At 40.4% G+C, this 72089-nt stretch overlaps 1 protein-coding gene across 2 annotated transcripts; it reads left to right on the top strand.

Annotated features, from left to right (window-relative positions):
• The first annotated feature begins 49977 nt into the window (after positions 1-49977).
• dgat1b (diacylglycerol O-acyltransferase 1b) lies at positions 49978-71886 on the top strand. Of its 2 annotated transcripts, XM_075465420.1 has the most exons (18): positions 49978-50405; positions 54322-54409; positions 57031-57071; positions 57454-57539; positions 58906-59034; positions 60733-60785; positions 61207-61312; positions 65387-65515; positions 65828-65896; positions 65996-66099; positions 66944-66982; positions 67107-67148; positions 67232-67276; positions 69038-69150; positions 69548-69613; positions 70137-70224; positions 70395-70457; positions 70849-71886. In XM_075465420.1, the coding sequence occupies exons 1-18, from the start codon at positions 50170-50172 to the stop codon at positions 70996-70998; spliced, it is 1647 nt and encodes a 548-aa protein (XP_075321535.1). In that variant the 5' UTR covers positions 49978-50169; the 3' UTR covers positions 70999-71886. The 2 variants fall into 2 exon arrangements, with proteins under 2 accessions (XP_075321535.1, XP_075321536.1); XM_075465421.1 differs by lacking the exon at positions 58906-59034.
• The last annotated feature ends 203 nt before the right edge of the window (positions 71887-72089 follow it).

Genomic DNA, 72089 nt, shown 5'->3' with positions numbered 1-72089 from the left:
GAATCAAACACATCTGACACGAAAAGTCTTACGAAAATATATGGTGAAAAAAATTACATCTTTTCTGTCTAAGCTTATTTATTCTAAGCTAATATAAACTTTAACTTCTATACTTATCCATGATAATAACTAGAACGGTTGATCCTACAAATGAAAGACCTGCGCTCTTAGACAATCTAAAACATGTCGTTTTAACATTGGCCCTGCAGCTAAGGTAACGCATCAAGTATCTACATTTTAGTTGTCAAACTCTTTAACAAATGATGTCTCAGAGATGATGAGGTTTTGTACTATGCACAGTATAACAGCTGCTGTTGGATTAAATTGAAAACAGCTTCATTAGCAGTCATTGTTGTTGTTGCAGTTAGCATCAACTCCAAATCTGAAAAAAGCTGGGACACTATGGAAAATGCAAATTGAAAAGAAACAGAGAGAGTATGAACCCAATATATTGTATATAGTGTATATCATTTATTGCACAAGGCCTGCTGTACATTTGAAATAAAAATTGGGACGGCCGACATTTAGGGCCAGTTACGAGGTTATAAAAAGAAAAAAAAAATTATATACACTTGACTGTGCAAAGAAGAAGCCATATGTGAATCTTGTCTGCTTCTCTAGTTTTAGGGCCAGCTGGGATGAACAATCATACAGTGAAAACTTGTATTTTGGTCAGGCCAATCAGTGGTCAAGATTTTCTTTTTTTGGGGGGTAATACTTGGCGTCCTCAAGCCGAGCTCTGTGATGGTTTGGGGTCGCGTCAGTGCACTTGAAAAAGCTCATTTACACTTCTGTGATGGCAGCATTAATACAGGAAAGTTAACTGAGCTTTTAGAGCAGCATATGCTGCCTTTAAGATCACATCTTTTCCAGGGACAACCAAGAATCTTTCAACAAGGCAACTCAAAACCCATTCCCACACATATTACAAAGGCCTGGCTGACAAAGAAGAGGGTATGGGTACTACACTGCCTGCCTACACTCCCAACCAAGCCCTTCCCCTCACCCTACCTGTGAGGAGGGATGGTAACATTAACTTTTTCCAGAATCCCTTGCAGGCCTGAAATACACAAATTGTACACATAAATCCACACTGTCTGCAATGAATGGAAAGTAACACAATGGTTGGTACCAGATTGGATAAGCTCAGCTGTCTGATTAATCCCCCATCCTTCCCTAACCACCAGCAAAAAGTAACCTGGGTTATCCAATCTAACACTGGCTTGGATTATTACATCTTGTCAAATCCATCCGTACACGTTTGAGCTCAAATCCAATTCGAAATGGAAGCGCAGACAACACACAAGTCCACAGCAACAAAGTTCACATGTGGACATGACTGTCTGGTAGATGTTATGCTCATTACCTGGTTCAATCTTTTAATTACAGCCAATGTAAAAAATAATTTTCGATATATCTCCTTGAGACGAGACTTACGAGATTCTTGTCACACTATGTGATATGTGATTCATATAATGAAATGTATGATGAACTGATTTCAACTCGGCATTATGGAAAAGACATTAGAAACTGAAGTTTAGGGCTGTCTGAACAGTGAGCTTTGGATTTTCACAAATATTTTCCTCATCATTTGAAACTACGGGAATGCTTCATAGGAACAGATGATCTTTCTGCACACATTTGAACATCCAACAGAGTCTTTTACCACTGTCACAACTTAGCACAGCAGTTTGCCTGCATATGATAAATTATGTGTTTGTTCGACATGTTGTTATAACCCCAAACGTCCTGTTCCACCATGTGGTAGAACAATTTTTTCAGTGACCACACTGTTCCTTATTCAAAATTTGTAGAAGAAAGCCTGGCTCTATCAAGCAGGTTAAGTATGCAGCTCTGAAAGTACGTGTTGTGTCATTCTTCATCCAACTTTGATACTCTCACCATGAAGTAACATCTCAAGCATTTGTTGAAAGCATTGGGTCTTATTCTCATTGCTCCGAGGAAATAAAAAAAAAAAGCAAAGAAATGTTTTTCCATAGCTTTTTTCTTTCTCTCAGTGAGGACATTAAAGGGTTAATGTCTGTGACAACATTAATGACGCTTGGTCATGATGTGTCTCAAGTGTAAAAGAGCGCCTTGGGAACACAATGCAAGTGCTACTACTTAGAAGTTTGAATTCTAACACTTTGTTAAAATGCTGGTTTTGTGCAGCATGTTAATATTTTACATCGCTGAAAAAAAACTTGCCTGAAATTCGTTTTAACGTCATACTCTGGCTTTAGCCAAAAGGTGTTAATAGTGAGGAATACAGAATGAAAAAAAACAAAAGTAGGCTTTGAAAAAAACTAAAACAAGATGTGTCTATTCTAATTAAATGCATCCTTCAGATGCCCATTTGGAAGTCTGCATCTCCTCTGTCAGCCACAGACTTGATTATGGCAAGTTTGATTAGACCGCAGACAAACAAAATGACTGCATAAACACACACACACACACACACACATGCACACACACGCCTACACATCCACTTCTCCAAAGTTCTAATTAAAGTGGTTGTGATGACAGAGTGTGATGTACAGTATTACACAGTAGTCAGTATCACATTCACAATGAAATGTGTGTGTGAGGGAGAGAGAGATAACAGGTCTATAATAATCAGTCCGTAGGGAATGGGAGAGCAGAGAGCTGTGACAGTTTGTCCGCCAGCTAACTGTCAATTACGCAAACACAGAGAAGCACACAAACAGACACACCAGTAATCAAATCTTACAGGTCTTATATCTGATCCAATGTCTAAAACTATTTGAATATGAATTTTCCTCTAGTTTTTGTGTGCACTGTAAAGATATGGGAATTTGTTGGGTATTATAAAGCATGGGGAAGATAAGAAGGTTTTAAATGACAATACTACAGCTGATCTCTAATATGCAGCATGAAAGTAAGACTTGAGGTTGCTGCAGCAGCACTGATGCAGGATAGATGCCACTTTGTAAAGCAGGATGACTGAACATTAGACAGACAGACAGACAAAGCCTGAGATGGTGTTTCACATTTTCCCTTCATCATCTCCAGGTTCTGATTCTGTTTGTTCTCCTTTTCATGGGCTTTGTTAGGTCTTGTCAGATTGTACTCACTTTTTTATGAGTTGTCAAGACAAGGCACCTTTAATCTTCCTTTTCCATCCTATATACAGAGGAAAGACAACTACAGCTCTTCTTTTACTCCTTTTTCTCAAATAAGACGAACATACTATCTGTGTCCACACCCCAATAATTCATGATATACTCTGATGTCGTGGTTGTTCCGAGCAGATTTCAGAGGATCACACGCTTGAGATCTTAAGTTGTATTAGCAAATCTGAATTATGTGAACAAGTAGATTCAGTAATTGCTCACAGTTCTACAGATGCAACTCCAATTACGTTCAGTTTGATGGTAATTCAAAAGTGAGTGTATATCACATGTCCATCACAACACAGTTGATGTTCCCATTTAGCTCATAACACATATGTTTAAGGAAAAATGACAGTATTTAGACATTTTCCCAAGGCAACAATTGTATGTCAGCCAAAGGTGTTGATAGCTTTAATGTTTGACAAAGATTCTAGGTAAGAATGTATAATCAACACCACATGCAAGTACAAGAGCTCATTGGCTCAAGCATCCTTAGATTTCTGTATAATGACCTTTGTTCTTCTGTAAAATTAACTTACAAGGAACACAGCCTGCTGTCCTCAATCAGCCAATCGGCATACAGGATGACATTAACGGATGCCTGTGGTCAACATTTAACGTGTGTGTCCTGATGTGAAAGGTTGCAATAAAAATTTTTGATCCATCTGTGTGAATGAATTTGAGATCATTCAAACAATGGGCCTCATGCAACAACCATTCGTACGCACAGATTTGTTCTTGCCTCAGTATGCTTCTCCGTAGTCACGAAGAGGCTCTCCGTCCTTTCGAAGTTCTCCGTCGTGCTGTCTGATACTCACCTCCCGATCAGTAGGTGTCGCTACGTTAAACGACCTAATCTCGCGACGTTTATCGTGAAAGTCGTTGATTGATTGTTTACCTTCCAGCTCCGTTTCACTCCTCACAGTGAACGATGGCGACCGAGAGAGAAAGACTGTTGTTGGAGTTGGAGCTTAGATTTTGAAATGCAAATAATTTTGACCAAATGTTGACTGGCACAGAGTAAACTCTTTCAAAAATGGCGGTGTTGTTGTTCTGAGAGGAAGGCGCTAAACCGGAAAAGTGATTCCGTTAATGATGTTGTTAGCCGACCAATCACAACCCTTGCGGTCTCCGTCGCCTCGACGGATAGATGGGAATTTTGGCCGACGCACGCAAGCAACGGAGAGCCTCTCCGGGAGGGTCTCCGTTGACTGAGAGAGCTCTCCGTAGGCGACCATAAATCAGCCTTAAGTCGTGCGTACGAGTGATTTAAGAGAATTTCCGCATTCACCAATCTTTTTGTATTTTACATTTTCTTTCAGGTACGAACAGAATTTACGAGTGATCCAGACCTGTAGGAGTTTCGTAAAATAGTCCGCTGTTATTCGAATCAAGTTTGCTTGACTAATGGTTTGTACATTTAATTACTTTGAAGCAAACATAAATAAATATATACATTATACCCCATAATGATGCTGACATTATTCTGTTAGACTTAAATTATTCACTAATTGAAGGTTAATTTGACTCTGTATATAACAAGGTTAATGGGAAGCGTAACCAGCGGCTGACTTGCTACTTTTGGATGCCTTAGCGCGTCAGGCTCTTGGAAGAGACCGTGTAGATATCCTTGGGGAGGCAGACAAATGGCTGACATCGCAATTTAGATTGCCAAGGACTGTGCTGCTGCAAATATGCAGCTTGCTAGAGCCACAACTCCAGAGAGAAACACGTCGATCAAACCCAATTCCACCACGCGTCCAGGTCCTCACCACCCTTGGATTTTTGGCCACGGAAAGCTTTCAGAGCGAGATTGGAGACAGATCGGGTGTGTCCCAGTCCTCTGTGAGTCATGCGCTCACCTTGGTCATCAAAGCTCTCATCAGTTTATCACCCATGGTACATCAAATTCCCATACACCGCTGTCCAACAAGGAGAGGGGGGACTGCTCTATAGTCCAGAGAAGGCATGCCAGATTTGCACAAATTCCATGAACGAGGGTCTCCACCTGAACCAGCCCAGGCAGAACAGAAGACCCCACTCATGGACAGTCCCATCAAAGTGCCATCATGATGAGGCAACAATTGATTGCACGGCTTTAGTTGCAGTCATCGAGCGCCTGCCCATGGAAAGACCTTTTTTTTTTTAAGCCATTTTCATATCAAACCATTACTTTTTTATTTCTGTGACGTTATGAACTACAGGTGACACGGAATTAACAGCACTTGTAATTTCTTTGCTTTAGCAGGTCCCGTAATTTCACTGCTGACACTGCTAAAAATGACAGATTTTCCTTTTTGGATCTCTGAAAGCAGAACTTCAATCTCAGAGTCCGTAAAGTTGTTCTTTTTGCGCCTTTTCATGACTCAACACTTCCTGGCACAGGAGAGAGGAAGCGTAGCCTTATATGGTATTATTTTGGGCGTGGAGTATGCAAATCTACTATCCTTGTGCACTTAAATACGCACGGGTGGCATTCATCATTTACGCAGGTCGTTTACACACTTTTTACGAAGTTAAGAGCATTTGTTGAATCTGACGTGGCGTGTTCGTACGAGACCTTCGTTCGAAAAAAAATTTAGAATAAAAATGAGGCCCATTGTGGGATGAAGGGCTGAGATACTTTCAGTAAGTATTCGTGGCTTAGGGAAAGTATTCCTGCTCTTCAGCCAGTTGAGGACAAATACTCAATCTCCTTGGCTTAATTACCTGGGCCCACTCCTCAGCTTTGAAGTGCTAAGGTTTTCCTGTTCTTTTGGAGATCAAGTAAAAGTTTCCATCTAGCCATCCAAATGGCCACCAACACCTGAACTGAAGGGCAAAATGGCCTCTACCACTTGATCCCCAAAAGAAAAGAAAAGAGGTCCTTTACCACTGGAAAACAGAGAGGTAGATCGAAGTGAAGGGATTGCGATTGGGCCTACATCCTTCTATTGGAATCTAGTTATAAAACAGTATAAAACAAGTGTTTTTGGTTATATGTCACGGTCAGTCAGAGGAGAGGATATGATTTAACATAGCATTAAAAAGAATAAAACACATACAAGCTAAGGACTCAGGTGTACTGCACCAATACAGCAAAAAAGTGTAGAGCAGAGAAAAGCATCACTGAACGCCCTAATCTGCTGTGACTTTGTTGGAAAGATATTAAGATCTGAAATCTTTGACCGTTCAAGTTAATCTCATCATAATGTGGCTCTATTTTCCAACTCACAGTTTGCTGACAGAGGAAATCATCCTGCTGAGGAGAAACCAAGCGTTCACACTTCAAATTACCGGTGACCCTGATGCATACATACACACATATCCAGCACTAGCACACAGCACACAGACAAGAGCATAATGACGCAGCAACACACCAACAGAGAGAGATACAGTAAATGAACAGATGTACAAAGAGCACACGCTGATGCACACATGCACATGAACAGATGGACACATCGACACATGTGCCCCTACCTACAAACACAGCCCTCCTCTCTCTGGCTGTTACTGTTAGTAGCGCACACAAATAATTGATACATTTCTCTGGATGATTTTGAGTTGACTGCATGGAGTGTGACCAGGAAATCTTGCTCCTCTGCAAAGTTTCCTTCTCGTTGAAATTACCCGGAAATGAAGAAACAAACTACTGCTGAGAGTTGTTTTCAGCTTCTTTACAGCCTTGTAAAAACTGAAAAACGGCACAATTTAGAATCACAACTTGTTGCCCCCAAAGAAGCACCACCGGTTTATTCGATAAACAGTTCATTGGTAAACCAATTTAATTTAGTTCCTTTCTTCTTTTTTAAAAATATTCTTATTTTCTTTTATCCCTACTCCCGCCTTGTTGGTACATACTGGTATTGTGGTACTTGTTGGAATATACTTTTTATAAAAGCACCTGAGTTTTTATTTACTTCTTTCATATAACAAATAAAGAAAATTATAGAGAACACTGTTGTAATTTCCAGTTAGACATCATAGTATCACTGTTTTCTCATTATCATAATGAATAAAACCAAACACAGTGATAAACACAGCGCATGTGTTTATTGCAGCACACATGCAAATACAAAATAGTGTATAACTAACTAAATGAAGTCAATATTTTATGTTAGCTTTATTTTATTTTATTTTATATTATTTTATTTTTATTTATTTATTTTTGATTTGATTTGATTTGATTTTACTTTAGTACTTTCCCTGTTGTACCTTAACTTTTGCACAGCAATTTCCCTCGGGATAAATATAGCTTTTTGAATCTTGAATCTTGAATTGACTATGACAGCTGATCCCTTGTAGAGATATTTGTTAAAGTATGTAGAATTTGTTTGATCAACCGATGATGCAATATACTTATGGAGAAAATGGGTTCACTTGAACAGTGTAAAACTTGGCACAATCGTCAAATATTTCTACTCAGGGATTCCATCAGAAATAAAGACTTAAGGAACACAACATCAACATCTAGGTGGGAAACCAAACGATCTCATCTGTGTGCGCATTCCTGGAAGAAGTTGGCATTCAGCTGCTGTGGCCATGGCAGAAGAGAAGGACAGAGGAGCCATGACGTCCGATTGCTGGAGAATGTCTCATCTGCTCGACCGCACAGCAGTGTAGCAGTATGTGAAAATGACTGTTTAAAGGTTAGAATGATTGTTAGCCAATGATGCCGTTGCAGATACAATGCATACATTATTGCTTTGTGATCATCAAATCGGTGCTTCCAAGGATTTCATAATTCCTGCTCACCGTGTCGAAGCACTAGTGCAAAATGCCTTCCCATGTCTGAGCATAATTTTGTTGATAAAACTGAAGGGACAGTCACGGCAGGTACATATTCGAGTCTCAAGAGTTCCAATTATCTTGCACTTTCGGCGGCTCCTTTGCAGTATAAACATTTGGGCGCCTACTGCTCTTTGTCTTGTTAATGTCCGTGCAAACTGAAAGTGGTTGAGGCAAATGCAGTGAAGAGGAGAGCTCTAAAAGTCACTTAGAATTTGGAGAGGTACTTTAGCCAAGGTCATTAGTGTACTGAATCTATGCATGCGTGAATGTAACCCTGTGTGCACACACTGTATATTTGTGTGTCTATATAGTGAATATAATAATGTAGCCATTTGCTACTGTTTCAGAGTGCAGTTAAACCATTAAGTGTCTGACAGAGGTGCTGACTGTAGATTACAGAGTGTAGAATTATGAAGCCCCAGAAAACTGTTATCTTCAATATCCAATAATGTAGAGTGTACACCCTCAACAGGCAGCATCTTGTGGTAGTTCAAGAAACATTCGTAATATATGTGCTTCATTGTTGTTTATATAGGTTTGGTCATCTGTTGTCAATCGGGATATTTCGGAAACAGCCAAAGTGTCGAGAGTATATGACCCTGTTCAGTAAATTATTCCTTTACAATAAAGTAATATTTCAGAATAGGGTAAATCTGTCAATAAGGTGCTTTTCAAGCAGCTGATCACTTAAAGCGCTTCTTACACTACAAGCTACATTCACACATCGATGCATAGTTGTTGGCTATGCAGAGCTTTTTCCTCGATCACCAACATTCACACGCCAATGGACACATCGCAAGGACAAGGACACGTCGACATGTGACAATGAGCCTCAGCCTTTTTCTATTTTTGTAACGGTGCTCTTGACTCTACACAGTTGTGTTACAGTTGCCACACCAGTGGTCTCCTCTTTTGCTGCCCCTATGCTGGATGAATAAACTTGAAAAAATAGTTAATTTGCCTATTTATTCAACTCTGTATTGTTGCCCATCCCAAACGTATTCTTTGTTTCATAAGATTTGATCATCTTCTTAAAAATAATCTAAATTAAGAAGCCAGGATTCAGACAAAGAGAGACCACTGTGAATAAGCTGCTAACAGTCCTTGTCTTTCCTTTTTTGCAGCCATCTTTTACCTTCAGCCCAACAGCCCAGAGTGGACCCTTCTGGAGCTGAAACCATGCCAAGATATGTTGCTTCCAGCAAAACTTGGTTCAATACTTAGTCACTCTCTGACTAAATCAATAGACACCCCAGTTGTGCACCATACCCTGTGAGTGTGAGCCAATTTCTAGAGGACCTTTGGCTACAGAGACTTCTCTCTTCTAAGTTTTGTTACTTCCAACCGTCTTACCATCTCATCTAAACATTACTCAGCTTAACCTGGCTGGCACAGAGGAGGCATTAGGGGTGCAAAGGCACGTTAAAAGACAACTCATTTCCTCTAACCAACTGTAAAAGAAAATACTCTCCGAATGTGATTACCTGGAAAACCTGAAGCTAATCTTGGTTACAGCCTGGGATTTGAGCAAACTCGCTTCCATATCCATATATGTGGACCTTGGCAACACATTTGCGGACAACTATCGGTGTTGGCGAGTGTCAAAGCTTTTCAAAAAGGCCGACATATTGCAAGCATTGCTCCCACTGAACGTGTTGAATATGTAATGTTCTATAATTAACTGTAGTTTTGTATGATGAATTCATTCATGCAAACATCTGCAACACAACAGATCCCCAATGTGTGTCTGCACTGCACTACAGTGTGATTAAATAATAAGTCGACTGTTACAAATCCTCTTGAGAGGAGGATTCCTCACAGGCTGAATGAGGTCAGGAGTGGCTCTGTGCTAATGGTGCAGATATGCGTATACAGGCCATACATCCTGCTTCGCGATGTAGTGTTGCTGATCAAGTGTTTGCGAGATCGCTGATCTTTAGTTCACTCTAACAATATGTCGGGAAGAAGACAAAGATTAAGACAAAGGACTGGGAGGAAAGAGAATGCGTGAGTCCAGTTGAGGAGTGGAACGACAGAGATAAGCAGAATGTGTGAGCCTCTAAATACCAGCTGACACTCTTCATCTGTTGTGTTGTGTCTGCACGCCTTTTTCACCATCAGAGTGCGGTGGTTTTGTCTGAATACATAAAAACAGCCAGAAAAATAGGGAGCGATAGAAAGAAGGAGGAGGGAAGAAAGAGCATTTTCTTCGAGAGACTACAGCATCAGCTTTCTGTCTCACTTTTTTTTCCTCCTTCATCTCTCTCCGTGTAATATCATTTCCCCTCTCTGTCCTCCTTTTATCGCTCTGTACTCCCCCCACATCCCACCCTCTCCTCTCAGAAGCTGAGTTGGGAGTTGGGAGCAAAAGGCAGGAGACAGACAAGATAAAAGCTGTTTCCTGATTCTTCAGCTTTCAGCTTCTCTGCTGTCAGGCAAGACGACAGCTAGTCAAGCCGGAGAATTTCCTGCTAGATGTATCCCTACACAGCTGTTGTCGCTAACAGGCAGACAGGCAGAGAGAGGGAAGAGGAGAAAGGCAGATGGAAGGATTTAGAGGCAGAAAGACTGCAGACAGGTAGGAGAAGAGGCTGACAACAGATGATCTTAGAGACCTTGGCTCCTCAGTTTGTGCTTCATATATGAGGAAAAAAAAAGATTTAGAAAACACGAGGAAACACATTTCATGCCATCGTCAAGATCACTAACAACGTTTCGTGGAGAGATGCAGCTTTAAGAGAGAATAGAGAAACACACACAGTAACATCCTGTAAGTGATGGAAAGTACCAGTTTGTCTCTGAATCTGTGACAGCTGGAGGTATACTGTAAACAAACACACACATTCAGTAGTGATACACTCAAACATACACTTCTGCACTCACAGAATCTTTCGAAGCCCTTGGCCTCTCAAGCTTGTTGTCTTGCAACGTTTGTTTGCCTGTGTGAGAAAAATGTCTTCAATTCTCCAAGCAGATATAAAGTTTATTGGCAGAGCAGACTCAGTGTCTCCATCCAAAATCTCTTGATTTGTATTTATGACATAGCTATTTCATTAATTACAATACATCTTTGTCTCCAGTACGTTTAGGTGAGCCAAACTGCCGCAGTCTGTGAGGGTCCTACACATATCTAAGCCCTCAATCAAGCTGTGCTGACATTTTAGTGACTTGTATTTTAGTGACATCCAGGAAAAATCTTTTTAGGATTTTTTTTTTTATGCAAACAAATTGTATGTCAAGTTTTAAACTAAAAAGTAAGAGTTCTGAACTTGCATCATCATTAACGTCCATCCAGAGGACCACTGAAAGGCTTATTTGTGAGGCAGCTGCAGAAGTGTTAAAGGCGCCTTGTCCTCAATTTAGATAGTACTGTCAAATGGTAATTGACATATATTAGTTTTTTGTGTTGATTATGATTGTTGTTGCTATAGAGGAGGGTCACGTATTGGTTGTAAAGGTATTTTATTAAAGGCGGGGTAGGGGATCTTTTTCTGGAACATTTTTTTACATATTGCTTGAAATACTCTTCACACCCCCATTGCAACCAATTAATTAAAAGTTTTGACACAAATATGAAAAGTTTTAGTGGCCTCTAGAACGTACAATCTAGGAAAAACAGTATCCAATCATTGTGAACGGACCGTTCACAATGATTGGATACTGATGCCGTCTATCAAACTGCAATCTGCTCCTCCCTCCCCCTCCTTCTCCCTGTGCGAGTACCCTGCTCCGTGAACGTCCAGAAGCTTGGCAGGAAGCTAAACTAGAGCCAGCTTGGCTAGCACCTAGCATTATTAAACGTATAGTTAGCATAAACTAAATACTAAATACTAAATACGGCAACGATCGATGCTTGCTGTCAGAACAGCGCTCGTGCACCTTCGTGCGCGTGCGCGTTCATGTACTCTAGAGGCGTGTCTTCGGGGGGAAAGTGGAGAAAAGGGTTGGGACTTTTTACCGGTGTATTTTCAAAATGCAGCTTCGCTGGACTCAAAATCCAGGATCTCCTACCCTACCTTTAAGTAAAATCAATTAAAAGAAAACGAAAGTGGCCTTGTGGATAATCTGGACAGGATGTAGTAACTGAGTTATAAAAGTGAGTGATTAATGTTAAATGCTAGACTGGATCATCTGAGAGCATAATCTAGCTGCAGCCAGGAGGTGCTTCCTTACAGAGGTCATTAAATTCATTGCAACAAGTCATAATGTGTGTCTTGGTTGCAGAATAATAGTTAACTGCATGTTGCACACGGTGTTCACTCCTTCAGAAGTGGAAACAGAAACCTTGCTGATGCAAAGTTATGAAAGTTAAGATCTCTGCACGCTAACTATCAAAAATTGTTGCACACTAAAGAATAACTACATGTCACATTATGCTAATCATATAATTTAATCGTTTATCAGTAATTAGTTTTTGGAACAGGTTGGATTTTTCTGCATATTTTTGCATGATTCGTTTCTGAGGGTTGCTTGAAAGTGCGCGTAATCTAAATAACATCTGAGAAACTCATTCATTTCCCAGTACCTAGGACTCTATGGCAAGTAATGTAAGTAATAAAGTGTTCCTTTAATGTGTTGTTCCAGTATTGCCAGCAGGGCAGCACATTGGACCCCTGACATCCTGGAATTACACTTACATAAACAATCGGGATAATTCCACATCTCTTTCATCAGCTGCTGAATAGATCCTGCTCTTTATGCCAGATCGGACCGACCCAGTAGTTACTTCTTCTTTTTAAACTCTGAAGAAGAGAGGGGACCACAAAGTCATCCCCACTGCTTGATGGCTCCTTTATGCCTCCTATTATTATGCCCCCACAGCACTCAATAACACCATGTGCCATATAGGGAGGATAATTCAGAGGAGTTCATAAGAAAAGTGAGAAATGAACGTTAACTACTTCATTCTGGGACTGTGAATTTAGTTTAGAATTTCAAACCTGAACAATGAACATGAACTAGTTCCGTTTTAATCGAAGTGAACTGAAATTTGAACTAGTTCTTGTGAAGCATGAACTCACGCAACATTTGCCGGCTGACAAGCTCACTCACTAGTTTCAGATGCCACGCAAATGCACATGAATCACACTGTTAAGTGCTTTGCCTTAATTATTCAACAGCAGTTTTTCAGCTTAGTCATGAGAAGTGACAGTGATGGTGTTCTGAAAGTACAAAAAGGGATAAGCTTACTGAGTGCTATATTATGCATTTTCCCTCATTAAGCTTGTGTTAAGACAGTTAAACTAACATTACATGACTTTACATACCAGTACCAAGAAGCCAGCTGTTGACTACTAAACAATATATATTTATACACACGGTCCTCATGGTTAAAAAATATGTTGGTGACACCAAGAGTGATGCAATAGCCAAAGCAATTACAGTCACACAGTTGCTGTGGAAAGTATCATTTCCCACAGTGAGATTACCAGTTTGAGACAGTTAACCGTTTTACTCGTGTGTTAACTCTTCACATTTCTTTTATATTCGTCAACAATTCAAAACGAAGGCTGTAATAACCAACAATACAGGCATGAACACAACTGTGGCTCAACTCTGGATGTCAGAAAGTTGTAGAACTGCAAAATGTCTTTTCTCAACTTCCTTACTAAATTCCCATCAAACATGACAGTCACACATCCTGAGAGTAGTCAACACACAAGAAGAACATGGTTCTGTCAGACATATCACTCTCTCTTTTTTTTCCCATGTCAACATAATTTTTGTTGTCTTCTCTCGTGTGTATGTCTTTTATTTTGGGATCCTGGAACTGTGGACAGTCCCTCATTGCCTTTGGGATGTGTGAAATATGAGTGTGTGTGAATCTCCTCCAACCCCACAGGGGCTTGTATATGAGTCTGGCCCTCTCTGCCTGCCATTGTTATGCCGGCTTTTTGCCTTTGAGCAGCTGTGAATGTGTGTTTATGTCCATGGAAGTGTGCACGTGGATAATACTTGCATGTGGAAGTGTGTATGAGCATGCATACTTTATGTGCATAAGCATATATTGTGCGTGTGTGTGCGCTGACCGTGTGTCGCTTCTTTTTGCCAAAACCCAGCTCCTCTCTGTGTTTGTCCATTGTGTCCGGTGCTGTGTTCAGTGGCCCTGGGAATTTGACTGCAACAGAGAACAATGCAGAATAGACAATAGTCTGACAAAAGCAGGGATATTCTGTGAAGCAATGGGCTGAGGAACTTACCACGTACTTGCAGCACCAGGAATTTGAGTGCACATCACAATGTGTACTCACATATCATCTCCCCAAACCTTACTGAAATTGTCTATTGTGTTCAACATGTAATATCCAGTTCATGGCATGTAATAATAGCTAAGTGATTATACTGTATGTCGTGCTTAAAAAGCATCAGGTCAAAACTGACTGGCAGTCAAGGCTTTAGGAGGTGAGTGTATGCGTGCCATACTATATACCCCCACTCCCTCTCTAGTGACCCCCTTTGCCCAACACAGGCCAACTGCCAGTTTGACATCCTGTATCTAAAATCCATTAGTCATTCTTTCTCAGTCCCTTCATCCATCTCGCTGTCTCAATATGCCATCAGTGGTTTTGGTTCTGATCCAAATCAATCCTGTTCTGACACTGACCCGAATCCTTCATCTTTGCCTGCTGTCTCTCTCTAGCTTTATGTCTCTCTAACAGTAGGAGTGTGTAGCCAGCTGCCAGCTAGCATCAGTCATGTTGTCAGGATCTGGCTCTGAGGTGGCTGTTGGCTTTGAGGGCAAGAGTTTCTCTTCAACTCTGTCCCTAAGCAGCCTTGATGCACTGCTGACATTTAGCAGTCCTGGCCTTGCCATATTTTAAAGCAGAATTTTTAGGGACATCTAGCTTAGCCATAGGACTAATCTAAGGACTGTTGGAAGAAAGTAGTTTGCTGTCTTTCTATTAAAGATATATATGTGATTAGCTGCTAACTAGTAACTGGTAACACAATAACATTCAAATGTAATTTTCAGCAGGATGGATATTACGAACCAGCAACAGGAAAAACCAGGCCAGTCATATCTCGTCTAGGCAACTCCGATTACTTATTATCAGGCTTTCTCAAAAATGATTTAAAAAGCCTCCAGCTGATGCAAGATGCAGCAAGAATTGTGATGAGAATTAGTAGCAGAGAGCATATTTCCTCATTTATAGGTTCTCTTCATTGGCCACCGGTAAAATCCAGAGAAGAATTAAAAAATTTTCTCCTCACATAAAGCTCTCAATTACCAAGATCCACCACACATTTAAAAGACCTCATAGTTCCATATTTCCTCAACAGAGCACTTTGCTCTCAGATTGGAAGCCAACTGGTGGTTCCTAGAGTTTCAAAAAGGAAAATGGGAGACAAAACCTTCAGTCATCAGAACCCACCATTGTGGAACCAGCTCCCAATTTGGCTTCAGACAGTGTACACCCTCTGTACTTTTAAGATTAGGCTTAAGACTGTCCTTTTTTAATAAAATTTATAGTTAAGGCTGGCTTAGATGGCCCTGAGTCATCTATGATGTACTGAGCTGCTCCTCTCACCCTGCTCTCTATACTCTCCATGTACGTATATAACATTGTTTTTTGTCATTAACTCTATGTATCCCCGACCTATCATTATGGGGTTTTTTCATGTTTCTGTCCTGTCCACTAACCCCTAAATCAGTGGCGGCATGTGGCCACCATTCCCCAGTCTGGTTCTGCTGGGAATCTCTTCCTGTCAAGAGGACCCCCCCGCCCCCCCCCCCCCCCTTTTTTTTAATGAATCTGCTTTATATAAATACAATATGATTAATTGGATTATAATTACACTGAATTACACCTTATCTAACTGTCTCTTTTAAGTTCACCACTGACTGGAAAATTCATAAACTTTTCTTTTTCAATACTTTGTTTAATGATGTCAGTTTTATCAAACTTTCAGCAACTTCACAAACTGTGTATGTATGATTTAGAATATGTATAGCACCTCTCACCCTTTGTTATTTCATGTTATTTCATGTTTCATGTTCAGGATAACCTTTTTGATATAAAGTCACAGGCAATAAAGAGCTGTAACTACCAACAATAATCAGTGTTGGAATCGAGTCAATTGAACATTGCTGAAAATGTGATGGTGCTTTGATTTTCAATGGTACAGATGCTTTTATTGCCACCTTTGACATAAGAGATATACTGCAGTTAGGGTGTTGGAGACATATTTGCTTTAAGTTCATATTCGTGCACTTATTTTTATACAAGAAAGCAGAATGGAGCGATTTCTTTCAGTCTGCAGACAGAAGGATGTGTAAGTGCTGATTAATTAGAGATGTATAGAGTCTGAGGCCAAGATGATAAGAAGTCAGAAACATTGTAGACATAAGTGAAACATTTTTCATCTCTATCACAATTAGATACAATCATTTTAAGAGTAGCTTTGTGCTGGAAAGGTCCACCATATTTATTTTTTCCCCCATCATTGCTGATTAGAATTGAAGCTACCTGTGAATACTGCAACGTGATCTGACAGCAATAAATCTTGACTGATCCCTTTCCCACTGAGGAGAGAAGCATTGTAATAGTTTGTGTTAGTCAGTTTTTATTCCCTTTGGCAGGGGTTTAAGTAACCACATCACAAAAAAATGTGCAGGAGATGTACAACTTAGACTAGACAGCAGATCAAGTTTGTTATTATACATGTCCAGATTCATTTCAGAAAATATGAAGAAAAACTCACGATGCCATTTTGAAATGTTCAGACTGTTACAGATGTCAGTGCAGATAACCGTGCTTCTCAAATTAAACTTCACACTCAAAACGGTTACATGCATAGTTCAGTCAAGCTATGGTTTGATTGGACCATTGTTCTGCAGTATATTCCAGTCTCAGTATATTTGCACAGGACCAGAATCAGTTATTAAACCAAGATCGCCTAATGGGGAGTTATTATCAACTGTGTGAAAAAAATATTCAAGACATATGCGTTACTGGGTTTTTTTCTAAGTAGATGCAAAAAGAAGGAACTTGCGAGCATATGCAGAGGGCCTTGGCTAATTTGAGTTTTGCTTAACAATTAACATGCCCAAGTGGTTTGTCCCCAAACGCATTATCGGAGTGCGTTATTCCTGTTTAACAAGCTTGATTTTGTAGGATTTTTGTGAAAAGCAACATTTTTACAAGTATTTAAAAAGTCTGGATTTGGTCAGACTAACACTATCATTTTTAATTTTTTTTTTTTTACACCAGTGTGATGTTAACGTGCTTAGTGTCTTTCGGGTCACTTGCATCTTGTGTGACGAGCAGATTAAATGCTGCCAGTAGCTGAAGGGTATGCAGGACAACACGGACAAGCAGACAGACGCACTAATAAATCCACTCCCGTAACTTTATCGACAGTTTCCCATACAGGGAAAAGATGGCAGAGCCTACGGTAGGAAAGCTGCATCACAAGAATAACTAAACAGCTTCTGATTCCTACGCCATCAACACAGCAAATTAGGAAGATAGCTTGGTGATGTCTGGAAACCCAAATTCAGTCTGATCACTGTGATCCCTAAAGATCAGATTTGAAAGACAGTAGAAACAAGTAAAAATATTTCACTCATGCAAGAGTTCTTTTTGAATTTCTCCCACATTTTAGTCAGTTACTTTGTTTATTCAACTTCTCACTGAAAAACAGTTTTTTTGCTGAGGTTACCAGTATGGAAATACCCAGCTTAAAAAAAGCTGTTTCAGGCTCATAAAGGCACAGTCAATTATATTTCACTGAAAGAAAAGGGCATTGATGTGTTTGCGGTCTTACTGCTGAATTGAACAAATTCATTGTTTTGATCTGTGCATGAGTACTGTGTGCCTGGCAGCTGTCACGCTCCTTATATCCTGTGCCAGATGAAAAAGTGTCCTCACCTCCTAACCAGAATGATCAGCTCCACCAATGTCTTCCCCTCCAAAGATCTGACTTACATGAAGTTAAAATGAGATTTGGACTTTGGAAAAGCAGCTTCTTAGCGGAGTTAGTATCTTCTTAATAAATTTCTTCTCTTTTGCACGGGATGATTTCATCCTACCTCTCCTCTCCTGCAGCAGATGTCAGTTACCTTGCAGCTTCCCTCCAGGGACAGCAGAGTTTTACAAAATTAAGAGAAGATTAATTTCCCCTCTAGCTCGGGTTGTCTTTTTCTTTTGCAGTTGCCCTCTCCTCTATCTTTTTAAATTGAAATTTTTTTTCTTTCTTCTTTATTTTTCTGAGATCAAAATACAATCCATCTCCCCAACATGACAAACGGTTTACAGCTCTTGCAGGCCATCAGGATAAGGAAATGACAAAGTATTCTCCTTTTTTTCTTTTAGATGTTTTCCTTTGAAGCCCACTGAGTCTCCTCTGGATTTAATTGGCCCTATAAATAAACCATTTTGCTGCAAAAGTCGTTTAGAGGGAAATAAATTAAAGGGAGCGCACACAAAAAAGACACTCAGAAAAGCGACGGTGACATGCAAAGATAGAGAGATAAGGATTAGGATGTGAATTACCAAGCAGATGAATGTAATTCCCAAAGTATCGGCTGAGGGGTGTACAGACAGCTGACTTATAGGATGCAGACGACAGTGAGGGCTTCATCAGAGCAGCTGAGAGAAGGAGGGGTGTGTGTGCACGGGAGGTGTGAGACAGTGTGTGCCTCATAAGGAGATGGAGGCGACATATCAAAACAGACGCAGAGTGAGAAAAACATCAATTTGCTGTAATACAGAAGACGCTAAATGGAAAGAAAAACTGTTTGTTTGTTGTTTTTAAGGAAATGAACACCTCACGTCACATATGCACACGCTACTTTTCAGTATTTTAGTTTTGAAAAATGTTAACAACTTTTCTTGAATTTCACTTAATCAAATTAGACAATATTGCAATCATTAATCACACAAAATCCCAAAACCTTAATTACTACAAACGCTTCATCTTTCATCCTAGGGGGCTGCCGCCTATCGGAGATGTCATAAGGTGAGTGGCCGGGTGCAGCCTGGGCATGTCACCAGTCTATTACAGTGCTAACACAGAGACAATGAGAAGTACCATCTAATCTACAGTAACGTGCATATTTGGACTGTAGGAGGGAGCCTGCATATCCAAGAAGGCACAGGAAATCCATTCAAGCTCCACACAGAAAAGCTCCAGAAGAGATTCAAACCAGGAGCGTTCTTTCTGTAAGGCGACAGCGCTAACCGTCGCATCAGAATGCCACCCGCCCCAAAATGTTGCCATTTAAACTAAAGTTTGGCCACAAAAGCTGTAAAGTCAAAATCTGATGCCATAGCAGTCCTGCTTGGCACAGAGACTTTCTGGTAATTGGTATTTTACTGATGCTCAGTGTGAAGGACAGTGCATGTCAACCTCTATGGACTGTATCCAAGAAAAATAACAAAAAAAACTGTCCAATTAGAATGCCAAAGAACTTGAAGGAAAATCTCCTAGGCTTATTTTCCAGTCAGATGAATAAATCTCAGTGTGTTTGGGTAACAAGGACCACTCCATGACACATTGAGAAAAAAAAGGTTTTACAGTGACAATGTTTGTATTGGATGTAAATTGATATACAAAAATACTGAGGAAAAAAAAAGATGAATCAGAATCTCAAGAGGACTGGCAGGAGAGAAATTTACCCAAATGTCAGTGATTCCAAACCCAAATAATCAACTTTGTCCAACTGGTGTCATCCATGTGCAGGAGGATTAAAAAAAGCTGTGATATTGATCTGCGGTCTACTTGGTTTCGTTGTATGTGAATATTCTCGCTTTCATATTCAGGGTAAAGTGCCAGTTAACCATTCATTTTAGATATTTCCTGTTAGAGGCTGTATTTCTAGCTGGAGCCGAACAATAAATAATGAATGTACATTTGGTTTGTGGATCACGTCATTGCAGGATTCACAGGAGGATGAGCAGATTCATTTTAATGGCGGAAGTTCATGTAAAACAATACATAGAGCGATAAGTGAGAAGTTATGGCCTTGAACTATGACCTCAATCTATTTCGGACCTAACTTCTCAGTAAAAGCTTATTTTAGTCCCCTCGTGAGCGATTAAAAACACTAAAAAAAGTTCTTGAAAAAATAAGATCAAATAAAAAAAGAAAACACCTACTCTTATACCGCAGAATTCAATTATAGTCTGACACACCCTGAACCTGAAGAGATAAAGCACATCTTTTGTTTCCAAGATCTCCCTGATGGTTGATTTAGCAAAACACCTTCCTGTTACAACTCTTTGGTGACAAAAATGTAAGTAACCAACTCTGTAAAGCTTCATCTGGTTATAGACAAATGTTTTATTTTTGTATCATCTCCATTGATAAGGGTGATATTTCATAAAATAACCAATCAGAAGATTTTTTTCAAAAGTTTAAAGATTAGGATTAAAAAAATCATTCAGACATTTGAAGCCGTCTATAAAAAAAAAGACTTAATAGACTACTTCTTAAGAAAGCTTAGGTCCTTTAATGTCGGCACCACAATGTTGCATATGTTCTATAAGTCTGTGATGGAGAGTGCAATCTGCTTTGCAGCCATCTGTCGGCACAGCAGCATCAGAGCCAAAGACTTACAGAAACTTAACAAACTGATAAAGAATGCTGGCTCTGTGCTTGGGATTGCTCTGGAGACCCTGGGCCTGATTGTGAAAAGAAGAATGCCGTACAAGTCAATGAACATAAAGAGAAACACTGCCCACTCTCAGCACAACGTAGTGTTGAAACAACAGTGTGATCAGTATGAGGCTTCTTAAACTATGCTGTAACAAAGAGAGATACAGGAGGTTATTCCTCTCAGCAGAGATAACCATACATAATGAAAACCTATAATGATTTTTCACCTCCCCATCACCTCAACATGCATCTTCTCCATCTTTCTATCCAAGCCAATCCTCTGTGAGGCAAGCGAGGATCAGGTGAACTTTGCTCGTATCCATCTTAAATGCAGAGGAGGAGGAGAACTGCTGGAGGTACGGCATTAAGCAGGTGTTGGGCGATGAAGAAGACCCCTTCTTTGTGAAGTAGCTGCATATTGTGAGTCAGATGGCAGTCCGTCTCTAAGGGAGAAATTCTTAGCCCAAGATCGAGAGCTGAGCCTTGAAGCCTCCATTTGCTCTCTTGACTCCCTGAGCACAGTGGACACCCCCGCTCCAAGTGAGCTGAGGTATCGTGCTGAATAGAGAAGCCCAGACCAATTGCTCTTCACCCCCAGCTCCAATTAGAAGAGCATCCCAATGCGAGGGAGAGTCTGTACCTCTTCTTCGGGCAGCTCAGTTCAGATGACTGATAAATAGCAACACCAAAGACCAGTAGAGTTAGATTACAGTATACGGCTGACAGTATAACCTGCAGGGGGCAACACTGTTCAGTGATCTGCTGTGTGCCGTTCAACACAAAGAAGAAAATGGATAGAAAGTGTTGCAGCTCTGGCACAGCTACATCCTGACCTGCTGCAGACCAAACTGCATGAAGTTTGCCTTTTCCTCACAGAGGAGGCATTATAGAGATATTTGTTTGTCTCAGTGTTTGAGCTGTATACAGCTCCCATACTTCACAGTGTACACAGAAGTATTGACTGATGCTTTTTTTAATTCCCTTTCTAGGTTAAAAACCAGAACTAGCGCCACACCTTAGTGTCAGCAAGTTGCAGTCGCTCCGATCGAATTTTGTCATTATTTTTTTCCGAATTTCTATTTTCCCTTTGGGATTACAAAGTATTTTTCATCCAATTTCATTTTACCTCATTTAATTTGATTAAATTTTCATTCATTTCTAAACCTGCACTCTGTTCTTTTGCCTGCGGTGCAATGGCCACCTTAGCAGAACTCCATATTCACCTGCAGATGACCATAAACCCAGGGACAGAAAGGGCTGAGCAATGCAGCTAAAGTTGGCTCAGACCACCAACATCTTTATTAATCTGCACATACCTCATCCCGGAGGCACTGGTGGAGGGCAGTAGCCCTACAATAGTTACCACTGTTTTATTTAATGCAGGGTTGAGGTGAGTGAGAGACAAGACGAGTTGTTTAAAGTGGGTAGTAACCGTACATTTGAAAATAAATTAAGATTTTTACAAGAAATGTCTAAGATTTCCCTGTCTTTTCCGTTTCTTAGCCATTTTTTATGCTGCAGTGAGGGTGAGAACAGTGAAGCACCTCCACGTCACTGGAGAAGATTAAACTTTGACATCAGAGAAAAATATTGCTAACACTAGATCCTCTCAACCAGGCTTTGAAAACATACAGCCTGAGAGAAACTGTAAGGACAGTGGCAACAGTGAAGGAGGAGGGATCCTAGTGCTTGTTAACAACAGTCCAAGAAATGTGCATAATTCTGGAAATGTTACCATGAAGGAACACATCTGCACCCCAGAGAACAAGCTATAAGCTTTGAGTTTCCATCCATACTATCTACCGATAGAGTTCACACGTTGTGTTGGTAGCGGTGTATGTCAAACCATCAGCCACTGCTGAATGTGATGTTATCGGCTTAGTTGTTGCCAACGTACAACATTTTATTTGTGGCGACCTGTGGAGATTTCACTCGTGTCTCTTTCGCTCTGCTACATGTCGAACTTTTGTTATTCTGATTTTTTCCTGTTCGTTGGAAAATAATTAATCATGGCCCTACAATTACAACTAAAATTGTTTTTAAGTAATTGCATGAGTTATCAAGTGTTTTTCTTAAAGCTATGGTAGGTAATCCTAGAGAGCTAGCAAGAGAGCTAGCAAGATTCGAAAGTGTCCCCTCCTCTAAGCTCCACCCCCCCCTCCCCATTCCGTCAGTGCGTCATCCAAAGCCGGTAGAACCGCATGCGCACACGGAGCAGGGAGCCGACAGAGGGGGGCGTAGGCAGAAAGCAGAGGCATCTGATTGGTTTTTGTAGGCGCTCCAATCCGCTTTTTCTCAGTCCTGCAGCTGCCACAGAGGTCTGATTATTTTCGTCCCTTTTTCTAAATACATCTTGTATAGATTTCTCTCAGGACAGACGGACCATTTCACCCAGTATTACAAAATGTGTTTCTGAACAGGATTACCAACCATGCCTTTAATTATGCATGAATTTTTTTTTTTTATTTGAACTTCGTTTACTGCTCTTTTATGTGTAAAAATGTATATGCTCTTAATATATTAGTATATAAAAAAATGTATTTAAATGTGGTGGGTAATTCTTCAATTTCTAATATTCAGTTTGATTAATGAATTTGCAGGGTAGATATATATTTCGAGTAATTGTCTTGAGTCTCTACAGTGCTCTTTTCTCTCATAATAAACTGCGTCCCTGACGTCTCGCAATGCTACAGTATGCTGCACATATAATTGCTTTTTTAAAATTATCTCTACAACATTGGAAGGGATATATGATTTGCAGGCTTCAGGTAGAAGCTGTTGAAAAAGTACTGGATAAATCTTAACATTTATGGTTCAACAGAAACAAACTGTAATGTATCAGTTAATTGTCACATAGGGTCATTCAAAAGTGAACACATCTAACGCTTTGACACAGTAACACACAATACAGCTGCCTCAAAAAAAATAAAAACTCCAGATGCTGTAATATAGTCCTATGTTTTTCCAACAAGAATCTCTGTAGTCTGTTAATGCCCCATAAAATAATGATCATTATTTGTCTGGCTTTGCCTAGTTTTCCATGTGGTAAACAGCAAAAGATATGACAAGTGTCCGTTCAGCTAATCTAGGATTCCTAGTTAAGCTAAACTAATGGGTTCCTCTTCTTTTTTCAGTTCGAGACGATTCACAGACAGCGGTATTGTTTCATGAAAAGTCTTTATTTTTTTTCTCTAAACCACTGCTATCAAGAGCTTTGGGACATTGTTGGTGGTGCAGGCTTTCCTGTGTGTGGTTTTCCCCTTTCCTAGTAACCATGAGAGCATTTTCATGAGTTGTGTATTTAGCTTACTGGGGATGATGGCAACTGCAGCCTTTCTGTGTGGTTAGTTAGCATATTTTCCCCGTGCATACGTGGGTTCTCTCCGGGTCTCCCAGTCACTGCCCAAAAAAAAAAAAGATTTTTGTGTTAACAGGCGATTTTGAATTAATCATAGAAGTGAGGGTGCATGGTTGTTTGTCTCGTTTGTCTCGTTTGCGATTGCCTTGTGAGTGTATCCTGCCTCTCAACCAGTGACAGCTGGAATAGGATCCAGCCCCTCAACTCCTCAACCCTGAATTGGTTTAACTATTTAAAATGGATAGATGGATTGTGAGTCACGTCTTGGGCAGCTACTGCGCAAGTAATGACCATGGATATTCCTCAGTCTAAAAAGTAGAGACAAAGAAAAATTTGTTCACTTTAAAAGTGTCACAGTGTAAAATTCCTAATCTGTACTGTTCGCTCAAACTGCTATGACATTTTTGAGGTTTGAGTTGATGGAGTAAGGTAAATTAGATGCCTTTCAGGATTTTATTAGCTGGAAATGCTTTAACTGACCATAATTTGACTAGTGGTTGAAATGGGCTGATTATTGGGCAACAATTGGTGAGAACTTTAGCCTTTTGATAAAAGGAACACAAAAGTATTTAAATACTGCAGTTTCATTGGGAATTTAGCTGTATAAAAATACACTTACAATCGTTGCTGCCTCAAGGATAGCTTTGCACTCACAATACTCTTCTGTGTGCTTGCATCACATGTACTCCCTGTTTTTTTTTACGAGACAGTAATCAAATGCCATTAATACAACCATCCATAAAGAAAGTCAAATGGAAACGTTTTTTACAGTTTGGTTTGGACAAATTAGAGTTTCTTGCACGGACTTCCAAACCTCAGTGAATACCTGTCTGGATGAATTTTGAACTTAGAGCAGCACTGCACAGACCTCAGTGATCTGAGGCTGAAAAGGAATAAATCCTTGCAGCTTAAAAAAAAGCCTTCCTGGTGGAGCTGAGGCTCATATAGCCCACTTTAAAGCCCATGGCTCTGGATTGAGATGTTCAACAGTCTCAGGACAAGATAATGTTATGTATGACTGTCCACGTACTTCTGGCCATGTGGTGTGTGGATTTGGCTTCACTATCACATTTATTTTCATTTAGATTGAAACCTCAGTTGTAAAAAAAACAAGACGAGGCACCTGTGAAGACATCAGTTAAAATAGAGGCCAGATATCTGCTACACAAATAGCTGACTTCAAAATATAATTCTATAGCGTAGCAATAAGAAACACCCGAGACATTAAAAAACAGTTGTGATAAAGTTTTAGAACTGTTACATGTGTAATATGTTTGTACATTTGCATGTATGATTGCAAGATTTCTGTGTTCAAGTGTTTGAGACAGAAACAGTATGATCGTACCATGCAGGCTGTTGACTCTACTGGGATGTGCAGTAACATGGTGTCTAATTAACAGTGTCCTCGACATAGTGAGGCTGGTTCCCACAGCCCCAACGGCCATGATTAAAAGAGTCACTCTCAAAGGATGGGAAACTCTTCCAATCCACTATAGATACTTCCTGGATGCCATCCACATACCCCCAAAAGCTATCCCATTTTGACCAGAACGAACGCTCTGTCTTAATGTCTCACTCTGTGACTGGGTCCTTCTCAGATATTTGCACAGTTTTCTCTGACTTTCTCTCTTCTTCCCTTCCCTTCACTGCACCTTGCTTTTTTTTCTTTTTTCTCAGCTTCTCTTTTCCACCAAACACTAGTTACCATTTCCCTTCTCTACTCTCAACCTTGCCAGGGTTCACATCAAAGCTGATGATTCGTTCCTAACCGTTCAGTAGGCAGTATTTTAGCTTGCTTTGTGTGGAGAGAGCAACATAATCAGCATGAATATGGAAAAACCTACATCTATGGTAATATCCTGCTCAGTAATATCCATATCAGTCAAACTAACTTGGCTTAATTTGACTTACATATAAACGGATGGCAACACTTTACTCAAAAGTGTCCTTGGCTTGGAGTCACATTGTAAACACTGACTTTGACTCACAACATAACTATACCAACTTGCCAAGGTTGTTTGCACAACCATGGATTTAACTCATATAAAATGCAACAATTTACTTCTTCTTTTCTTTTGTCTTTTCACTGTTTTCCTTTCACCAGCCCTTCCTGTTTCCAGAGGGGCTGCATATGGGAATACAAATGTCTCCATCAAATGAACTCAGACCTCACCCAGTTATCTCTCTGAAATTAAGGTTATGTTCTAAAGAACATATGCCGAATGGATGTGCGTGTTGATAACAAATCCTGCTCACACTCTTTTTCTGCTTGTGCATCCCTTTTTCTACTCTTTTGTCAATTTTGCTAAATACTTAAACATTTTGTGTAGATAATGGACATAGAAATGTAATCATTACTGATAAGTAGGGATGGGGCTATGTGTTACCCAGTAAGAAATCAAAGCACCTCACTTCTTCGCAACTTAACATTGGAATAACGTCCTGCCTCCAGTTATCTCTATCTACGTGTCACTCTGAAGTATTCCCAGCTGTGAGAATGCATGGTAATCATGAGGTCAGAGTGACACAGGTTTGATCATTTGAAGAAGTTTCCTCAAGGCATTCCTAAAATGCAGCACTCGAGAGAATAGGACAGATGTGAGATCACACTAGCTTTGGCATTTGACTGCAAATATTACATCCATTCGCTCTTCAGTTCCTCAGTTTGTGATAGATGTTTTGAAATGGAGAATATCCCAGCTGCCATTGGGCGAAAGGCAGGACACACCATGGACAGGTTGTCTGTCCATCGCTGTGCAATAAATAACCAGTTTCCCCAAAATACACTGTCATACCAGCTACAAACACATTCAAATTAATCCAGTTCCATCTGCTTCAACTGACATCAACTGAGGGTCACATGCTGGACAAATAGGCCTAAGTAACTTGTAAAAAAAAACATTGAAATCTGCTCTTAATTTTTATTTTATTGTTATATAATTTTCTTTGGGGATAAATAAAGTTTTTTTTAATTTAATTCATTTAAAGAAACAACATATTACATGTATTATTTGACCATTTATCAGTATATTGTACACTTGAATCAATCAAAAAAGTATGAAAAGCTTAAATAGCCACTTGAAGGTTAACAACCTCAGCCACTTAAAGTGTATATTAGAAAGAGGTAAAGAACTCTTTTTAAGAACATGTGCCTCGTGCTAACATTTAGATATATTTTAGTATCAGGGTTTCGTACACTTGCAAAAAGCACAGCTCTGCACTCACGTTGCATGAGGGAGATCTAGAACAACACAGAACGAAAGAGTCCGAAAATGTAAATGCAGACACGTGGGGAAAAAAAATCCCAGCCCAATAATTATAAGCCTCATAGTTGTTAAAAAGACCAGGAAAGGACATGGAATATGAAAAACATATTTCATCTATAAGGAGTACCAGAGGTGGTGGACCAGCACATTGGTATTAGCAATATTAGCTGACAATGCCAAGGATTCCTAATGTTGTTTGCACACTACAAAAATAGAGGTTGTCATTTGGAATACTGACTAGGACACAAAACAGAGCATAATGCCAAAGACGTGAAGTATCGGGGTGGTGGGCCGATGCTTATATTACCCACTGTAAGGCGTCATAAACGTCAGAGTGGGAAAGGAAAGGTAGCAACTTGAAAGATGGAATGAATTACAGGGCACAGTTCCTTTTTATGTCTCAGTTCTCCCATCACTGTCGTTGCTTTATGCACCACTGTCCTGGCAGCCTCATGCCAGGCAAGACATACAGTAGAAGCAGTTACCCAGAATGAAACACTATCTGCTATGAATCCGGTACAATTCTGCCAGCTTCTAAATCCCATCTGACACTCTATAAAATCCCCAGGTCCATAATTCTATCGTCTAAAATGAACGCTACACATGGTTGTGTTTTTTGTTGGATAAGCATCAGAGAAGCCCCTTTTCTTCACCTGCAAAAGCACATTGAGGCAGAAACTTAACAGTACTATGAAAACAACGTTCCCAGCCATTAGCAACCATCAGCTAACGTTGGTAATGGCAGCATGCTCACTTCTTCAGTGGTCCCTCGTTTTTCTCACGCTACAATTTAATTTCTCTTTGCTGGATGATATTTTCTTCTAATCTATTTCCTTACTTGGTTGTTTGATGTCTATCAGGCTTATAAGGTTACGGGCATCTCTTAAGCATTCAATTCTTTTGTGTGGATCCATATTTCCTTATTGCTAAACTCTTTCTAGTTCTCCTTTATTCTGAGGAACTTTAGAGATACGCTTTTCTAAAGAGTGCAAAAATCTGACACTAAAACCTCCCTGAATGCTATTGTAAGGAACATATAGACATATTTTTTCAAAAGCCCAGTACTTTTTCTACATTTTATGTTCCTGAGGTTGTTTGCCTGTAAGTGGGACCTTAAGAAAATCGAATAAAACATTCAGCGTTGGTATATATCATTGTGGCCAAATAAGGAAGCTTGTGACACTTCACATCTGCCACCTGCAGCTCACCATACAAGCCTCAAATTAGCAGCTACAAACGATGGATTTCAGTATAATGCTTCCAGTGTGCTTGGCCTGAACCGCAGTCCGTTTCTCTCAAGCCGCTGCCTCACTAGAAATCTGTTCTGCTGTTGTAGGTTGCCATGTTTATCAGCCATCTAGGATCTGCACCTCTCTAAATAATTTGCTCCGGGTAAGCATATCTTGATACTGCAGTATTAGTAGGGATCCCTGTGGCTCAGTGGATTAAGTCTCGTGACATGATGTGAATCCTCACAGCCTTTGTCACATTGTCCTTTTTTCCCTGTTGCTTAGTGAAATGATTTAAGCAGTAAAGCTTTGATGATTGGGGGGGGGGGGGTACAGATGGGCTGTAACAGATTGAGAGAGGAAGGGGGGAGGATGGAAAAACATATTTCCCCCACCAAAGATTGATAAAAGAGATATTTCTGTAACTCCAGGCTAATTCAATGAGTGGTCCTGGATCTAGCTGGGGATCTGCAGGCTTGGCTTCAAAACAATTAACTGGAGAATGGGAGCAGTTTAAAAGACAGAGAGACGAGGAGATCTTAATACAGCTGTGGGTATTTCCCCACGGAGGACTCATTTTTACAATCTCCTTCCTTTCCCACTTTAGTACTGATAGCCAACCTGAAGCTGCTGTCGAGAAAAGAACAAGAGAGGGGAAGTAAAAAAAACGAAAGGAGTACCGGCACGGTGTGGAGAAATTAAAAAAGAGAGATCTGAGTCAGTTTTGGAGAGAAGAAAGGACATAGTTATAGAAAGAGGAAGAACAGGAAAGCAGAGGTGGGAAAACATGTGAGCGTGAGCTCTGGGAGTGAAACAGACTCAATGGAAAGGACACAGAAACCAAACTACGTCAAGGGAAAAAGCGAATACTAAATGACTCTTTAGACCTTAAAAGGCAAACAAATGCCTTACGTGGGACAGAATGAGCCAGTTAACTAAACATTCCTCGAATCAATAAAATTGTATAATCATAGATCAGATATATGTGAAGAGGTTGGTGGTCCTAATGAACCTATAATGAACAATGACCTTGCACGGTTACAACCTGCAGCTATGACTTTATATAGAGTTTTAGCTTCTTTCGGCTTATGATTTTGGTGTTATGGTTTACAATCACACCTGTAATCGGCTGTGTTTTATGCAACAAAAACTACAACTGTAGAACTTTTGAAGAATCACAAAGAATTAAAAAAAAGAATTTTATACACAATTCTGATATCCTTTTCCTTTTTTAATGCATTTTTCTTAGCCAAGAGTAGCTCAACTGTGCTCACTGTGTGCTGTGATAACCTGAAGGAGATGGTCTAATCTTTTCTCTTTTTTGTAACTTTGCTGAGCGTTTTCAAATTGTTAGAATTCTAAACTTAAAACAAACATGCCTTGTGCACATACCACCTAGAGTATATCCACATACACCAGTTCCCTGTGGTGCAGCAGACCGTGTCATCCGACTTCTCCCGCTTGCGTATCCTCCTCTCAGCATGATAAATGGACCTCACTCTTGAGAGTAAACAACAAAGTCATCTAAGCTCAAGCCTACATGTCACTGTCATTTCAGAGAGAGCAAGTCATAGGTTATTGTACACGTGGCAGTAAAAAAAAGAAATGAAAATGTAACAAAAAAGTGATGATTATCTAAGGCTTTTTACCCATGATATTCATTGCGTAAAAGCGCCCTTTATAGATACTTAAAGATGTTTGTCTTTACAATTTTGGGGGCTATATTGAGTATTGAAAAGTAAATCCCATGTGGTTCAGCCACAATTTGTACTCATAACTCGTTTATGATGTGCTGTATATGTTTTATTGCAGTGTGTTATTTCTTTCTTTTCTGGACTTGTTGCCTCATTGTTGTCAAATTATCCCCGGCAAGTGAAAAACAGATGATAAACCAAGAAGCACCAACACCCTACCCTCCCAAAAAGAAAAAAAAAGAAAAGAAAACACAAAGATGAAAAGAAGAAAATTGAAAAACTCTCGAAACACGAGAGCCACAGTTGTCAGCCACTTGTAAATTCAACAGCTTCTCTGCCTGTGTACTCTGCTTTTAATTCATAGTTTGTCTATTATTTGCATGTTAAGGTGTCTCTCTCACTGGGGACCAATTAAATGATAAAGCACTGCTGTTACAGGTTTATGTAAATATGCACTGCAAGAGGCTGGTATTGATAAATGGCATAGAATTACAAAACAGCAAATAACTGCGGGTGGTGTACATTATTTTCCTCTTTCTTAATTGATAAGGTTGCAGCGGAAAATGTGTCTCAGTAGCACACCTTTTTCAAGGGTCGTTATGTTTACACAGAAAACGAGGGAGCAGAATTAATGACGGAGGGGAGGATGAGAAATATTTACTCTAAATTAACACGGTGGCTCAACAGCTTGTTCGGCTCCGGACATGAGTGAAAAATGGAGTCTCCAATTGTGGCAGGCAGCATCATAAAAGCTGCATTAAGCAATATTGTTTTTACATTAACAATGAATCAGATGGCTCCCTGAATCAACATCCCACGTTGAGCCTGTAGCCATGGTTTCAGCTCATCTTCTTGTCTTTTCGGACCGAGAAAATCCAAACGGGTTATGTTGGTTCATATGAAATGGAGCACAGTTGCTCTCAGCACATGAGCTCATATATGCCATCTATACACAGGTGATGCACTAGACTATATAAGAAATACCCGCTGAACAGAGTTAAACATTTAAAGAGCAAAAGATAATAAAGATATAACTTCACACTGACACAGCTGCCCTGGAGCTGTGAAGTAAGTCTTATTAACATTTGTCATGACGCCCATGAGAGATTAATACTGCAGCCACGGGAACTACTTTTTCACACTTTCTGTGACAGATCATAATTCTTTACATCTGTGATTAACTAGAAATACTCAGTATTGTGCCGTACTATGACTGTTATTTAAAACGGGCAGGGACCGAGTGTAATTTTGCGTTACCATCATTTGAGATTATATTTGTCACTTGGGGGGAATCTTTTTTCAATAGAATAATTATAAATAACAAAAAAGGTTTCTTTTTCCAACTCTTATTTTTTTCATTATTAGCAACTATACAGAGACCATGTGATGTGATACAGTCATGCGCTTCTTAAAAAAGCGTAATATCCCATTGCTGTCCCCTTGTTTGTCCATAATAAAATGCTACTGGTCATCCCTTATGTCTGTGAGAAGATCTTATAAATATTTAAGCAATGGAAACTTTTAACAACAGTGTGCCACTAAACCTTCTAAATCCATTTGCACCTCAAACTCTTGGCAAAAATCTCATAACTTCACCTCTGCCCCCCTTAAATGAAGAACCACCCACAGCAGAGCTATAGGCAAACAGTGACAGAGTCATCTCACCTAATTTACCCAGTATTTGATTATTTCAGCAACATGTTTTTTTTAATAATTTGCTGAAAAGCAATGGTTTTTTGACATACACGTTTTGCACAAGAGTGACATTCCTTATGTTCCTGTGCTTAGCTACTCTTAAGGAGACTGAAGTTAGGGTTACAGATAGGTTTTTCTCTTTCTATCTGAACATGGCATACATGATGTAATATGTCAGCATTGTGAACAAATATGCATTTACTGTCATAAAAATAAGAGCCGGTGAGAAATAAATCTTCATGCCAAAAGTTGTTACGCACAGATGAAAGATACTGCTTAAAGGGTGCAGTTACAGGCTCTCTTCCAAAGCGGCTCTTCCGTTTACAGTGACAAAGACTGATTCATCATGCATCATCCACTCAAAAGAAAGCAGACAAGTACTAAGCCAGGCAGACGGACGGATCAGAAATACTCACAGATGCAAACAACCACACACATTTATGTATGAGTCAGAGAGTCAGTGAGGCCTCTTGATGTTTTCATCAAGCCAGAGGGCAAAGCTAGGATTGATGACTTACTGTGTGGAAACAAAACAACACACAACAAACACAAAAAGAAATGGCTCTCATAATGCTTCCAGAATAGAGGCACGGCGTTCAAAAAAAAAAAAAGGCAGTTCTTTTTAAGATCTTTTACCAAGTAGTAACCCTTGGCGCTGGAAAATTTGGCCGGTATGGAAATATGAAACACTGCAGTTCCTCGTATGCCCACTAGAGACTGGCTCCAAAAGTGAATCAATCAGGAAATATTTTCTGGCCCAGTACAAAAAGTACTTTACTAAGATAGACAGAGAGACAAAGGAGGGGTACAAGTAAAGTAAAGTACATGCGTAGATAAACAGCTCAGTTCCTTTTACTCCCAACACATTATGTTGTATTTACTATAACTTACAATTAAAAGCCGTGGAAAAACTTCTGAAGTGGAACACCAAAACAAGGAAACGTTCACAGCTTTGATGCCCCTGGGTGAAAAGGCTGCTGAATCTGGGCTCCAGTCAGAGTTCAGAGTGCTCTGGATCAAGGCGAGCGCGTGTTCAGCAGGGTCTGGGATTGAAAACTTCAGAGTTCTGTCACTTCGCTGTCAAGAGTGATCCCTTACTTTGAAAGGAATGATCTGTAGATCTTCAGATCAGGGAACTGTGACAGTGATCGGAAGTTCTTACTCCCAGATAGTGTTGAGCATGCACCCGCCTTTGTCTGTGGCACGATTAGTTTCCGACCTTGAAGGGGACTTTAACTACCAAGATACTGGCGTTTTCCTTCAATGTACCAACAATGAAAGAAACTCCAAACCTCTGGCATACATGTAGAAACTACAAAAGTGCTGAGAGGTTGACACAGAGAAAAACCTTGTTTGAGACTACAGGTAGATTGTGTTTCATTGAATAAGTTAAATGCACTTTTTGGCCTCTTCATTGTCAAGACTGAGATACAGAAAAAGTGTATGTGTATGGCTGGATGTTACATGTATGTTTATATGCTGTTCCTGTGAATGCTGCTTTGTTTGGACAGAATCAAAGGTATGATTGTCCTTTCAGTTCTCATAAGCTTGAGAAAGATCATACAGAAAAGAGTACAGCAAAAGTCAAGCTGTAGTAAACCTGTCAGTAAGGTTGTTTTTTTTTAGCAGCGGAGGGCCAGATTTTGAGTACAAAACAGCTACATTACAGGCTGGTTGTGTGCTAAGCATTCCCAATGACGGCTTCACTACTTCTTCAGAGGCAACATGATTTATAGGTCTGCAAGGCACCCTGAATCAGAGACCACAGACGTGACCGTACATCAGTCTGGATTATCTCTGAAGGCCTTAACATAACTTTTTGTTGTTGTATTTTATTGCTGTTGTGCTGTTTGGTTGAGGCCTGCCTCTAACCGTCAGTGGGAGAACTTTCAAGGACTCCCGGAGGTGATTGTGTGATTTCATCATATGTTTTTAAATTATTTCAATTTCATTATACTGTTAGTAATAAATTTAAGTTCATATGCTTTAAAATGTAATGTCATTATATATGTTGTCAGTTCAGTTATGCTGAGTCAGATAAAGTCTCACTCTGGCTGATAAGCTTATTCCTTTTTCTTATGGCTGCATGTCCAATGACCTCATCTAACTTCCAAATAGGTCCTCCCACCTTTAGGTTTAAACCTGTTAGACCTGTATTATTTTTATCCCACTGCAATCCTCATCTCACCCATGCTCAAAGTATCAAGGACTTTTAGCCTTTTCTGGTATGCTATACTAAGAATAAACTAGATCTCTTAAGTGATACTTATAGCCTTGTGGCCTGTAGTAGAGCAAAACAACAAAAATTGTTTTTGCCTTTGCTAAACTCATGGATTCGTGGTTTAGTATGTTTGTCTTGAAGAACAGTACTTGTGCAATCTTTGTGCAGTCTTGGGGGTTTAAGAAAGTAGCAACACTATGAAGCAGCTTTCTAACATTTTCTTGCAAAGGATGAGGCACGGCAAGCCCACATAGCTTCCCAGAGCAGCCCAGCGACAGTTGTTTGTGCTTTTGATCCTCTTCTTTTTAGCTCGTGAACCCTGGCATGATAGGTCAACTCCTCTTCAGAGCACCAATGAAGAAGAAATATTGTACACTCAGATGCTGCAATGTTCTCCTCTGATAACTCTAAGCTGGCCTAAGATCAATAATGCAGCCATAAACTAAAATAAAGTCATGCAACACGCTGACAGACTGACTAATAGGATTAGACTGTCTTCATACTGATGGCGGAAATGGATGTGGATAGTCGTCTTCTCCGTAGATCCGATCGTAGGATTTTCTCCGGGAGCTTCTACCCACTTTGTTTTTGAAAAACGTGTTTTTTACGACCTCAAGAGTAGAAATTTACTTTTTTTATGTAGTTTCTATATAACATTTTTGTTTGTAATTTTATATTGATCAATACACAAGAACCACAGGCAATAAAAAATAATAATTAATTATTGACTTGTGCAGTCTAAGCCTCCTCCTTTTAAAAAAACTTAAGTTCTAAAGATTTAATGAGAAATTTCAGAAAGTGGACGGATCCATTATCATACTCTCATCAGAAAAGAATATACCCATTCTATACTAGCACAACGTATTGTATGACAGGCCAATATTTTCAAATAACTTCCATGATAAAAATACACCAAAGTACAGTAAATATCGATACAGTGTATCAAAATATATTATAAAAATAGACAAGATTCATTTCGAAAGAAAGAGATCAAGCTTACAAAGTGGTGTTGGTATGGTGTATGTGCCCTGGAGTATTGCTAAAACATACTGGATTATCAGTCTCAAACGGGATGGGATTCTCATACGTACTCAAAGACAATATGTACAGAAAGATGCTTTTTGAAGAATAACTCAGGGCTTCACAGGACACACGCATTGACTAACAGAGAGACGGGAAAAGAGAGAAGCAATGAGGGTGAGGGGAAACTTCTCAACCAGAGAGCATGAAATCTGAAAGCCCTTTAACCCGAGAAAAAAGAAACACGAGTGAATATAATTCACATGTTTGTGCACAAAGATTCTCATACTCACAGTATGTCTAAACGCAATTCTTTTCCTCCTTTTTTTGTGGCTGATATGTTCGCTTAAATCAAATTTCTGTTTTACATCTTACATCTTCATGAACGATCATCACAGAGTTACATCACAGAGAGTCCGAATTTGAGATAACAGCTAAAAAATAATAGAAAAGGGTGAACTCCATACGATCACATTTCCTGTATTGCTGGTACAAAACAAGCTAGAAGGACTAGGGAAAAGTGCCTGCAATCCAAAAGAACATTTTAGGGCCACCTTGCGGGAAGTGTGGACAATCATAGTCTCTTTTAACTCTTACCTCAGAGCAAGTACTCTTCCAGCGTGAGGGGAACCTTTTGTGACATAATTGTATAGTGATTAGTCCAGCTAATGTAAGCGAGGTCATTGGTGGAATGCATGAATGTCCCATAAGATCTCACTGACAAAAAAACCCTGGTTACCCAAATAAGCGGACCCAACACTTAAGCCCAGAATTGATTGATCCTGAATGCGACACTGGAATTTGACTCATCTACAAGTCATTTCAGCCGTCCTATCTGCAGCGCAAATGCAGTCTGAGAAAAAGCCCTTGAATGTCTGTGTGTTGTCCTCCAGGGAGATCCCCAGTGTCCATTACCCTCTACGAGTCCCAAGAACAGTTTGGTCGGAAAGCATCTTTTATCTGTGTGTGTGTGTGTGTGTGGTCTAAGTGTGACACATGTTCTGGGGACTTTCATCTGTTTACACAATTAAATTATTATTATTTTTTTTTAAATGAATCTTAAAATTTTTTAGCAAAGAGACGTTTTAAGGCTACAAAAAGGTGAAGGTTGGGGTCAGCTTTAGACAAGTACCCTTGTTAGGATTTAGGTTAAAGTAAAATCTTAAGGAGTGCAGTGCACTCTGTCGTCAACTTTGCCCCCCTCCCCTTACTGCCTCTCTGCTTTTACTCATGACCCCAATGTGCAACAAAGGCGCATCATCTTGAAGGTCATATGTTGAACGTCATATGTGAAAGGCTTTACTTGTGTGTGTTTGTGTGTATGCTTATTTTTGTTACCATTTCAGGACTTTAAACAGTTTAAACATCGACCTTATCGGGACCAGTTGACCTCATGGGGAACAAATGGCAGCCATTGAGAAAACACAATCATTTCTGGCATTCTGGTTAAATTTAGGGGACATTTGATCAATTGATTTTGGGTTGGGCTTCAATTTAAGTGAGATTTGGCCGCAGTTAAGGTCAGGTGAGTGAGGGTTTTGGTTCAAATGTAAACAATAAATGAAAGTCAAGTCCATTTCCTAATAAGGATAACTGCGCCAGCTTGTGTGTGTGTGTGTGTGTGTGTGTGTGTGTGTGTGTGTGTGTGTGTGTGTGTCCATGAGTATGCTCATGAGTGTATGTGTGTGTGTGTGTGGCTAGCTGAGAAGGAAACTCAGGGAGACAGTTGCCACCACCATTTCAGCCTCCAGCAGTGAAGTATTGATCTCTTATTTCAGCAGTTCTCTTTTCCATCGCTCTCATCAGTCTTCCTGATCATGTCCTTCATCACTCTCTCCATGTACTCTAGCTTTCATATGTATATATACGTGTGTGTGAATATATATGTTCATTTTAGTCTTTTCTGTTCTTTTCCCTATTCAATCCTTTGTCCTTCTCCCTTCATGCTTTTTTTCCTCCTCTTGCTCTCCTCTCTTTCTGACTCCTACAGTTGATAACCTTGTAGAGCAGTTTCCTCAGGTTGGGAAGACAAGAGGAATAGAGAAAGCAATGCAGAGCTCAATACCGCCACCCTCAGGTGATGAAGTGAACTTTTACTGTCACAGTTTTGACACACTTAATAAAATCAAACCTTGATGATTCATGGATTTTTACAGCAGTGCTACAGAGGGCTGTAAATCATTTTAAGATATCGTCCACATAAACCCTGGCACAGAATCATCACTCCTGTGCAGACAGAGATGTGTAGTAATGGGATGCCTCTTTTACAGGTCTCTTGTTCATCAGATCACTCTGAAGGGAACTTTAAAACATCTTTATTATTAAAGTTAATATTTTCATTATACAGCTAGAATGTAACATAATCTTTACGCTGCACAGTTTTCAAATTTCACATCGATCAAGTACTTTTTCTGTAAGGTATCTGTGATAAGACATTCCACACAGAGCTTAAACGTCAGACAAAAAGGCTTCAAATCATCTGTGAAACTGGCCATGCCTCAATGGAGTTTCCTACTGTGGCACAACAAAGGTGGAGGGAGGAGGGAGGAGGGGGGGAGTACATGTTTTCAGTGCCTTGGAGTTTATGCTTCTCCAGTGACATTGCCCATCAACGGCAATTTCCATTTTCCTTGGAGCACATTCATGCACAGAAAAACATACTGCACTGGGATGCAGAAAGGCACACGCATATAAGTTGTAGTGAACATCTACTGATGACCTCCCCCCTTCATGTTTTCTCCTGATAAACGAGACTGCAAAGCACGTTTTGTTTCAGTGCTATTAGCTTAATACTTTAGATATCCAGGTTTTAGTTTGCACATTGTGATGTCTTTTACCTCCATTATGGATGACCACCACTGTTGTTCAGAGAACTGAGCAGAAGACAGAAAGGAGCGATGTGTGGAAAACGTTTATAACCTCGTCTCATTCCAAATAAAACAATAAAAGAGATGCCGATCAATGAAATGCAAAAAATAAAAGGTACATTTTCTTGTTGTTCAATTCAAATTTGGGGGGAAATCTAATTTCTTTCAGCACTAAATAAGTGTACCTGTGTCGATTTATCAATCCTTATTACTCTCAACACCCACAGGGAGATGGAGTGTTTTTCTTCTGCTATATATCCCAGAACCAACTGAAGTGACTGAGCTCTCACACAGTTTTTGATGCTGGATGCAAAGTTTGTCTCTGTGAATCATTAGTTCTTACCCTGTTTTTATTATAGTCTATTAAGGATGCCGTTAATCCCAACTGGGTGATACTTAAAATTACTCAGTTGTAGGAAACTTGGGTTTGAAGGCATTAAGAAATATTGTTCCTAAAATCAACAAACCCAAAATCACCAAAAAAAAACAGCTAACCTACTATATAATTCCTGCTGTGTCCCTGAGAGCTCCACTTCAAATAGCTGTAATACACAGCAGCACACACACATATACATAAGTAGGCACACTTCAACACGAAGGGATAAACAAATGCAGACACACAAAACACTCGCAAAGAAGATTCATGTGCACACTTCTCTGGCAGCACAAGAAAGCTTGTGTTCCTGCATGTGTGTCTACGTCCGTGTGTCTGTTTGTATTGTGTCTGTGCCTGTGCAGGGAGTAAAAAGAACGACTTCTTGGACAAATGCAGTCTAAATAATCATCATATCCTGGTTGTCCAGATACCAACACTGCGTCCCATGTGGCTTCATTACTGTTGCTGCTAATTAAGCTGCTCCAAATAAACACCATCTTCTGCCTTCATTAACACAAACACAGCAGAATCATCACATGCTTAAGCTGGATGTATTTGTTGATGCTTATGGATAAGTATGGAAATACGATATATATGCTGCTGGTAGTGTAGAAAATGAAGCCTATACAATATGTCATGTAGAGATTATACTCTACTGCCATTCCAGTTGTTCACATTTATTCATCATCTCACATCTCAGTAAACTGCCCTCAGCCTACACACTCATTTGTTGCTGTTAATTTGTGGCATGTATCTATTCATCATTGATAAACAATTAAAAATAAGCCATTCATTATAACAAATTGGTAATCGGTTAAATTTATATTACACTGCATTAAAAATGCCTGTCTGTAAAACATAGCCATTAGTGTTGGGTGCTAATAGAGATATACAATTTTAAGGTTAAGACCATTAAACAACAAATAGTGTAGTTTGTCAAAATAATCTATTTCAATAATTGAGAAATATTAAAGTAATGTCCATTCACATTTAGAATGGACAGTAACAAAATCTTAATGGGAAAAGCCTTTTTTTTAAATTAATACATTAATCAAAAATCAAAAATGTAAATGTATGCCTGTTTCCATCCACTATTGTTATTAGAGATTATTTATCTAGATGAGCTGTGGGTGGCATAAATTATTCAGTGGGAACTGCAGACGAAGAAGGCAATTGGACGAGAGAGATATTTGCATTCAATTCAAATACAAAGTGGTGTTGAGGATGCCTGAAACTTTACATTTTAGCATTGCCCAAAGTACTGGGACAAAATCAAAGTTTTCACCAGATTGGGATATGGGATGAAAAAAATCCATGGAGAAGCAAAGTTGTAAAGATTCCTCCTGAGGGAGATAGAAATGTCATAACCACAGGTACATATATATTAAATATCAATAAAAAAAACATGTTATCCGAGACCAATTTCAGGCAATCACCAAAGCCAGTATGGTTTATCCTAAGAAAAGCATGATTTCTGGTACAAAACTGAACGATTATCAGTCCTTGAGATATTTCAGTGTACGGGACACATCGTCTCCCCATGGTTTTTTGATACTTGTCATTACTTGGTGAGTTTACTATCCCAAAATGAAAATACAAAACAATCTGCAGATTCTTAGTTTTAAGGTAATAATTAGAAGTACATTTTTAGCTGTGTGGCATTATACTACCATCAATGAATGGAGACAGAGCCATAGAAACACCCCACACTGTGCCACTCTTCTTTATGGGAGGATAAAGGTGCCCTACATATCCATTTCTTAAGTTCATGGCCACTTACTCATTGTATGGATAATAGTAGAGTCACAATATATACACCTCCTTGACTGCATCTGAGGAGAATACTGGATGATAATGTGATTTATCAACAGCTAGCAAGAGGGCAGGCGACAACTCAAGATCTAGATTAATTATTTGCGTCAGCAGTGGAAGTGTGTAATCACAGAGGAGCTGAGTGGGGAGAAATCATTGAATTTGGGTGAATTACAACACAATTGTTCAAGCAAAAGACTTTCGGTTCTTTATAGACGAGACACGCGGCAGAGTCTGTTTCTGACTAGTTGTGTCGGTGCATTTACATACTGCATTATTACTTTACATCTGCACAACAGTGTGTGAGCTTGTGTAAAAAATAATGAGCGGGAGATAAAAAAAAACAAACATAATTCTATGCTGAAATCTCGGCTCTTCAATTTATTCCTCCATTACAGCTAGAGTTCAACGCAGCGCAGTGAGAAATGAAAGCCTTTGATTGTGAAACCCTTAAAAACTAGAACACAATGTAAACAACAGCAGACTGCCAGACTGAACTTGTACACTTTTTCTTTCATCAAAACATAATTTATACCAGGTTTGCATACAAAGACATTTCGAAAAGAAAAATGTTGGAAATGTGCAAACGTTTGAAGAGTTTGTTTGAGGACAGCAGGGTTGCAGCTTTTTTCACGGAGTTTTGCTTTCATAAAGTGCAAGGTTGATAATGTCAGAGATGCTGCAGAGTCGGAGAAAAGCTCTGATAAAATGCTTCATAACCCTGTGACTAAAAAAGACACCTCACCTCTCTTCTTGTAACCCTTCAAATGTCCAAATCTCTTCCATTTCCAGCACTTTACCCTTGGGCACCCTCTAAGATGAGGAATTTGTTGTATTACGATTCTATTTTGAAGATACAGACGACTGAGTTGAGATAAAGGGGGAGACTTTATCTATACATGTACAAAGGTTGAAGTAAGCCTGAACTCACTTCGGTTCACATTCTCTGTACTTTTGAATTTTATCCCAGGAATTTAGAGGATGAGAGACATTTGGCTTTTAATATGGTTATCACATGCCACAATTGGCATCTTTTGCAGAATTTCAGTGCAACAAAATGTAGCTAACAAGCTGATGAGCGTATTATTCGTTCGCTCACATGGTGAATATTTATTGATCAAAAGTTCAGCAATGTCAAAGTCTCTGTATAATGTCAAAAAAGGGGATGTAAAGCTCTACATTAAAAAAAACACTAGTCATATTCATGTGTTTATCTGTTTAAATGTCAGTAAACCTAATTACACTAAATGTCGGTTGGAATGAACTATCTCACATGAATTGAAGTGAATATGGTTTTACTTTAAGGGTGGTTATCTCTCCAGGTCTCCAGAAACATCCAGAAACCTGAAAAGAATTCCTTGACATCTTGAGTTGCCATCTATTTTTCATCCCTTCAAACTAGTCACACTGGGACTGGGGAGTTTTTCAACTCTCTATCTGCCTAGCTGAAAAAAATGTTCATTAACTGCCTCACAGTTGCCTTACAGTCATGCACATATATTTTTCTACTTTCCATCAATACTATTATGGTGCGTTTTCCGTCTCATTAAGTGGGAGTTAGTCAAAGCTGTAGGGCAGCAGATTTAAAGGTAAACATTTTTTACACCACACAGTCATGAAAACCTCCAGCAAGTAGCTAACCGTTAGGCAATAGAAAACATAATAGAATTTTATAAGAAATTATGACTCCATACTGTGACACATCATTGAAAATTCACGAGCATGAATAAATGAGTCCATATGTGTCACCTCCAGCAGATCAGCAAACTGACATTTTTCCGGGTTGGAATTTTACCGGGAGAAGAATAATACCCACACACTCACAGTCAATGCTGTCACGCAGCAGCGCAGCTGACATTGCCTGATATCAAGCGGACCTGTTGGACATGTACTTCAGCAAACAAAATCCAACTCGAGAAACTAGATCATTTGACTGTTTGAGGTTTTTAATTCTACATATGTGCTATGAAATATGTTTTTTCCGTCGTTACCCTACTGTGGGTAAAGGAATTGAACTTTTCAGCAGACTTCTTGGCCTAAACACATGGTTGTCAAATGCATGCATCGCCCATGGGATTAAGTTCATTGATAACTTTAATATCTTTTGGAACTGTAAGGAGCGTTTCAGACCTGATGGCGTGCATCCAAATCGAACTGGCTGCAGATTACTTGGTGCACACTTACGTCATGCTGTTGGGACAGCAAACCCAAACATGACTGTACAGATTAGAGTGAAGGACACAGCAGCTAGGCAAACAACCCCCAGCCCTCCCCCGTCACCAGACCCTTTACTCCACATCACCCAAGGTCTCCAAAGGATGCCTCTATCCCAGCCAGGACTCCAGCAACCACCATCAACCGAGAAACGCAGGGCACCCCCTCCTCCTCTTACATCATCTGTCCTGGCAGAGCAGGGCACAAGGAGATGTGCAGGATCCCCCCCCCCCCCGTAAAAAAAAGAAACCGATTCACCTCAACTAGGTTTTAATGTTCCTCCAGGGTAACCAGATCCAGTGAAAGTGTTTTAGGCAGGGACACCAAACTCACCTATTTCACAGTAGAGGAAACACTGAGGCTCTAAATGAAACAGATAAAATGCTTCTCCATTCAGTCACATCCAAAATCATTTTCCTTTTACATCACGCTCATATAGGAAATGACATTTCCCCGGGCAGACTGTTAAACGTGGTCTGATTCATCTGCACACACACACATCCATACACACATAGACACAGACAATATGGATGCTTATGAAAACAAAATATCTTGTCCATCTTAGCTCTCTCTCTCTCCAACTCTCACTTGCACCCTTTAATCTTCGAATAAAACCAGTTTAGGTTGGCATTAAACCCTGCGTGCAGTAAACTGTTCTGACTGTAACCTTGTACATGATATAATCATCTTTGAGTTCAAGTTCAATATTCCCACACTTTTACACGAAATACAAGGCTGAATGACAGGGCCAAGAGAGTCAGAGAGGTATAGAGTGGAGGTGACATCTGACAGGCTGTGATTCATACTCAAAGTGACAACATAACCAACTTGACGCATGTGTCGACAACCGATGAGCCACACGTATTTACCATCAAAGTGCACTACGGATGACAGCGCAGTTTCAAGATGGGATACATTTTCAGACATCGCAGTGACCTTTGTCTTTAATTTCACAACAGGAGCTCAGATCAAAAAGGCCACGTCATTTCCCAACACATACCGTTTCTCATTTGAGTCTCAAATAAAAAATATAGTGAGCATAAAGCTTCAGAGATGGGTTGCATTTGGAACTTGTTGCTCTCCTCCAGTTGCCTTATTCCACGCTTTGGCAGTTTCCAACAATCATCTTCTCCCATGTCTCTTTTGACATCCCCAAAACAAGTTTACCCACATCCCAATCTCACCTTCATACCTTCTTCCATTATGTAAGAAGGCAGACAGTCTTTCACTCAGAGTTGTTCTTTTTTTGTGCAATCCCAACCGTACTTTTGTTCATAATCAAAAACAACAAAGACCTGAGATTCATTGGGTTTCTTGTGTTTTTGCAGGGATGAGCTATACAAAGAAATGGTCAATTCATAAACAAAAGACTTTTTTGGGGAGAAAGGATAAGATTTTCAGAAAGAACTGTGGAATTTTCAAGGCCGGTTGCACAAGAAAAGCCAAAAGCCATCGATACACCTTCTCTATTACAAACTCTGGCATCTCAGAAAACATTTATTGGTGAAAGCACTACTCTTGTATGCTTCAGACTGTGAGTACACCAAACCATTGTCATCATTGTTTGCTTGTTTGTTTATTAACTATACACTACACACTATAACTGCTTTTGTAATAAAATAGGAGTGAACTATTTAACTTGATTTACTCATTTCCTTATCATGAATGTTGATAATTAGCTTCAGCTTTCCATTATGGGTGTATCATTGGTTGCTCTGGCATTATTGAAGGGCCTGTTTTTGTTGTTTTTTTCTCCTGAACTTACAGAGTTGAAAGCCTCTGTTATTCTTTCCCATTCAGCAGATGTGGGTCTGTCTGTGGTTCCAGAACTGCGACCACTAAATAAAAACACCTTTTCATTTCACCATTTCTTTAGATTAATGTCTCAGTTCTATAAAGTTGCTTTTCCTTTTTTTTACTGTCATTTATACTGCTGTGCCTAACAACATATGGTGCAAGGAGTGTTGGTTTATATTAATGACAAATTGAGGGAGGGTCTGCATTAGTTCATGGCAAAGAACAGGAGGCTCAGACACGTGTGTACAATTTCGTGATGGCTGAGATTTGTAAAAGAGAATTCTGCTCACAAAGAACCTTATAAATCTGCAGATAAGAACTATCGCAGGGAGGTTTTTCCAACAGGAAGTCATGAGAAATGAAGGCCCCTACGAATAGAGGAGCTTGTTTCTTTTCCACAGGAAAAGATGAGCTGAGAGCCCAGTAATTCAGCAAGAATTGACCACGATCAGGTCATTTGAGGGAGTATTTTTTTTTCTGGCAGCCAAACAAGCAGATGTGTGAAAAAAAAAAAAAGTTTGGAATCGGTAATTTCTTCATCTGGCATCCTCCTTTACTTCCTTTCTCCTTGTACTCTCTCCTTCTCTCTTCTTTTCACTTCCCCTCAGAACTGTGGAGATGGATGGACGGAGTGTGCAGGAGTCCTTGGCTGAACCGCAGAAGTGCTGACGTGGCGCCCAGCCATCTCAATAGCGCTGTGATGCCTCTATCTGTCTCTCCGTGATGCGGTCTTTCTCTCCGTCATGCTCGCATATACGCCACAGACTCACAGGTGCGTGCTTCGATTGGAACTTGCCCAAAAACATGCGCAGTCATGTATTAATGAACGTATGCACAGAAAAGTGCACACTTGCATGCCCGATTTCAGATTTATGGGCCTACACTTCCAACGGGCACTAGGGCGTGCAGAAACACATTCAGGGAACACGTGCACAGGGCAACCACGAATATCACATACACAATTTTTCCATCTCTCTGTCGAACCAGGGCCACCTTTATCACTCCATCCTGCCTCCTATATAATCAGCATCAGTCTGTTGTCACACATGTTAAATGCACCTACACGCACACTCACTCAGGTCAGCCGAGTGATGTCGGAGTGTGTGTTTCTCTGCTGCCCGTGTTAAAGTGAGTCATCTATCCTGCCACAGCTTCATTACAACCTGCAAGGGCAAACACACATCTTTTGCTCCCTCTGCCTCCCCAGATCGAGGGAGAAGAGAGATGGAGACGTACTGTAAACTGAAAGCGGAATCCCTCTCTCTTTATATCCACATGTCTTGTTCTTTCGCTCATGTTCCCTAGTCTCTATATTTATCATCTGTCTTCAAATCTATCAGCCCGCCTGTGCTGTTTTTTCAACAAGAGTCCCTCTTCCTCTCTTTTCTAGCCTTGAGCAAATGCCAGAATGTTAAAGCAGTTTGATGTAAATATTTAAATCTTTTTACGCACGTGGTGCAACAAAGCAGTTTGACTCAAAGACAGATTTAGCCAAAAGTATTTGGAATTCCTTACTAAGATATTTTTGTTTGAAGCATTTTTTTCTGGCTAACTCTGCCCCGTCCACATTAAGGAATTTTAAAGAGCCCATATTATACAAACGTACAGGTTTATAATTTTCTTCTGTGAGTATACTAGGACCAGTTTAAATGCTTTAAAGTAGACAAGTAAAGAAAAAGTGTAAGGTTCAGTCAGCTCTGACTGGTCAGCGTATTTGTCAAAAATGGTGATAGTACGCGGCAACTGCTCGTACTGTATGTCTCAAACTAGACAAAGGGCAGATGTGTTACACGTTGATGTCGTCAAGCCAAGGAGGTAAAACCTGGGCCAAAAATGGGTTGCACAGGCAGTGTCCTTCAAGGGAGAAAATAACTCTCTTTAAGGCCGACATATCCGCTTGTGGCCTGCGGGATGCAAAATTCGTCATCTGCACCAGTCTTTGAGGGTCCGCGGAGCTCCTCCTCAACCGTCTAAGTACGGTCCAGAAATTTATATCAGGCTATATCAACCTTATTTTCCGAAGGTGGTGCGCACACACTAAACAAAGAAGACAATGAGGGGAAATAAAACACGGACTCTTGTTCAGAAGAGAGACACTGCAAAGAGATTTTCCATCATCCACACCTCTGCAGTTCTTCACTAAACGAGCACAAGGAATGTAGATGAATTACTGTGCATGTGTGGAAAGTTTGGCACAGCTGACCCATTTTTTAGCGTGAACAGAACTGTGTCTGCGTAGTGAGACAGACGCAGGAACCACGAAGTGGCCTTTAGTGTGGAACCAAAATGCAACTCTTCCTGAACTAGTGCACAGAGGAGAAGCTCGTCGAGGAAGGTAGAAACTGTGTGCATAAGCATACAGTATGTTTAAGATGATAAACTACTGCGTTTTAACCACAACGTGATGCGTTCCTAAACCTAACCAAGTAGTTTTGGTGCCTAAACAAAAACGAATGACGAAGAAAAAATGTACAGCAAAACAAAATGAGAGCGTGCTTCTTTGAGATAAATGCACACTCCATCGATCCTGTGTTTTTCATTTTTTCTGGAGGAAAATTATATCCACATGTTCAAATCTGACCAGATGAATTAAAAAAAAAAAATTGTGAAACATTAAGAGAGACTGGTTTATGCTTCTAGTGCACAGGAAGAACAACTAAGATGCAGAGAAAAATGAAAAGGGAATTTGGTTGTTTCTACGTGCCTCCATGAGCTCAGACAGAAAGCTTGTTGAGAGGCTCAGTTTATAAAGCCCTACAGAAACTATAAATAATACATGGCTAAAACCTCTTATTCTCTAAATTTTAGATGGCTTGCTGTTATCAAAAATAACTTCTTCTGTGTAGCATTAGGAGACCTGCACGCAACAGAGTGGCCTCCGAGTTCTACAGCAAAGAGAAGGCTCCGAGTCCAAAATTAGCAAAGATTCACATTTCCTACTCTCTTATTTGCAAAACTCTCCTCGTGACTTATTAAGGGAACCGTTAGCCGTCTGACTGGTACATTTTCATTCACACATTTTACAATATAAAAAAAAACAAAAAATAAGTGTGACTCATCAACAGATTGTGAAACATAGTTCAGTGATGAGTTGATGATTGAAGTTTTCACACTTGGCAGACTTTGTGTGGCAATAAACAACTGTCTGACTCAACAAAAACTGGAAACATGATTTGAACCTTACTCCCTCTCCCTTATGATACTCCCTCTACTGGTTCCAGTGGTGGGCTGATGGTGGGGGATCACACTGCTTAGCCTCCCAGTGGAAGATTGAAAAAGGAAAAGACACCCCAGACAAAAAAAATGGATAAATATATATATATATTTTTACAAGATTAAACTATAAGATTAAAGGTTGTTGTTATTCATCTATATATATATATATATATAGATGAATAATAATATCTATATATATAGATGAATAACAACAACCTTTAATCTTATAGTCCCTACAAAGAAACACAACCAAAAGACATTGGAACGAGATCCGCCTCGGAGTTTGACAGTTCAAATAATTGGTTATCAGTTTCTTATTGATCCCTTCCCAAGGTCTCTCATCCCAACAACAGCAGACAGGCTCATTACTCCAAAAGACGAGCTTATAGACAGAAAGGACTGCTAAGGCTGGATCAATGCTACTGATCAGTTCTCACCTTAGCATGGATAGGCACACAAAACAAAGACAGACAGCAGGAGCGTTCACATGAGACAAAAGCCTCTCGGTTGTCTTTTACAAATGCAGCACAGACACTTACATGGTACGATATACCTGTGTTGTTTTCCCACAGTCTGCAGGGGAATGTAGTTGAACGAGATCCACGCCCCTTACATTATAGGGAACTAATAATGCCTCAAGTTTTACTACTAAAGTATGTTGGCAACACAGTGGAAGGAGCTTTTACACTGTAGCTAAACTAATAATCCATATTACTCACAAGTGGGTGTGTGAGGCTTTAATACTCATTAGAAACCACAAGACCGTGAATGCAACAGCAGTTTTTATGGCCTCATCAACGGCAAGCTAAAATGTGAAGTTTGGCCGCATCAAGGGAGGAACCAGAAAGAAAAAAAAGAGAAAAAAGGAGGCTAAGCTGCTTCCTTACTCTTTAGGGGTTATTCACTCAACCTAATGACTCAGGTCTGCATTGTCAGCCTCAGCTGGGACATTATCTGCCTTAGCTGTATTTACACTATCGCTCATCATTAAGCTCGGCAGTCTTAAAGGTGTTGGCACACTTACTTTCTTTCCTTGAACCTCAACTTCAAGAGAACTTGGAAACATAAACACAACTGATTTGCCACTGAATATCGTGTGATGTGTTATCTGCAACGACAGATCCAGAGCGTCTACTCGGTGTGGTGGGATTTTTTGTCAACTCATTCTGCTTCTGTTCAAAGCTGATGGAGCTCTATGATTCGCCAGGGTAGGGTAGTAATAGCTTGCATAAAATCAGGATCAAATTTCACAGAATAAGTAAGAATAAGCAGCACAATGTATTAAAAAATATGTGTAACTAGCTTAGAATTCTGAAACATTTTTAATGATACAACCCCTGGCAAACACAATAGAGGGTGTTGTTTCAGTTTTTTTTTCATTTTGTAAAACATTTTATTTAACGCATAAAGTATAGGAAAAAATTGATGAAATCACCTAGTCATTTCCATCTCTAAAACAAATATCTGCAAAAGAAAATGAAAATGACCCTGCAGTTTAAAAAGAGTTCTTGCATAACTTAACAAGATGTTACACTCAGAGTGTGGTGGAAGTTGTTGGTTGTTTCTCAGTCAGCTGTGTCCAAAGTTTGGAGAAAGTACAAACAAAATGGGAAGGTTGCAAAAGAGAAACGTACAGGTCGACAAAGGAGGACGTGAAGGCATCGGGACAGAAAACTCAAAGCAGTGTGGTCTGAAAATAAAAAAAATCACATGAAAAACAAATGGACATAGAGTAAATTTTTGTGACAAAACTGTGAGAATATGACTGAATTCAGTGGAATTTACACCCAGAAAAGCCAAACTTCAACCATCACTAACACCAGCAGAAGAAAACAAGGTTACAGTGAAGCTAAAGAGAAGCAGGCATGGACTGTGGAGGATTGGATGAAAGTGATATTCCGATTCCGTGGAGATAATGCTGGAATTTTTTATTTTGAAATTTTTTGGTTGAGCTCTAATGAAACACACAAAGATGACTGCCTGAAGAAAACAAGCAAATATCCACAATAATTAATAATATGAGGTTGACATCATGTAAAGGACCGGGGGAGATGGCAGTAAATGCACAGGTGGACATTAAAACTTTGGACGTTTTTCTCATCCCAACAGTCCAAAGAAGGAGGTTTTGTGATGCTGTGGTCCTTTTTTTTTTCAGGATGACGATGATGCCTGTTTCTACGGAGCATTTGAACTTTTCTTTAGGAAACGCATATAACCTCAATGACATGGCCAGCAAACAGTCTGGATATGGTGTGAATTAGGAAAAAAAAAGAAAAAGAAAAAGAAAAAAAAAAGGTCAATGACAAGACTCCAACCTACAAGGCTGGTCTAATGTAAAAAAAAAAAAAAAATAGATAATTCAATTGAAAATACTCGATGAACTTTTCGAGGCCCTTGATTTAAATCAACATAACAATACACATAGAGCAGATGTTCTACTGTAGAATACTGTAGATATTCTATATTATCTCCAATAACCACAGCTCCCCTGTAGATCGTGCCATAGATCACGACGATTATTACTTTCATTTTTTTGCTTTTGATATTGCGCCACATATTGTGAATGAATACATGCAGAAGGAAGCATAATCAATGGCACCTCGAGTCTCCTGATTGGACGGCTCAGTGTCTCAGGGCGTGACTCACCTGGCGGTAGGAGTTTGCAACAGTTACGGGTCACACACTGCTTCTCACTTTGATGGCGTCATTGAACACACTCCCACCACTGTTTCAACTGTTTAGAAATCCGACCCATGGGTGGATTATTTCGCAACTTCCCTCTTTTCAGACTACAACACCGCGCCTGTGTGGTTAAAGTGCACCGTATCCACAAGCATGATAGCCTACTGTCCGAGGTGAAAAGTTGAAGAGGACTTGTGTGGGCTATTTTCCTTTTTATCATGAGTGACTTGAGCACAACCAGGGCCCTGAGTCGCAGGAGGAGGGCGACTTTCGCGGCGGGGAGAGGAGTGAGTCTGCAGCCGGTGGACTGCAGCTCTACAGCGGCGCCCGCGGGCTCGGTGACCGGCGGCATCAGCGCCGACGATGGGCTCAGGACGCGAGACCTTTCCCTGGAGAGGCCCAAGAAGCAGGGCGAGAGGAAGAAGCACAAGAGCGAAATAAGCGACAGCCTGAGGTGAGCGGGCCAAACTTCCGGGAGTGTTTGAGAAAAGTTTACAGGCGTTTAGTTTGTCATCAGACCAGGGCCGGCCCAAGCCTTTATGGGGCCTTAAGCTAGGGTGACCAGATGAGGTTGGCTGAAATTCGGGACAGTGCACGCGCGCGCGCGGTTGGGCTGACTTAAGGCGGTAGCATGGTTGCCGTGTCTGTCACGGCGGTGTCGCACCGTGACGTCAAAGTGACGTATCAGGCCTGGCGCTTCCCTTGAAAAGACGGCGCAGCACGTTGTCGTGCACCAGTCGATTTTTGTTACTTGGCGGCGCCGAGCACAACGAACTGTTGTGAGACCAGGCTCAGTCAGGAGGTGCGTTTGTACAGACAGCTGTACGAAACTGCAGTGAAACAGCACAGGGAGCACGTAAACTCCCAAAACTGGTTCACAGAGATGGGCAGAACTTTGGGGAAAGAGGGAGAGTTCTGTAAGAATGTGTGGAAGAAGCTACGGGACAGATACTTGAAGGCAAAGAAGAGGGCAGAGACTCTGTTGATGCCGGGGGCTTCAAACCTTCACCTCTTTTCACTGAATTAAAAAATTAAAATGATCCAAAAACTGCAGCAGTATCATTAATTACAGTATTCCTGCTCTTGACAGCGGCATTGTTTTCTTCTCCACTTTCGTGGTTGTAGAGTAGAGGTAACCTTCACGTAGCAGCGCCACCTCTGTGACGGAGAAAATTGCAACTACTGGCGCACAACGACTTGCGCCACTATATAGGGTCCTATGGCGGGCACGAACTCGTGACGTCATCAACACCGCTCGCGCGAGCGGACGCGGCAACCATGCTAGAGCCTTTACATGTACAGTAATAAAATGCTTTGTCGTCGGTGTTTAGTGTAGATTGGGTATAATTGCAATAAAAGACGCACACTCCGGTAATATCATGGCAAGTTCCAGTGTATTGGTATAACGTACACAGTCCAAAATTCCGGGGTTCATAAAATTAACATGAAAGTTAAAATTAACTTTAACTTTTAACATGACGAACTGAACGTACAAAACATCAAAACGCATTATAGCCTATTAAATTTTAAAGAAGGAAGACACCAGAGTGTTTCTTCCTACTGTTATGGCATTCGTGCAGTGTAGTTTACTACTAGCATGCAGTTTAACATCAGATTCTCCTCCGTGGGAAACGCCAAACTCCTTCCTGCACACTTTTACAGAACGCCTTAAATTCATCCGTCAATGCATTTGTAAGCCATGAATATTTGCCCTCCCATTCCTTCCTGTACCTGCATTGTCGCTTTTGTTTTTTTGCTTGGTGGTGTGGCTCTTCGTCTGCCATTTCGCTAGCTATTGTGTGTCAGTGAAAGTGAATTTTCGCGCCGGTCATTGTTCGCGCTTACTGTTGCAATGGAATGGAATTAGAATGTCCTAAAGATAACAAAATAGATACATTGTAGCCGGGGCAGCATGCAGCCACTTAAAGCTGCAGTCTGCAAGATTTGTTGTTGTCATACGTAAAGTCCTACTTTTTGGCATTTTAAGAGTTTACATGATCTATCAGAACGCTTGAAGTTGAAAACGGTGACCTCCGTAGTCGCAAAATGCAAGAAATGCTTATTTTTTAACCGAAAAATAAAAAGTTATTCAACTTCCTGTCCCGCCCCTTCAAAACACATGAGAACTCGTGCACGTAGACGTGCACGCCAGATGCGCTTACACGACTCCTCATTCATCAACTCACCTGTCATTTGCGATCATGGAAGACACAGTAAGTAGACTAGCCCGTAATGAAGTTCAATAGTCCAGATAAATAAGCGTGGGGACGAGCCTACCTTGTATCGCGCGTGCACAAACGGTGATTGACAGGCAGCAGAGCCCAGCTCGTAAACCTGATTGGTTACCTTTTACCGGTCCGGTCTGCAATTTTGTAAACAAACCTGCTGGCTTTGGAGGGACCTAGCGGGACATATAGGGGACCTAGAGAACTCTTTTTTTTTTGTATTGGGGTATTTAATGTACTACTTTCAGAATCCCCGGACAGTTCCAGGCATTATGCTTGAAAAAGAGTTGCAGACTGCAGCTTTAACATTTGGGGCTGCGCAAGCAAGCAGCCTCTAGGTGGCACAGACGGCAGTAGCATTAGTTTGAGATGTGTACTTTACCTGGGGTTAAAAAGTAATTATTTGGCATAAGTTTAATTTTCGGGACAAGTACAGCCAGATTCGGGATTCGGGACAAAAGCTTAGAATCTGGTCACCCTACCTTAAGCAGAATTTCATTTGGGACCCCCCTACCATCACCTCAGCTCCAGATGCCTCATTATTCCTAAAGTTACACTGTTATGTGTGTAACGAACCCACAATCATTAGCATTATTTGTAATCATCTTACATTCTTGTTTTTAACCTTAAAGGGATAGCAAACTCATAAATATGGTTTAATTAACTTCTACATAAAGAGTGATGTATATATGGCTAATTAATTTAACTATTTGAAAGTAACATCAGCAGGCTGGACACTGCATTTAATAGTAAACACGTTAAATAGTTTAATTTCTTTCAGATGTGCAATGGTGTGCAAAATGTTCAAAATACAAATACAAAATAGAATCAAATGACATTCACATTATCTTACAGAAAAATAAAGTTGTAATCAAAATAAAATACTTAAATAATAAATACAATACTTAAAGAATTTTGCCCAACGGTGGCAGTAGCCAACAGGAGGCATAAATTAACCTAGTATTAGTATTTTGTCAAAATTATAATATTTTTTTCTGGTGTAATACAATTTCGTTTAAATTATTCAATGTTATTTTAATTTCATGTATATATTTACTTTTTTATCACAACGTCTCGGTGCTCTCTGGGGCCCCCTGGTGGTGTGGGGGCCCTAAGTGACTGCGTAGTTGGCATATGCCTTGGGCCGGCTCTGCATCAGACATCTGACGCCACGATGTCGCAGGCTGGCGTTGAAGGTTAAACACCTTAAACCCGGTTTTGTTTCCCCATTAATAACTGTTTGAACGTGCAGCAGCCACGGTGTTAACAGCCGGGCCCGGGTCGCCTGGGACAGCCTGAACAGGCCCCGGTTGTGTTTGTGTCTGCTGTCATCCATCCATCCATTCATTCATTCAGCCATCCATGCTCTGCTCCATTGTTAGTGTCGCGTGGTAAACTACAAACTACTGAATACTTACCGATTTGCCTGTTAACCGCTCAAACGCGCAATGTGAGTTTTAAACCAATCTGTCCAGGTAAAAAAAACAAAAAAAAACAAACGGGTTATTTTCCATTTAAACTCTTTATTTAATGGGCATGAGTAAAACATTAAACGCTGAAACTGGGAAATGTTACTGTCTCTTTTGATCATGGCAACACATTAAGAGATGTTTTCTGCTGTGTTGCATCACCTCCTCCAGCAGCTCCTGTTTCACGGGCGTGGTGCTTTGGCACGGTCTTACTAAAGATGACCAAGGCCTGACCTCCAATACACGTTTTTCCTGAGCCCAGAGGGAGCAGCGGCGTTTGTGGATCCTGTTTCTACTGGACAGTATTTGTTTTCCCACTCTATGGTTCAGAGTTTCAGGTTCCACTGTGAGCGCAGCAACCAACTGTTTAAAAAACAAAAACAGAAAAAAACAATGGTTTGGAGATTCCTGCCTGTTATTAATGTTGTGCTGCTTCACCTGAAGATCACAGTTTTAATGAAGAATCAGTGTTCACAGATTCTTCATTATTTCTTAATGCTTGTATGGAGCCTGTTCTTTGTGGTATTATCTTCCTGTTGGCTCTTCGTGCAGATCTAAATGACAAATGTCTCTTATTTCCCTTTTTATCGATCTTTTATCAGTTAGACTTAAGCGTCCTAAGCTGTTGAAGTTCACGATCATTTTACCCTCTCGGCCTTCCTCTTCATTTCTGCAGCTGCCACAAGGCAAGGGAGTCCCTTCTGAGTTCAGCCAGCGGTTACAGTAACTATAGAGGAATACTCAACTGGTGTGTGGTGATGCTGGTAAGGCGCGCGCTCACACACAAATATACACGTTACTTCACACATTCCAAAAGTGGATGCATTTTAAAGGTGTATGTAGGTTGGTGTGTATTTAGACTTTGCATGTGATAAATCTGCTTCAGTAGCCCCTTTCACACTGCGACCCGCTATCTTAGCGGGTCCAAATTGCACCTTCGACCCGCGTCGAGCAATGTGAACGCTTGGCGTGTCAGGGTGACCCGTGTCGCCTGAAGCCGAGTTCAGGGGGAGTTGCCTAGTGGCAGAGCGTCACACGAAACACATAAAATGCTGGGCGTGTACAGTGACGTAGGCACAAGCCATGCGTCGGAGGTAGGGTGAAATACACCTGTCTGCATCAAATTTTTTCAAACAAACGATGGCGGGACACCTTGAGAAATCATTTTTGCAATGCAGTTCATGGAGATGTTACTTTACGGTGCGTCTTGCTGCGTGGGAAACCGCGCTCTCCCATCTTTCTCGCCAGCCCTTCCAGCAGAGGTCCATCTTTCACCGTCCCCGAAATGTGGCGGTAAATAACTGTTGTTCTGAATCAGTTGTCCATTCTGTCTTTTAAACTCCTCACGTCACGCCCACGTCCGACCCGCGTCGATTGTGTTCACATCAAACTCGGCTCGGCAAAAAGACTAGGGTCCGACGCGGGTCGAAAGGCGAGTCGAGTTGACGCGGCAGCCCGGGTCGGCAGTGTGAACACAACAGCGGACACGCTAAATTCGCGGATTAAACGCGGGTTATTCGGCAGTGTGAAAGGGGCTAGTGACTGATGTGTTTCCATTTTTCGGCAGTTGCAAAAAGCCAGAATTCTCACACTTCTGCTTTTGCTTTCATGTTTTTTTTTTTTTTTCTTTGATGTCAGTGCAAGCAACACATACTGTACGCTCCCGTTGTTTTTTTTTTTTCAGTTTTCGGATGACTTATTTGGAATAAACTTGAGGCTTTTGAGAACTTTTCCTTCAGCTCTCTACAATGACTAGTTTCATGCCTCAATACAACTAATTCACACTCCACCCACACTATGATCTCTCATCCTATACTAAGTATCATTTTTCAAAACATTTGCTTTGTCCTACAAGATAAAAAATAGTGTCTCTCTTTAGCCTCATTTCCACGATCTGGTTTGAAATGAATAAACTATAGTTTTAATCAGTGCTCCACGTGGCTGTAAGAAACCGAGTAACAGTTGCTAACGAGAAGCAAAACTTGTTGGAAAGGACAGATGAAGGAAATGGGTTGTCCGCCGGCGCGAGAAGAACGAAGAGATGTCATCAGGATTTCTTTTTAACTACATTCCGATTGTTCTTCAGTGTCGGTGAGGATTTATCAGCCGATCATGCCTCGTTGATGGATGTGAGTTCATGTTTGCAACAGCTGCCCCACGATGGGCTCAAATGAGCATCGCCTCCTTACTTTTGAATAAACGCAAAGGTCATCTCAGGCGTTTTAGCCGTTTTTCCTCCAACCCTCTCTAGTGCAGGTCTTCAAAATGTGGCCAAAAAAAGATGATTATTTGGTCACTTTTCGATTCTTTTGGACTTTACCTGTTGCCAAAAAGCAATGCAGACAGAGCTGCTTGCATGGATTCATACACTGACTCCAATACACCAAAAAGTGCCTGAAAGAGTTTTAGCAAAAAGTTATTTATTTCTTTTTCTTAAACATAAAAGTTTTGCAATGCTGCTGTAAGACAGTTCCAGTCTAATGTACTGATGTGTGAAGGGATGCTTTGAACTTTATCCAGAGTTGTTCAGTATATCTGAACCATGTCTGTTATCCGATTATCATGGACCAAAGCGTTGAGGATAACGGTAATATAGATAACGATAACGGGAAGATAATAGATAACGGTAATAATGTGCGACTGGTTTCGGCAGTTGATTTCACACTTAATAATCATTTAAAAAACGTGTTAGTTTTACCAGCTCACACTATCATCATGTGTGTCTTGTCAACAAAATATCGATATTTTAGTCTTTCAGCATCATGAATATCGCCGGTGGCAGCGTGTCGTAGGTGCACTCCTAAACCCGAACCTTTCGATGTGTGAAATTCAATATTCGACTTCTTCATTTAAGATGAATAAATGGTTAAATTTTTACATGAATTTTCTAGTAAAGTTGAAACTATTTCATACACTCGTTACGTCTGTCTCTTGTCAGATGATTTTTCAGCTCCTCCTCATTTGTTTTGGCAAGAATGTGAGTGAAGACTGATGAAGAGGAAGCTAGTGAAGCCCTCTGTTAGTCCTCTTTTTGAACAGAAATCCCTGTTCTCCTTTCCAGGAGGCTTAACTTTATTGCAAATTACTGACCTTCTGTACCAGTCACTGGCCTTTGTCTTCAGCAGTGCGATATTATGGTCCGTTTAAAAAGAGCAGGAGGGATGAAAGGGATGAGGGAGAGTGGAAGATGAGAAGAGGAAACGGATGCGACGCTGGGAGGAATGGGAAAGAGTGACCAAGAAGGATGAGTTGATTAAATTAAAAGGGCAGAGGAGGTAATGAGAGCAGTGGTGGTATAATAGAATAAGTATGATGAGTTGCATTGTGAAACAAACAAGAAAAGCTGCCACTCGGTTTTATATTTAACTTCTGCTTTTTGCCGCAGGTCCTGAGCAACGCTCGCCTCTTCTTAGAAAACCTGTTAAGGTGAGTACACGTTAAGGATACAGTAAGTTTCTATCAATCATTCTGTCAGATGTTTCTTGTTGTAACCCCCCCTCATGTGTCAGCTGGAAAAAAAGCTGTCTCGTGATGGTGATGTTTGTGATAGAACAAAAATACCAAATTCTCCTAAATTTCACTTATCTTCTTCCTCTTCTGACAGGATGCTTCAACACATCCTCAGTTGTTTGGCTCGCTGTGTTGAAAATAGAGTTTATCATCCCACATGTTCAGGTGTACTTCACAACTATAAGGACTGATTGTTTGAGAATGAACCGGTTTCAGGGGCATGCAGAGCATACTGAGCATTGGGGGCACATATAGATGTATGCATATATTTTACAGCTTGTTCTTTGTAATCTGCCAGGTACGGTATTCTTGTGGACCCCATCCAGGTGGTTTCCTTGTTTCTGAATGATCCCTACAGCTGGCCTGCAGCATGCCTGGTGATCGGTAGGTAAACCTTTTGTGCCGTATTTCATCGGGGGGGGGGGAAATGACACCACAAAAGGAATGCTGATGTTTTATGTCGATGTTTAAGTTTTATCTTTTTTTGTTTTGGGTTGGGAAAAAAAAACCAAAAAAAACGGAAACTTGAAAAATAGCTCCAAATTATTCGGGAGAGTTCAGTATGAAGACCCAACAGCAGGACAACAGAGACTTTTCAGAATGAGACAGGAAATAACATGATAAGAACAGCCAATCGGAACAGTGACAATGGTGGGCTTATGAGTGCCACATGTAGGTCTGTGGATACTGAATACCAGCGTATTTAATCGAAAATGATTCCGTCTCTTGATTTCCCCCAAACTATTTCATTCAACTATTTCAACTGATATGCTCATAACCTCGCAAAACCATTAAACAAACACGAGATAAAGAATCGAATAACTTTGCTAATGGAAACACGGTTGTTGCCGAAGATCAAGAAAGATGAGGTAAAGTAACCTTTTTAAATAACAGCTTCTATAAGTGACTGCCTTTTAAACGCAAAGCATGTTTAAAGCATCGATTTTCTCTAAATGGGTCTAAACCCAAGTAGTGTTTCCTGCCTCGTGTAAGACTCGGCCCGCTCGAAGACGCTCACAGGTGCATGCCGTATGCTGCTGTAGCGTCTTCCATATTTATTTTTGTGGTACGTTGCAGTGAAAGTCTGCAGTGGTGCAGCTTGCAGTGTCTCTAGAGGGACAATCACCTGCCCTATATACTCCACACTGGCACTCTCCTGCAGAGAGGAGGGGCGTAGCGAGACCAAGACGAGGAGTTGGGGAGCCATTAAATGGAAGATTAAATTAAGTGAGTGGGTTTTCAAAGAGTTGGGGGAGAAGGCAAAAAAATGCAGGGTAGAAGGAAATGAAGAGGGCTAAGGTAATGTGCGTCAAGACAGGGGAGGGGATAAAGATTGGGGATGAAGGAGGGCAAAATAAATGGAATTGAGGTAAATGACTGCGGAGAAGATGGGGAAGAGACATGTGAGAATGGAAGCCTGTTTACAGTAACATGAACAGTAATGCATCTCATTCCCAAGGGAACACTCTGAGAGCCACTGCAGCAGCTCACACACGCACAGTTTAACTCCTCACTACCCCGACATCGAGTAAACCATGATGTCAGCTCACTGGATAGGGAAAGTTTGCAAGGAGCAGCCTAAAAGGTTTTACATATAGGAAGCCGGCCTATGAATGTGACACTGTTTCTGCCCAGAAGCAGCAGGACGAGAGGCAGCGTGGATTGAACCGGATATAGTTTGAGCTGGTAAAAGATCTAGAAGTGTCGGCAGTAGGTTGTTGGTCATTTCCACGAGTCTTCTGTCTTTCAGATGGTCGAGTCACGGTAAGCGAAAGCAAATGGCCCCTCATCTCCTCTCCCCCTCACGCGGGTTATCAGTTCCACAGAGATGTGGACCTCTGGGGTCTGATTTACTCTTTTGAGCCTTTGACAGTTAAAGGTAGAGTTGCATGTTTGCATTTTAATTGGTTGAAGAGAAGGAAAAAGAAAAAAAATCAGTTATTTGCGAGGTCGGCACTATTTTTCATGTTTGGTAACCCTTTTTCTGTTCATTTTCAAATCGCACATTGTCTGAAAATGTGAGCCGTACCTGTGCCGAAAGCCACCCGGATAGTCGAGGGAAATCAGAGACAATTGATCTCCCAACTTCATATAATTGTTTATGATGAAAGGTGTACTTGAAATGACTCTCATAAAAAACTCTCTTGTAACAATAATGGCAATCTCGTACATGAAATCTAGCGATGTGAATCCTACTTTAATAACTAACTTCAGGTGATGACAGGTTGTAGTAATTGCATTCCCTTTTGTTTGGTAAGGTTGCTCTTGCATTCGGAAATCCGATAGTGGCTTTCCCTCGTCGGCATTTGTTCTTTCACAGTGGCTTTATTTTCCTTTCATAGCACTTTAAAAAAAACATTCAATCAAGCAGAGACATCTTACCAAATATCACTAAATAAACTAATTAGGAATGGAAATTTTCAAGTTGGTTGCAGTGATGACACAACATAAACTCCAGTAATCACGATGTTTCGAGGAGTTTGCGCATCCACTCACTCTAGATTAGATGGTCCATATCTGATTTGGATCTCAACAAATTGCACAATTGCTACAATCATGTGTCATTTGTGCGGTTGAGCCTGGTCTCGTCAGGGAAAGGAGGCATCTTTAGCGCAATGATTTCCTCCAGTTAATTCCACAGTCATTTGCCTTGCAGTGTAGTCTGACCCTGGTTCGAGATTAAAAGGAAGACTACGTATAACTTGCCCAACACCAAGTTGGAATAACTGTGGATCCATGATAATGCGCAAGGATTCAAAAACGAGACGTTAGTAACTTTTTTTTGTTGTGCAGGGTGTTTAAAAAAAAAAAACAAATGTAGATTTTATCTTCCATTACTAAAGCAAGACTTGTTTCTTAAAGGCTTCCACCCAAAAGTCCCAGTCACCTCTGACGGGGGAGTCGCCCATCAGAAATAACTGGACGGGTCTGCTTTCCATGCGCTACAGTTTGCACGACAAACTGAATAAAAGTGATTCACTTTAAAAAAAAAAGATAAGTGTAAACTGTGTAACCCGGTGAGCGTTCCTTACAAAAATAATCTTTTTTTTTTTTCATACCGTTTGTGTTGATTTAGAGGGGAGGCCCAACGGGGCTGCATGCTGCCCCACAGTGGCAGATCTCACTATTTTTAGTTGGTGAAATATAACAACAACCAAAGTGGGTTGTTACGATTATTTGGGCAATCGTTAATATATCTAGGCAGCATTAAAATTCGATCGTGTATGTTTTCGTGCATACGAACCCACATACGTACCTCGTCCCTTATCTGTCTTGTTGGTGCATTTACAGGAACTCGTGCACTTTTTTTGTCTCTATTTTTTCTTATTTTTTCATACGGTCTTGCAGTTCTAACCCTGTGAGACACGTGTGTGTGTGTGTGGGTTTGTGTGTGTGTGTGTGTGCGTGTGTTACAGTGAAAATGTGACCAAAAACGTGCATTGTGAATGAACGAACCTCTACCAGTACTGCTTTAAAACCATCACTGAATAGTGAACCCTGCTGAACACTAGTGGTTTTCTTCCTGAAAAAAACAAACATGTGATTTCTGAAATCAGTGTCTCCTTGTGTCTGACAGTGTCCAACATGTTCATTCTGGTGGCCCTCTACACTGAGAGACAGCTGTCGAAGGTGAGTGAGGGCTTCAGAGCGCTTTGCAAGTTCTCTGGAGGGATTATTTTTTCTAAAAGTGACTCACCAGCTGACCCTCCCCCGGTTGCATGTGCACACGCTAAATGGGGGGGAAAAATGTGAAATTTGTTTCACTGTCTGCATTTGGGGCATATTGAGTTATGCTCAGTCTGTTTGGCACGAATATGGAACGTTCTGAGCTTTTTCACGAACTTAACTAGGCCAACGTGACGAGCTCTGTTTGAAAGTAGGCAAAAGCAAATGATGGAAGAATTGATTTTTAGTTGTCTTACCACTTTGGTTTTAGAATTGGGTACAACAATGGCCTTTAAAAGTTAAAGGCAGCACGTCTAATGGTGGTTGTTGCAAATGGGATGCCACACTGTTAAGGTTTTTTTTTTTTTTCTTTCTTTCTACCCAGGGTTCATTCAGTGAACTTGTGGGATTTCTGGTCCATTGCATTAACATGGCAATCATGCTAACATTCCCTGCTACAGTGGTGCTGTTGGTCCCCTCCATGACCCCAGGTAAAGAGAGTACAGTATGCAAATATGACAAAATCTTTGAATAAGGTATCTATTATGCAACCAAACAATCATTCATTCATTATAGCTTAGAATGAAATCCTATATAGAAATGGAAACTAATGTAGGTGTAATAAAGATTGCGAGCACATTCATATCCTCGCCCTTCAGAGAAACAGAAACCAGTTTGATGGGGCAGTAAAAGATTACACTCTTAGACTGTACAGAGTCATAATTGGAGTCAGTTAGCAGTAATGGACCAGTTGGTCACGACTGGCTTGTTTCCAGCTGGCTGTGAGGAGAGGAGGAGGTCAAGAGATGACAGAGGAAAGGAAATGAAGGGAAAGGAAAGGACAAAAGAGGAGATGAGCGAATCCAAAGTGGGTGTGGTCTTCAGTGCAGGTTCATCCAAGGGTCTCCTTTTTCTGTCTTCATCAGGCTGCCTGACAGAAAACCATGGCTGCCTTCCATAAACCATACAGTGCGCCCATGATGAATTAGGCATACTTTACTAAATGATGCACAGGTACATAATATTCCTCAGAGAAATACTGGGGAAAGTGGGAAAGTTGCTTTTTTTTTTGTTTGTTTTAGATAGCTTTTTATATATATATATATATATATATATAAAACAGCAAATGTTTGTATCCATTCAATGTTACTGTTTGCTTTGTAAGTAAATGGCTCAAGATTCCCAGTATCAGTGTTGGTTTGCATTTCCTTACAAAATGCAGTAAGCGTGTTTAAATGACGCTAGAAAAAAAACAATTCTTTTGTTAGTCCGACCAAAACTGGACTTTTAAAATGCATGCTAACATGATCAAAGTGGAGCTTCTCAAAACTGGACGAACATGCCCAGAAAATGTGGTTGGAGATCGAATCTCTCCTGCGTGTGCGCGCTCGACCGGACTCAAATAGGTCGAGGTGCTCTGCTCATGCTCCAAAGTTCTCTTTTTCTCTTTTCGGTATAGTTTTCCCGTCGAAACCCCAGTGAAGCTGCTGTCATTCGCTGTATTTTTCTGTTTCTTCCGTTGGATGGAGAGGCCCGGCAGACTGAAAATCAGCTCATTTTAAATGTGTGCGTCAATGTGGGGCCACTTAAAGCATTTTACTGACTGACTGACTGAATCACCATTTAAGTGACTCAAAGACAACATCTGTGCAGGGAATTCAGCTACACTTACATGTGCCGTGATCTCCCACAGAAAAGGTTGGAAGCAACACAATGCCTTGGTCCTTTTTTCACGTAGTCCACACCGTAAGGGCCTCAGACATATTTCATTCAGCAGCTCGATTTCTCTCCCATGCGTCCATTCTGGGACGAGGACCCGGTCGAGCTGTGATCGTAGCTCAACCAAACTGTGCGTAAACATGATTGGTAGTTGTCCAGCTTTCACGAGCTTGCGCAGAGTTGTGGTAAAGGTATAAAGCAAAACCTCGACAAGGGTAACTTTTTTAATTTTTAAATTTATTTTTATTTATTTACTTATTTCTTATACCTGGAATGTGAAATGAACCTGAAACGGTGAAATATTTCACAGTCAAAGTTACATTTGCCACTTAACTCACAAATGTTTTCAGGTCATCAGCATAATGCATGTGCGGCGGTTCTGACTCCTGCTTCAGCTTCAATCTGAACTTTAGTCTTCTAGCTTTTATTAGCAAAACTCCAACTTTACCTTAACGAGCCAACCGCTTGACAGCGAGTTCCCTGTGTAAGTGGTGTTTATTGTTTCCTGAGAAAACTAGTTGTTTTAAGTCTTTGCTGCTTTCCCTTTTTTTTTTGGTGGCGTTCCTCTTCTCTTTTCCTCTCATCTGTTCTCTCGCTGGGAGGTGAAGAAGTGAGGGATTCAGTCCATCTGTCTGTCTGTTCCCCTCTCTGCGCTGCTGTGCACACAGGAAGGGCAATGACAGAGGGCAGGTGTGTGTATGGAGAGAAAAAAAGGTGTGTGTGTGTGCGAGGGATATTAAATTGATCTGTTTACACACTCATATCGTGGAATTTTATCTTCCTTTTAGAGACAAAAAAGCGAGACCCCATAAAAGGCATTAAAATATCTCATTTTAGGGAGGAGACTTTGCAACACTTAGCGTAACAGTTTGGCTTGTGCAAGAAGTGGTTGGGGCAAGCTTCCAGGAAACGAATGCAAGTCAGTGTAGTGTCCTCTGAAGTGTGTGTGTGTGTGTGTGCCTGTGTGTGAAGGGAGCTCTTGCATTACTGGACACTTAATGTATCTTCAGTACATGTTAATATGATAGCGGGCTTCATTTCACATTTTTATTAAATTTCTTTTGAGAAATCCTCTAGCGGGGAGGGGGAGATTGTTCTCTGCTGTCGGCTGCCATTATTTCATTATGTCCACAGCTTTGAATGGCTCCTTTTTAATGTGTCCCAGTCTGCAGCAAAGGATTTCTGAGGCTGGAATAGATGTATATGTCTGAGTTTGATGCCGTGCACATCCCAATACGAAACCAGGTCAAAGTGCTTTTTTTTTTAATTATTTTTTTTTAAGTGTGAAGCCAAGAAAAATGCGGTTATGGTACTAAGTTATGCAATGTCCTTCAGAATGATTCGCCTCCATTAACTCTGATTCAGTACATTGTTCATTAAAAAGAAAATCTTCTGCACATATTGATACAAGTCTGTTTTGCTGAGCTCAAATAATGACAAGCAGAAAATCTGAGTGGTGCATGCACTCGAGTAGGGCTGGAGCGATAAACGAATATCACGATACGATACACAATACTCAGCCAACGATTCGATACACTTACATCATTTACTGAAAAAAAGGGACAGTGTGATTTGACATGAATCGTCGCTGATTGGACTGGTGGTCCGTCCTCGGAAGGGCAACACCGCCAGACAAACGGAAACAAACGTGAGAGCTATGCACTTTATATAACATTTTTATGAACTAATTTATCACTGTTTTGTAGAATGTGACCCCCTGGCATTGTATTGTATTATATTAATGTTCTGTGTTTTCACTAATTGGAACGTAAAACAAAAGATGGATGTATATCGCAGTATCGATGAAATTGCTCAGCCCTACACTCGAGCGTGGTGCGTTTTAAGTGGCCATAACGCATGTGCGGTCTAAAGTGACAAAACTCTTGGAAACTAGTCACGGTGCAATTATGAAGGAGAGAAACAAACAAGGTGGGCTTTCAGAATTTCCTAAACGCTCATGGATTTGTTGGGGAATCGTGAGTGACTAAGTACAGGTTCCTGTGGCATGTTTTTCCACTTGAGCTCCATCTCCACATGTGCTCCTATGATCAATACCTACAGCAGCTGACTTGGAGACAATCTAGCTGTTTAGAGGCCACACTGAGCCGGAGAGACAGATGGTTAATGGATAAGATCTGCTGTGTTTTGATGCCAGGTGTGCTGCAGACCTCCTCTTCACCCTGCTGGCACGACAGGCAGTTTTTAATTTGTGTTTTTGAGCGTATATGAGTGTGTGAGTATATCAGTTCAGCATTATTCCTCTCGATCGAGCATATGGTAGCTATTGATAAAGCCTTGGTAGACAAAATGCTCAGCTGGTGTGTGTGGGTGTGTTTATATATATAAAAAAGTAGTAGCAGAAGTATGTTTATTTATCTTCTTTCAAATTAGTTTTACCTTATTGGCCAATAAACAAACCAGCAGGGTTTTATAAGTGATCACACAAATGCACACTCACAGAACCACATGGCTGAACAGCACAGTGACTGTGTAATAATGTCCTTGACGTAGCGAGACAGCTGTCATACTTTGAGTTGAGAATTACTTTAGCTAGTCAGGTTTTTTTTCAGCATCAAATGACGACTTCTTGTTCTCGGTCTCTTGTTTTTTCCCACTCTTTTCTTTTTCTCCATTCTGCTCCTGTTGCTCTCACACTACTTTTAAACATTCTCCATCTCCTGTCTGCCTTTCTCCATCCTTTCGTCCTCACAGTTTTCTATCCTCTACTGGCTTTCCTTGATTTCTTCCTATTTATCTCTTCTTCTCGTCTTCTGTATCTTGACTGAACGTAACTCAAGTTTTTGTCCACGTGTTCACAGTCGCCTCTTCTCTTTTCGCTCTTTCAGTTGGTGGCGTGTTCACACTCGGTATTTACACCGTTCTCTCCCTAAAGCTGTACTCCTATAAGGATGTCAACCTGTGGTGCAGAGAGCTGAGCAGCGTAAAGGCCAAGAAGCTGTCCAGATCACTCTCTTGTAAGTCACACAAACGCATACATACAGTCGATGGATTCATGTTTTGGCGTGAGATGAAATCATTGGCGAAGTGTCTGTGAATGCTTTAAGCTTCTGTGAAAGTCATTTAGCTCCAACCCAAAGTATCTGTCTGGACCCTGCTCATGTTATTACAGTGACACCCACTGGCAGACAGGTGGTACTGCAGCTCTTAGCTCAAATGTCTTTAACAATGAGCTGTTAAAGTGCTGTGAGGAAATATTTATTACTTGTGTCCTGATGTACAGTTTTTCATGATGTTGGATTTAAGCATATTTCGTTTACGTGCCACAGGTCCCTTGCCACAATACGTTAATGGGGGCAACAGCAAGGTGTGTTACCCTGGCAACCTCACAATCAGAGGTACTTGCACCCGTCCCACTGTTGCTACAAACTGAGTCTGCCATGCACCTCTCTGTCATATTTCTGACCCCCCCCCCCCCTCTCTCTCCATCTCTGCAGATATGTACTACTTTGTCTTTGCTCCGACTCTCTGCTACGAGCTCAACTTCCCTCGGTCTTCTAAAGTCCGCACGAGTTTCCTGCTGAGGAGGCTGTTTGAGATGGTGAGGAGACATCTGATGTCAGCATCATTTAAGTCAAATAAATTAGGTGGACCAATGCATAAGTCAATACGAGTTAATCGGGAGGGGGGGAAAGTGGTGGTTTTATGCTTAAAGTATCTGTTTAAGCACAAAAGACCAGTATGTGAAAGTATGTGTCTTGTGATACTTTCCAAAGTATGTCAAATGACTTAATCTAAATAAACTTGTCCTAGGATAACGCATCCTTTTACTTAGTTGTGGATGGCATGTACTTTTGCAGTATGTTCTTTCTTTTATTGTACTCCTGAAGTATAATCTCGTCCTTGTTTGAACAATAGTCTTCGGACGTTTTTTTTTCTGTTGGCGGAGTTTGTGAGGCAGTGACGGTAATTAAAGTTTCTTAGTTCAAGGAAAAGGTCTGTCTCCATTAAGTTGGGGGGGGGGGGGGGTCTTCAACATAAAATACCTTTCCAGACAGTAACCGCCTTAATGTTTATCCCTAAGCGAGAAGGACTTTAATCGATTCTTGGCAAAAAAAATTTAACGGCGTCAGCGAAGGAAAAAATTAGGCCTCAAGTGATGAGCAGTTAAGGAGGAAACTTCAAATCTTTTGTGCCAATTTAACAAAGTTCCTGGATAAAAGGTCTGGTCTGCTTTAACAGAGCAGCAAGTCCAATACAGCAAGAATCATGAGAATTTAGACATATAAATTCATTCTTAAATTGGCTTATAAAATGACTTTTGCCCGCTAAATTAGATTAAGAAATCCAAAACTTCTTTGACTGTTAACTGCTGTTATTAACTTGCCGTCATGACATTTTCTTTCTCTGGAATCATGTCACTCACTTTCTTTTCTTCTCCGCAGCTGTTTTTCACCCAGATGTTGGTTGCTCTCACCCAACAGGTACATTACGATAACGTAGTCTTATATTTGTACCAGTGTAACTTACTAACATGGAACACAAAGTGGACACATGACAGCTCACGTCTGAATAAAGGCTTAACGCAGTTTTATTGCTTTCTCTCAGTGGATGATCCCCATCATTCAGAGCTCCATGAAACCACTAGAAGTAAGAAAGCACACCGACGCTGATGCTTATCCAGATGTAAACATAACCTGATCATGTGTTAATGGATTTCTGGTCTCCACCAGGACATGGATCTGTCCAGGATGGCTGAGAGACTCTTACGATTGGCCGTAAGTAGTGAAACCGTACAACCGTTTATAGGAAAACCTACTTAATAAGTCTTTATATTTGCTGGCAGTTGATCATTTTAGAACAGCTTATGAGTGATTTAAAAACAACCGCTGTGCTTATAAGTACTTCAAGCATAGGGGATGGCACTGATTTTCACTCATTTCATGTGATTTTTGATGTGCCGTGTGTACAGGAGCCAGCCTTCATTTTCCACTGAAAAATCCCGTTAAGACTGTAAAACTGCTCTGAAATCACTATTTTAGCAAATGGATGCAGTTCATCAATTTACTTTCAACTTTATTGGCGTATTTAACTGTATAGATAAATGTTGAAGGTCATGCACTAAATAGCCAAATCAATATGGTGACTCATGAAATAAAGGGAATACTGCTGAACACCTTGTAACAAGCAGCACGTTTACATGCGTGTTGTGGTTGTTGCAGGGTTTTTAGGATATCCTGGTTGTGCTAAAGAAGAGAGAGAATTTTTGAGAGGGAATTTTCTACAATTAAATGAAGACAAAACTGAGATCATTCTGTTTGGGAGCAAAGAGAAGAGGGTCAGCGTTGGTAAATATCTTGAGACTCGGGCCCTTACAATCACTGACCAAGTTCGTAACCTCGGAGTGTTGATAGACTCAGATCTGACTTTCAGCAGCCACATCAAAGCTGTCACCAAGGCAGCTTTTTACCATCTCAGAAACATCAACAGAATTAAAGGTTTCCTCTCCCAAAAAGACCAGGAGAAACTCATCCATGCATTCATCTCCAGTAGACTCGATTACTGTAATTCTCTTTTAACTGGACTTCCCAAAAAGAGCATTAAACATCTGCAGCTCATCCAGAACGCTGCTGCTAGAGTTTTAACCCGGACTAAGAGATCTGAACACATCACACCTGCTTTAAAATCTTTACTCTGGCTTCCAGTCAGTCACAGAATAGATTTTAAAAGCCTGCTGATGGTTTACAAATCCCAGAACGGTTTAGGCCCAAAATACATCTGTGATATATTCAGAGAATATAAACCCAGCAGAGCTCTTAGATCCAAGGACTCAGGTCAGCTGGTCCAGTCCAGAGTCCAGACTAAACATGGAGAAGCAGCATTTAGCTGTTATGCTGCAAACAAGTGGAACAAACTGCCAGTGGAGATTAAACTTTCACCAATTGTAGACATTTTTATAAAAATTCTTTTCTCATGTGTCTATGCATGAAATCTGCACGATATTTTTTAACTTATCTAGACTGTTGCTCGTTTTTAAATTCATTTAAATTATTTTATTTGTTTCTCTTTATATTCTTTTATGTATTTTTAATGCTTCTTCCACTCCCTGCTGAAATGCTTTTATTTTATATAAAGCACTTTGAATTGTTTGTATATGAAATGTGCTATATAAATAAATTTGATTTTGATTTAAACAAAAAAAAAAAAACAGCTTAACCTGGTTGGGGCTCATCCATAGAAATCACAGTACGGTGAGATGAGACAAAAAAACAAGGCAGAAGTGTTGCAGTAATGTAGAGATTGGTGTAAATAACCAGGTTTTTCCCATTCTACCTTTGAAGCAAATAGATTAGAACAGGAAACCAGTGCATTTCAGTGTTAAAACCACGCCAGGGAATTAAACGATTGTTTTTTCCTAGAAAACATGTTGCATGTGAGAGTAATCAGCAGGAAGATATGTCAGCTTAGTGTGATCTTGAGGTTTGGCTCATCAGCGAGCACTAATCTTGTTCACGTGCACTTTCCCGTCGTCCCTTTAGGTCCCTAATCACTTGCTGTGGCTGATGTTTTTCTACTGGTTCTTCCACTCCTCTCTGAACTTTATGGCTGAGCTGCTGCGCTTTGGAGACCGACAGTTTTACCGGGACTGGTGGTGAGTGTTCCAGGACTGTGAGAGTCCGAAGAGGTCAGAGTCTCCCGCATGTAGAAATATCTGCTCGCGTGTGCCTGGGAGTTGATTTACGTGCATTAACTGGTAGAGATAGAAGTTCTCTTTTATGGGAGTAAGCGCTTTGGAAACTAGTTCTACAGTGTTTTGTAAACGGTCAGAGAAATTTAAGGGGTTTCTAACAGTGGCATTTGGGAATTCTTTTGAATTCTTTGCATGTAGTGCTGTTATTAGTTATTCAGTTTAACTTGGTGTGCCGTGGGACAATCCTGATTATTTAATCTTTTGAAAAAAAGATTAGAAAAGTGTTTTAGTTTCTCATGCTAATTAGTCGTGATCAAAGAGCATTTCAAGCTTGTTACTCTTCTGGCTGTCCTTTCAGGAATTCTGAGACGGTGACGTATTTCTGGCAGAACTGGAACATCCCTGTGCACAAGTGGTGTCTACGGTGAGTCCTCTACACAGTAACGCAGTTATCGGGGAGGGGGGGGTAAAAGGCTCAACATGTAGGAGGTTGCAATGGATTTGATACAGGGAGGCACACCGATCCATTTAAGAAATCGATTATTCTGGCTGCGATTGAACAAGTAATAGTGACTAGGGGTGTAAATGTAGGAAGTTCCACATCCACGAATACAGCAGTAGGAGCAAAGACGGTGATGGTATATTAAATCGGACAAACACAGAGCGCTTAGAGGGATTTTTCTGGAAGAGAGGTAAAATTGCAGTCTCAGGATGCTTCTTCTGTCTCTTGAGTGTTGAGCTCATCTACTTTGTGATTACAGTGCAGAAGTTCTTTTTGTGTTTATATAAAGGTCTGTTTTACGTAAATTGTATATTCTATTTTTTTTCTTTCAAGTATACAAGTAACACATGGACTATTCTTTAGCATCATCTGTCTGCCATACGTTCCCATGTACTTTCCATGTGTTTACCCAATATCTCCATCTGCTCCCTTTTCTGTCTTTCAGCCACTTTTACAAGCCGCTGCTGAGGAGAGGAATCAGTAAAATGGTCAGCCAATCGGCCGTCTTCTTCTTGTCGGCTTTCTTCCACGAGGTAAGGCGACAAACCGAAACGCCTTTTTTCTGCTTGTGGTGACGTGCCAGCTGGGAAAGCTCTTTAGTGGTGTTCCTGTTTGATTTGGCGCTCACGTCACGTTCATACGCATTTCATTCAGAACACTACGAATACTATGGTTTTTGTGTCCCTGTCTGTTTCTGTGACAGTATTTGGTGAGTGTTCCTCTCAGGATGTTCAGACTTTGGGCTTTCACAGGCATGATGGCACAGGTAAGATTCAGCATTCATCACTATGCAGAACATATATAAATTCTATTATTTACACTGTGCAGTTTAAAGTTTAAATTAAAAACGGGTGTGTATATATATATATATATATATATATATGTGTGTGTGTGTGTGTATGTAGAGGCCAATATTCCGGCTTCTATTAATTGACCAATAGAAAAAAAATTGATCTGCCTTCAATATTGTGAAATTGATAAATGAAATGAGAAATCATGTTTGGAGATATCTGCCGTGTTGTTGGCAATAGGTTTGATATTCATTCAAGTGTGCTGAGCCATCAAACACAGAGCAGAGAAGTCAGGGCAGCTTTAAGACTGTTATTAGTGATGGAAACACAATGACTCATTATGTTTATTTTTTGGGGACCCCTCAGCTTCCATTAGCCTGGTTTGTTGGCCGCTGCCTGCGGGGTAACTACGGCAACGCTGCAGTGTGGATGTCCATCATCATTGGTCAGCCATTCGCTGTCCTCATGTACGTCCATGATTACTACGTGATGCACTACAGGCAGGACGCCGACTAATACACGCAGAGATCCGTTCAGTTTCGAACACTTTGTTTTCTTACTTAATCTCACCTCCGTCTCTCTGGTGTAAACAAACTCGTAGGCGGCTTTAGATGGGCTGATCACATCAGCTGTGGTATGATTATAGTATGTTTACATAAAACACCTTAACTTTTTTTGTCTTCCTGCTGGAAAAGCTAATAATATTTGACCTGGGAAAGCAGAAATAGCAGAATATTGATCTTGAAACACTACTGTAACTTAAGGAAGAAGGGACACGCAGCCTTATTCTCAGGTAATTGTTTTTGTCTTATTAGGACCTCTGATGGTCAGTCTGGGCTGAAGTCTCACTTGAATGGGAATTGTATTGCATTCGGTACCGCAAGAAAGATAGGATGTTGCTACCTTTCTTATCATAGTGTGGATTTTTTTTTTTTACTCTCCTCTATCTCTGTGCCAGGGCAGTGTAATTATGATGGTCAAATTTTATCGTGTCATTTGTGAGCCGGCGAACTGATGAAAGATTTATGATCCGCTGCGTTCCTTCCATTTAGTGAGCCAAAGCAGGCGTAATCTCTGGTGTTACTGTGAGTCGGAGCCAGAAGAATGAATGTATGCTGATGGAATTTTGTCATTGTGCAAATTTTCTCAGTTCTAATTAAGCCAGCATTACTGTAACGTCTGTGTTCGGCATCTTTGCCCGAGATGCCTTTAGAAAAACACTCAACACACCCTGTTGTGATACATTAAGTGTATCTCTCTTTTTGGTTGAAAAATCATGTAAAATTACCATCTATATTCTTGTCATGTTGCTACTGTATATCAGTGGACTGTTGCCAAGTAACCATGTCAAATCACATATTTAAATGTGATGTGTGTGTCTAAAAATAAACAGTTTTTATTTCACTTTAAATTTCAGCATATATGATTGTGTGCTAATATTTTTACTGTGTTATTTCTAATGTTGATTTGAGTAAGGTATAAATGCACTTCAGCAACAAAGATCCCACCCATCCCATCTAAATAAGACAGGATTTGTTCTTGAAGTCGAAAGAGAGCCACAAGATAACAAGAAACTTCTGCGCTTTTATATACATTTTGCATCTGGT

Source organism: Odontesthes bonariensis, chromosome 5 (genome assembly GCF_027942865.1).
Source record: "Odontesthes bonariensis isolate fOdoBon6 chromosome 5, fOdoBon6.hap1, whole genome shotgun sequence".
NCBI classification, from domain to species: Eukaryota; Metazoa; Chordata; class Actinopteri; order Atheriniformes; family Atherinopsidae; genus Odontesthes; species Odontesthes bonariensis.
Note: the sequence above shows the minus strand (reverse complement) of the source record. Positions and strands in the feature narration are given on the sequence as shown.

Excerpts from the sequence above, each read along its gene's own strand:
- dgat1b (XM_075465420.1), top strand. The coding sequence starts at position 50,170 with ATGAGTGACTTGAGCACAACCAGGGCCCTGAGTCGCAGGAGGAGGGCG. Across the intron at positions 65,516-65,827 it reads GCTGTCCAGATCACTCTCTT|GTCCCTTGCCACAATACGTT; the intron begins GTAAGTCACACA and ends TACGTGCCACAG. Across the intron at positions 70,225-70,394 it reads TGTCGGCTTTCTTCCACGAG|TATTTGGTGAGTGTTCCTCT; the intron begins GTAAGGCGACAA and ends TTTCTGTGACAG.